Source organism: Protopterus annectens, chromosome 6.part0 (assembly GCF_019279795.1).
Source record: "Protopterus annectens isolate FY-2018-M chromosome 6.part0, PAN1.0, whole genome shotgun sequence".
NCBI classification, from domain to species: domain Eukaryota; kingdom Metazoa; phylum Chordata; order Ceratodontiformes; family Protopteridae; genus Protopterus; species Protopterus annectens.
The window spans coordinates 1,074,077,140-1,074,149,228 of NC_056737.1; positions in this window are offsets into that span (position 1 = coordinate 1,074,077,140).

A 72,089-nucleotide genomic window follows, 5' to 3' on the forward strand; every position below is an offset into this window, starting at 1 on the left:
TTATTAATTAAAAGTTGTGCAACTGGTAGACCTACAAATACCACTCTCACTTACAATATAGCTGCAGTTTCCAGAACAGAAAAGGACAGAAGTAGGTTTAAATGTATGTATAAAGATATTGTAAACTGAATTAATTAAAACATCTTTATTAAATAACTAAATAAATAATTTGCAGTTATACACAGAAGTAAAAAAGTGAATTAAAAATCAAGATATTACAGGACTACAATAGCAGCATATAATCAAAGCACAGAAGAAAGGCGATCCTGTCACTTAAGCTATGGAAATAACTTCTATGCTACAGGTGGTTCCATACTTGCTCATTGCCCCTTGCTTGGAAAAGCAAGTGCTTGAACTCCTGCTAGGCTAATTTCCCATTTCTGCATAGCCCTCCCACTACTCAGTCCTGTACATTATATAGCTCTAGCAAAACTTAAACCCTAAACCTGAAATTCCCCCTCTGTTTCCAGCCTGACTCCTCACTCCCTAACCCTAAATCTCTGCTCCTACTCCCTACCTGTAAAGTCCCCAATTGCTTCTTAAACATAAATTCCTCAATTACTCCATAACCCTAAAACCCCCTTTCTGTTCCCTAATCCTAAAATCCCATTGTGCTCTCTAATCCTAAAAACCCACTCCTGCTCCCTAATCCTAAACCCCATCTTGCTCCTTAATCCTAAAACCACACTCCAGCTCCCTCCTCACAACTGCTTGCCTTAACTCATATACAAGTTTGAGGATGAGTAGCAGCCTACTCATGCTCGAATCCCTGGCTTTGAACCAGTGGGCTTTAAGCCCTTGGGACTGGGGCACTTGTAATAGAACTGAAATAGTTGCACTAGGTACAGACTGAGGTGAAGTTTACGATGCAGATTCAAATATGTTGATAATAAGCATGTATTAATTAATTCATTTATTTAATTATCCACTGTTCTTTATTTTGTGAATGCTTCCTATAAGGCGTCTTACTTTAAATAAATAATTAAATAAATACAATTTATTTGATAACTGAGTATGTGTATTAGTCCATAGATCCTCTTTAGCCTCTAACTGGGCCAAAGTCAGTGAGATCCTCAAGTGTGCTTCATTGTACGTCTCCTAGGTTATGTGACACAATCCAAAACAAAATATTTTTCGAGAATCCTGGGACTCCAACATTCAGGACATGACCACTGTTTAGTTCTCTGTTGTTAGTAAGAATAAAACAGCTAGTTAGTACATGAAACATTCATTCTTTCAGATATTTATATTGTTGAGAGTGTGTCCTTAAAAGCTGTTATGTCATTACCCTCCAAGCAAACTGTGTTTCAGCTACAACTTGACAATAATTCAGAAAAGTGCATGGAGTTTATAGCAAGTGATTTAGAAGTCCTTTTGCTAACCTTGAGAATCGTTGAGTGGTTACCATTTTTCTGTTAACTTTTGCACTATTGTTTTGAAATGTTGATGATGCTTTAATCAGCTTTACATGCCTTTTTCTTAGACTGAAGTCAGCAGCTGAGGAAAAATTGTAACAATAGACAAAAGCTCAAAACGTTTTGTTCAACACTAAGGCAGAACAATGTTAAACTAACAAAAATGACAACTTACCAAAAGTAAAGAAAGACAAGACCCCACCTGTGAATAACTTAACCAAGGTAATGCTTACACATGCATGCTTGCAACCTAAATGTAAACCAAAACATCTCACTATAAATATCCCATATTAAAATACAAATTTATGTGGGTGGAAAGCCTTTAACCTCCATGCTTGGGTTTCCAGTGCCTTAATTTCCTTAATATTATCATAAGTTGTGGTATTACTACAAAGTAGAGGAACAGGAAATTCCTCTGATGCAGTGCCTACCTTATTGTTATCATTTTTAGAATTTTCTTCTAAGTCCCCCCCTACATCTTTCTACTTTTCTTCTAAATTGCACATATATCACTGCCCCCTCCACCTTCACCATCATATCTGGTTTAAAGGTTACTGTCTCTCACTTTGTCACTCCTTATAAAATGGAGGGCAGACCACATGCTTGGACGTAGTACAGCCTGGGTTTTGCTTGTTGCTACACTGACCACTTCATAGTACATTAATCATTAGATTTAACCCTTTGATTAACTTCTCTACACCCCACACTGGCATATTTAGGAAGGTTAATGCCTTAAGTGTAGCTGAAATAATCAATGACTATAAAGAAAATAAATTAATTTCAAGTCTAACCTTGGTCAGTTATTGATCAATATTTTCAGTAAAATGCTGTTTTTGTCATATTTAACAAAACTAAATTAGATTAACTCACATTAATAGCACATTGCTGTCTGAATGATATCCAACTACCTAAACATTTTCTATAGCATCTTTCTTGTGTCATCAGAATTCTGCATTTGAACCTGAAACTGCTCCATTATAACTAAAGTATTTCCTTTGCTTTTTATATGCAGTTCTGACAGTTTATGACAGACACTTAGAAACTCTTTGTACTTCTATGTTTTGCATTTATTTTATTTGAACAAGCAGCACATTGTACTCTATATTTGTCGCATGTATTATTGTTCTGCTTGTAAAAATGTTCCATTAACAACACTGATTCTTGTTAATAGTGAAACTTAGTGCTGCATCTAGACTTTTAATTATGGTGGAGACTCTGGGATACAGCCTACTTTAGCTTTCGCATTTAGCTCTTCCAGTAATTTTGATAACATTTTAGCAGATTAAGATAGGGACATTGTTATCTGATAATTCATTGTCAGTTGAGTAAGGGGCTATTTCATTGTGACGTGTGCTCTTGTTAATGGCCTGATAGTAGCTCACTGAAGGAAATCATAACAGCAATGATGTTACATCACATACAGAGGGCGGAGTCTTAAGTACTCTTCATCAAGCTTGTGGTGGGCGGAGCCTTTAAAGTACTCATCAAGCTCATGGAGTGTGAAGCCTTTAAAGTACTCTTCTTCAATCTATGCACAAACTGACAGCACCACACAGTGGTAAACCTGCATCGGAAATTCCAGATGAATATACTCCACTGTATGTTGTTACTTTTAACACACACAGTAGCATGTAGTATCCCCTGCACACCCCCAGTATTACTATGAGATTGCCATTGCTACTAAAGAAAAAGCATATATGTTTCCACTTTCCATTGAACACCCCTCATTTGGACTTGAACCAGCCTGTTTGTTAATGCACAGCCACTCTTCAACTCAGTAATTCGTTAACTTGCCATTGATTAGTGTTAAAGAATGACAATCACATATAATAAAATACCTGTGTAGTTGCATCTGAGCAAGTAAATATTACATCTGAGCAGCTCACAGTTAGAAATGGTATTATTCATTGGGAATAATAGCTTATAATATATCTTTGTTTACTAATTTCAAAATCCCTCTTGATAGAAACTACAGTTTGATTTCTAATGCACAGTAGAAAAAAGTAAGTGAATCCTGTTATTATATTATATCTTCTATATGAACAAATTATTAAATGCAGTGATTGAATCATTACAGCAAGTGAAAAGTTCCTCTTATTTTTTAAATTTTCTGTCATAGCTGATGAATAAAATGTACTTTCTGGCTAGATGCACTTTGATCATCCAATATATCTGCCTTGTTCGTAGCTCAGAAGGTAAAACATCATCTTTGATGCCAAGAAGTTCAGAACCAGTGAGTCTTTGCTTACTTGGGTAGAGCAGTAATCCTTATGCACCATTTCTAGGCTCAGCTCTTCTAATTAGGACAATGGAAGGATGTTCCGAGTTAGCCAGATATTTCTGAAAATACTGAAGTCTAACATTAGAACAGCACCTGCTGCTTAAACCCATAAACAACTTCCTAGGAAGAAACCAGGAAGAAGATGGGAACAATATTTACTCCATGCAGTGAATAAACCTTCTCCATCAAATGAAGGACATAGGAAAGAAACTTCTTCAATATGAATCACATATGTGAAATGTCATTTTTCTTTTTCTGAGGAGTACGTTAAAGAAACTAGAGAGCTCAAGAAACTAATGTTTAACCATTTCCTATGTTCTATTAGTGTGGGAGATAAACTGAAATGAACTAGAATTTTTTTTTTTAAATGGGCTTGGAACTCCTTAACATCTTGTTAAAACACTATCATGGTTCTCCAATTCTCCTTAAAACAGAAGTATCTTGTTTACAACACATTGTCATTAAATATCCTTCTTTCTTAAATTGCATCTCTGTTGATGATAGCACTGTCCAAAGACTAACATGACATGAATAAATGCTTTACATTAGGAAGCAGAAAAATAAACTAAATAGAGACAAGTTAGCCTATGAACAAGGTTCTATATGCAGCATTAAAAACAAATTTCAACTCAACAATAAGAATTGGAAAACACTTATTACTACTGAAATCAAGGCTCCAGGTTGTAGAGTTCCATTGAATGGTAACACTTTTTTATATCATAACTCACCACTCACATTACTTTCAAGAAGATCACTATGATTGTCTACCTAGTAGGCATCAGGATGCCTAACAGGTCCAAACTGCATTACTGTCCTACCACAAGACAAAGGGAACATATGTTACGGGTATGGAGGGCATTTTACAACTTCAAGAGAGGAAATCAAGTAAACTGAGGATACCACAGGGGCAACAACCAGAGAAGACAATGAATTATTTTTAGCACTATGGACTACATTTGACTGAGCAACCTGTTTTTAACTTCTTCAACAGGGAACTTTCATCTACTAAACTAAGGCAATGTAATATTATTAAGCATCTAATGGACCTTAGACTCTTTACCAGGAACATTTATTTGCCATTCATTTTGGAAAATGTTAATTACACTGATTTGGGAACCATAGGCATACCAAAGGAAAAAATTACATATATACTGCAAAGTTTAACATTATTTCAAAATGCCCATATAAAATATATTTGTTCAGTACCACCTAACTTCCACTATTGCAAATTAAGTATTGAAAAAAAGGGCTTTAGTGAATTTGAGAAAAAAATAATTCACTGAGGTTTATGAAGGGTTGAAGGGTAGTAGCTATGGAAACAGATAAGTAGTAATCTATGAAAAAAATTTTAGCTAATAGCAACACATAAAGAATTGAGACGATGTAGATAGTGTTGAAGTATAGAAAGTGTTTTTTAATGTCTTGGTGTTTGGGTCTGATATCTGTATGGGTTTATACAATATTTGTACAGTAAACAGTGTAATGTAGGAAGACTTTTTGGTAGTCCCAAAATTTACAAAGACTTGATTTCTCTGTCCTTTCAGCAATACCATGCTCCGGGTTTAAAACCGGAGCCACTTGCAATGCTCTTGGCCTTTAAACTCAAGGACGACAGGTTAAAGATTCCCTCACTTCTTAAGGATTCATGGTGTATTCTAGGAAAGTTGTCAGAAGAAATTGATACCATTTTGTCAACAAATTTCATTTTTGCAACTGTGGATGTTATTTCCTTTAGTACATGCATACCACAGGTATAGTGTATAAAAGGGACTATTTGGAATGCCATTCAGATTTTTCAGCCAATGATATTAGAATGCATTGTTTACTGAATTAGGTAATACTAAAATACATTTTTTTGTTTTATTTGACAATGTATCGTACTAGCAAAAATCTGTAGTCCCAATGGAAGTTGTTTTGGCTTATGTATTTGCCAGTTTGGTACTAGCTGATTTGGAGATAGTTTTTATACAAATTAAAAAAAGATGCCATGTTTTATGCATACTACATTGATGATTTTTTCCCTTGTTGGGAAGAAAAGATTTTTCAGACATTTTTGTGTTTTTTTGTGTTATCGAATTCTAATACAGATTTTCTGAAATGTACTTACACCAGCTTCGATTCAATAATTAAAGTTTTTTTATATCACCTTAGAAATAGACAGGGATAACAATAGGTTGGCTTCTGATAATTATAGGAAGCCAACATTTGCTAGAAATTAAGTACATTATGACAGCTGTCACTCATAGTACAGTAAGAGAAATGCTGTAAAAAATCAGTTTCTTAGACTGTCTAGACTGACTACAGACGATGTGTCTTTTAAATAAGGGATTAAGAAGCTAATTAAGTTGTTTCATGAAGCAAGGTATGATAGCTTTTTTAGAATAGAAATAAGAATAAAAAACTAGAAAGGGAAAAAATATGTAAAGAGAAACCTTTTTAAAAGCTCATATCTTTAGGTGGAAAGGTGTGAAATATTTACACAGCCTACTAGTAATAATGACAACAAAAACATAAATCTGTCCCTGAACAAAGCCCACAGTATTCATTCAGGTAAAATTAAAGACATTACCAACAAATGAATGTTTGTTTTGGGGAATAGCGTTTTAACTTAAGTTATTAATAGGAAACCTTACTTTACAAGCAGATGGGGTATTAACTTAAAGGGATGCATAGAAAAATAAAAGACAACAGTGGAGTCAAATAAGTGAAAAGGGATATTGAAGTGTGAGCCTTGCGAGTTTTGCATAATTATTCACAAATGGCCAACTGTTGATTTGCCAAGTATAATAACATAAGCAAGAATATCTGGATGGTATATACTACAATTTGCACTTTAATTTTTTGTTTTTTATTAACATTGGAAAGATTGAACAAACGTTGAGCAGCAGAAGCTACAAACATTTAAACTAAAGATGTTAACAATGCTTTGTATAAACATTGTTTTTTTTCTGTTTTAGAAAGTGGTGCGTTAAACATCAGAGGTGGTGATTTTAAATACCTGCTGCTGTACTGGAAGTTACATGATAATGGTGTTTAGATGCTTCACATTTCCCAGGCTTGAACAATGCCACGAGGATAAAAAGTGTTTTGAAGTTCTGCTCATAAAGATAGGAAATTACTTTTTTTTAATTAAAACAATTTTACTGTTAATTCATTAGTTATGGAAGTTGCCTGGTACTTTTTCATTTGTCACATGACCTAGTTTTTTATTTATTTGCAATTTTGTTTTTAGTACTTTTAATTTATCTGAAGAACTCTTACATTGTATTCAGAATGAAAGAATACTATTCATAATAGAGACTTATTCTTACTTTTTTCCTAAAGAAGAAGGTTGGGTTTGAGAATCCAGTTTGGTATACTTCATTTGTTTTGCTTTAGCTTCATTCCTTGCCACTGTGGTTGGTTTGTTAGGAAGACAGTCTTTAAACTATTCCTCATCATGACCAATTCTTTGAATGTTTGCACACACTGATAGCACACAGCTGTGACCTGCACAAAAATTCCAAATTTGTACACACTGATGTATACTGTTACATTACACACATACGCTTACACAATTGCACTGGAACACTATGTTTAACCCATGAACCTTGCCCCTTTATTGCTTTTATCTGTAAATTTGCCACTGCCACTGAAAAAAACATATAGCTTTTTTTCAGTTTCTGTAACACCATTCATTTGGGCTTTAACCGGCCTACTTATCAATGCGGTCTCTGAAAGTTAATTAATTAGTGGTATAAAGTCACCATAAGGCACAATAAAAATATTAGCTGTGTAGTCCCATCCAAGCAATAACGTATTACTACTGAACACCCCATACCCAGAAATCATAAGATTCATCGGGAATTCTAGTTTATGTTATGTCTGTCCTTTCTACTTTCAACAGCAAAATGTGATTTGATCCAATATTGACAGAGACTACATTTTGAGCTCTAAGGCACAGTAGATAAAAAATACACAAATCCTGATGTTAAAATGCATCCATTTTCTATGTGAGCCAATCATTAAGGGTGGATGAAGAATTCTTATACCCGTTTAGTAATTTCCATTGTCTTTTCTACTTTCTGTCATAGCTTATGAATTAATGTTTAATTTATGCCAAGATGTATTTTAACCATCTGGTATATCTGTTATCTCAGTAAATACATCATCTTTAATGTTGGGAAGTTATAAAGATTGTGTTTGGTCCTCATTTTAGGGATTTGGGTTAATGCTGCGACTATAACACTGTAGTACAGCATAAGTTAGTTGATGAACACCTGAAGTACCATCCTTTGAATATGACACAAAAACCATGGTCCAGTCCGTTTGAGTTAATTGTAGCTCAGGTGGACATTAAAGATCCCTTGGCATTTCCTGAAAGAACGGCAGATAAAATTACTCCAGTGACCTTGTTAAATTGCTCCTAATCTGTGTAAACAGTACATTGGGTTCCTCTAGAAAATAGACCATAGGGCTAGTGGGAACAAACTGATAAAAAAAGTAAAAAGGTAAAATAACAGAATTAGAAAAAGAGTGCAAATATGTGTTATACAAACTTGTTTGTGATGCTACACTTTGGGCATGTGGTTGTTTCTCATTTTTGTATCTGAGAAACAGATGCCTGAAGTATAGCATCTGTTTGTTTCTCAGCTTAGTATATGAAGATATTTCAAAATACAGTCTTAAGGTCAGTCTTTGTTAATACTAATTCTTAATGCATAAGCTGACTGTACAGTAGTTGGGAAGCCCTACTACTGAACACATTTCTTTATGTTGTTAGTTCAAAGTATGCACTAAATATTAAGGAAAATGTATAAATTTAACATAGAGTCAGTAATATAAATGAACCTAGAATATACATGTGAGCATGGATGAATTTGGAGAATTAGAGATAAATTCAGTATATGTTACATTCTTAAGTAGTTCTTGGGCAGAACAGGCACCCTTGTTTCATATAGGTAGGTAACTACATATCACAAGCATTTTAAAAATAATCTGTTATAACCTGAGGTAGGCACTGTGTCAAATGAATTGATGAACAGGAAGAGATGATGTGACAAAAGATATACATTGCACATCGGAGACAAGATGAAAATTGGTGACCTTGCTATTTAGAAAGATGTCAGTCAAACCAGGCTCCAAATGTGGGACACCTGGACAGGTGTTGAGGAAGGGCGTGTGCATATCTTAAAGTGAGAATGCTGCATGCTTATCTATGTATCTCTAGTTCAGGAAAAAAATGAAAGGCAAGGCCAATTCCAAGTGCTTTTGGATCTGTGTTTACAGAGTAGCCCCTTCTCATCCCTGCCACCAGTGGCTCTTCTTCTACCATCATGCTGCAAGAATCAAATGCATTCTTGTGCTGTTTTTTTAGAGTTCACTTTCTCTTGTCCTCAAGAAGGTGTACTGCCAGCTGTCATTGGTCTACTAGTTCCCTCTAAAGTCATGCAGTGTAACAGTCTAAAGAGACACATCAAGATTGTCTGGTATGCCCATTGCATGTAAAAGTAATATATCAGCTAACATTCAGAATTTAGTGAGCAGATAGCTGTTGAAACATTAGAATGTTTGTGCCACGTGACATCACTTTTTGCCACAGTCATGGAAAGGGGATGCAATTACATAACACAGTGCAGATTTATTGATCCAACAGAAAGGAGATCCTCTTGACATGTCAACAGCACTTTAATGGAGTACTGTCTGATTGACAAGAAAAAAATGAAACAAGTTTTGCTGACAGTGGAAATTACCTTTTTTTCTCACTGTTCTGTGAACTCAGAGGAGATGTATCTCATTTCGAGATGTGCAGTGGTGCTTGCCCTCCCTGCAAAAATACTTACTCCTACATTTGGCGAAACTTGTTTCACACTTTTTCTGTCAGTCAGACAGCACTCATTAAAGTGCTGTCAATGGGTTGACATGTCTCCACTGAAAGTATCATAAAGATTAGGAGGGGAATATTAAATGATACAGAATACATGTCACTGTACTATTAAAGAGAGCAGGATGCACGTCATTATACTGTTAAAGAGAGCAGGATGTACATGTCATTATACTATTGAAAGCAGGCTGTACATGTCATTATACTATTAAAAAGAGCAGGATATACATGTAATTATGCTTTTAAGAGAGCAGAACGTACATGTCATTATACTATTGAAAGCAGGCTGTACATGTCATTATACTATTAAAGAGAGCAGGATATACATGTAATTATGCTTTTAAGAGAGCAGGATGTACATGTCATTATACTATTGAAAGCAGGCTGTACATGTCATTATACTATTAAAGAGAGCAGGATATACATGTCATACTATTAAAGAGAGCAGGATGTACATGTCACTGTACTATTAAAGAGAGCAGGATATACATGTCATACTATTAAAGAGAGCAGGATGTACATGTCACTATATTGTTAAAGAGAGCAGGATGTGCATGTCATTATGCTATTAAATAGAGCAGGATACATGTCAGTATGGTATTAAAGACAGCAGGATACATGTTAGTATGTTATTAAAGACAGCAGGAAACATGTCAGTATGGTATTAAAGAGAACAGGATATACATGTCATTATTAAAGAGAGCAGGATACATGTCAGTATGGTATTAAAGAGAGCAGGACACATGTCATTATGGTATTACAGAGAGCAGGATACATGTCATTACGATATTAAAGAGAGCAGGATACATGTCATTACGGTATTAAAGTGAGCAGGATCCATGTCATTGCAGTATTAAAGAGAGCAGGACACATATCATTATGGTATTACAGAGGGCAGGATACAAGTTATTACGATATTAAAGAGAGCAGGATACATGTCATTATGCTATTAAAGAGAGCTGGATATATGTCATTACAGTATTAAAGAGAACAGAATACATGTCATTATGTGATTAAAGAGAGCAGCATACATGTTATTATGCTATTAAATAGAGCAGGTTACATATTTTATAGTATTAAATAGAGCAGGATACACATTATTGTGGTATTAAAAAGAGCAGGATACATGTCATTATCGTATTAAAGAGAGCAGAATATATGTCATTATGGTGTTAAAGAGAACAGAATGTATGTAATTATGGTATTAAAGAGCGGAGGATAGATGTCATTATGCTATTAGACACAGCAGGATACATGCCATTATGCTATTAAAGAGATCAGTAGCAAAGTATATGGAAAAACTCATAGTATATTTTAAAGAGTATTGTGTGGGAGCTGTGAATACACAAGTAGTGTATTTTAGTGTATTTCTATTGGACAGCACGGGTATATTTGCAGCCACAATCTAGCTGACTAGGTGGACAACAAGGATGCCATACATTTTCAGTACTGTTACCATGTAGGATGAACTGCTAATGGTATGAGTGAACCAGAAGGGGTTGGGATACTCCGTGTAGTTGTGTGCCATTTATTAGTTTACTGGACCGGTCCATTCATGTTGCTGTTCTATGCCTCTTAACCTGCTCAGTGGCTCTGTTGCTGTATTTCTGTAACCAAATGCTCTGCAGATCATCTACAGTGCTCAGAGCATGCATCTAGCTCAAAGTCATTCTCAAAACATGTTACATGAAACATTGTGAGAAGAAATACAGTTCAGAAATATTGGTGGAGGAGAAATACACTGTGGGGAGCAACTGATTTAGAAGGATGGGGTATTTCCTCACAGCCACTGTACTGTAATCCAATTGAAATTGGTTTGCACTTGTTTTAGTTTCATTTTGTGTATATATATATATATATATATATATATATATATATATATATACGTATAATTTATTGTAGGTTTACGGTTTTATATGTTTTAACATATGCTTATGTAAATATGAATGCATAATGCTGATTGATTTTATTTGAAGACAGCTCTGAGACAATTTATGTCACTGGATCAAGAACTTATCATGGTATCCTGAAACAGGACATTGTTTTATTTTAAGTGTAAAGAAAAGAATCTGTGAATGATTATTTCCATAATCACAATGCGAAGCTAACTCAGTAAATTACAATAGATTGTAAATTAAAATAACTGTTAGCACCTGCTAATATCCCATCGGCTGCAGTTTTGAAATCTAGAATAGCGCACTTAACAGTTTCAGCTGGAAATTTTATTAAACTGCTCATTGGTACTAGAACTACTACTCACTATTTAGGAAGCTGAAATAGGAGACGTGTTAGTTCTCAAATGTAGTTGCAGGCCTGAGTTTGCATCCAATTTCTCAATGTATATCATAAAAGTTGAAATGTTCCTTAGTGTTCTGTCGTTAAACTGTTCTTATTTTATATGTTAAAAAATACAAGTATGACCCTCATTCAGCAAAATGTCTAATTAGTATGGATCCCATTTTTCCTCTACACCATAGTTTTTATTATATTTATTTATTTATTTATTTTGTTTGAATTGGGGGTTGTCTTATAATGGGCCCAAAGTTCTAGGGTATCTGGTACTTACATTCCTTTGGACTCTACTTCATTCTTGAACTGTACACCTTTAATGATGTTACATTTTTAATTTATATATATATATATATATATATATATATATATATATATATATATACATGTGTTGTTGTAACAGGTCAAAAGAGGCAGTAAAAGAACTGAGTGCTTACATGACAGAACATTATTTTGAATAGAGTTTCGGTTGGCAGCCATTGTGTGGGATTGTGGGGCTGTGAGGCCAGGGAATTTGTCCTTTCCCTTGCTATTGTGCAATTTCAGAATTGGTATATGTAAATAGCAGGGGGTGTGGTGTGCGCAAAGGGGCTTATCCCCCTGCAAAGAAAATTAGCTTTTTCTTTTTGTTGTTTTCTATTATTTGCCTGTAGACACTGAAGTGTCAACATGTAGTGGGCCTCGGTGAGGACATGTTACCTACTTTGGCAAGAGATTGAATTCCTCATAATGCTCTACCACTCTTCCAGTTAGAAATTTCACAGTGAAATTTTAACATAGATTCTACACCCTGGGTGTGTGCCCCCCCCACTCGAGACAGTTGCCGGGCATTGCCTTTCCAACTGCTAACCAACAAATCTACTGCCTTGGATGCTGATTTAATCATCGACTTGTAGGTTGTAGTCTTGTTGTTAACTCCCTCAGCCATGGCACTGGCAGATTTTGTATTTTCTAAGGTAAGTGGGGAGTCCAGGTTTTTTAAAAAAAACATGTTTTAAGTTCATTGTACTTCATTATCCAATTGAAACCTTTTGCGTGGATAATTATAGCAGGAAAGCTGTTTTTTCACACGAGCTCCTAGAGAAAGCTGTTGCACGATAGAAAATCAAGTCGTTGGAGATCAAAAATACAATGCCAAGTGCATGTTTGAATTTGCAAAATGAGCTGTGATTTTGCAAGGTACACCAAACAGAGACTAGTTGTGAGTCTTCATAACAAAACAGTGGAGCTGATAAAGGCAGGAAGTAGAATAGAAAGTTAGATTAAAAAAAGTAGTACAAATTCCAATGAACAGTAGCACCTAAGGACAAGTAACAGGAAAAGGAAGTGCAAAGGTTGAGTCATCCGAAAGGAAAATCAAAACGAGCAGGAAACTCAACTTTGGCAACATCTCACAAATATGTAGACTATTTTGTTTGCTGTTTAGATGTTTTCACACTTTAGACATAATTTTGGAAAGTGTTTGTAGTGCAGCCAAGTTTTTTGGTGCTGTTTCTGTGTTGTTAAAAGCGCTTGAGTTCTTTAGAAAATAGTTTGGCAGTATTCATTCATATCAAAGATGCGTTTTTCTTACTCACTTTGTGAATAACATTTTACACAGAGATCATCCTTGTCAGTATGCTGCTTTTTAATGAGTTCACAGTACTAAAATAAGAAAATAAGTTTAATACCTAAAGCTTAGTAACTTTCACAAATATTGGCACTACTGCCTCTTCAAGCTCATAATAAATTGGAAGGTACATAAGTAGAGACACAGGAGCAGGATTCTTTATGCTTCCACGTCTCTGATATGGTCTTGCAGGAGAGTACATTAGCTTTTGTAGAAACACTGATTATAGGGATAACCCTAGTCTGCAGTCCACAAGAACATGGATGAGCACACAGCTGCGTGGTCAGAAAGAAAGGAACATCATTTGTGTCTTCAGAATGCAAAGCACCGATGCCACTTAAGTAAACTACAACCTGCAGCCATCTGTATCATTATTAAGGCATGTTGTAGGAGACAGTGGCTATGAACTGCACTGTGTAATAATGCTTCCCAGTCCTACACATACAATGGGGAGATACGCAGGTACTATGTATCGAAAACCATGGGGAATTCCTTGAAAGTTTTTGTAGGGCAGTAACTCTCATGCATTAAATTAGTATATTGTTTGTAAACAGTGTACTAATAGTATATATCTTGTATATTTTTTGTGCGTTCTTGTGGCTTAACTGGTTTGCTTATCTTGTAAAAAGTTCCTGGTACAGTGCTGGGTATACACTATGCGACTAAATGCTGTTAACATTTGTGGTTTTATTGATACTGTATATTGAATTTATCCTTTCACAAGATATCTTCAGTTTGAGTTCTGATTGTAGCTTAAAGCTCATGTTACACAGAGCCAATTATCAGTCCCAGCTTGTTCTGAATTACCTGACTCAGAACTTAAGCGAGGACAATAATATTCGTATGCTTGTTTGAAATTTACTGTTTCAAGACATGAGCAATCAGACAATTTGAATTGTTTTCTAATATGAAGCTTGTGTTTCTGTGTACGGCTATGTGACTTGGTCAGTCGCACAGTATGCAAATGGAAGTGGAAGGAATCAAACCCTTTACCCTGGAGAACAGAAAGCAGTTCATTAACAGCCCAGATACTTAATCCTTTGTGCTGATTGCATCTAGGTGCTGGCCTCCTTTTTTTGGATTTGGAGTTTGCTTTTTGGCCGGTTGCACCTGCCTTACGTGCGGAGTTCGTTTGGGTTCTGATTGCATCTATGCCAGTAGTTGCTATGATTGCTCGAATGAGGTAGAACTTATATAAACAAGGGAAGGGATATTGGATGTTGTTGGCACAAAGTCTTTGTTATTTAAAGTGTAAAAAGTGTGATTTATTGCTGCCCAAGTTAGAAAGAAAAAAAAATAGTGTTTTATGGAATTGTAATGTAGTAATTCCTGACAAATGCCAGTGGGGTTGGAGTCCATGTAATACTTACTATTAAGAAGGGGGAGTGAGATCTTGAAGAAGAACCTGTGACAGAGAATTACTCTCTGAAATTTTCTCAAAGTATATTTAAATAAGAAACCCTTTTCTCTCTGAGGATGAGGGAGTTTTATGACTTGTTTCTGTATGTATCACACCTAGTCTTTTCACTTTCTTCCAGAGGGTTGAGGATTATTCAAGACACAAGCTTTTTGTTTTCAGACATAACCAAATATTGGCTATTTGATGGTTGTTTTGCATTCCATTTTTAGCTGAAGGAAGATTTATTTGAGAAGACAGGTGCCAAAGCTTTATTATTTTTTATTCATAACCTGATACCTTTGCACGTTTTAAAATTGTCCTGCTAACTGTTTATACTTCTTTTCTGTAACATTTTTTAAGATGAGAGGAAAATATTTGTTTTTGTAATTTCTGACTTCCTTGGAGTGGAGGTATGTAAGCAGACATATCAGTTATAGAAGATACGACTCCATCTTGAAGGCTCTGTCCTGCGACAGAATGAAAATGATGTGGAATAGTTTTTAGTTTTTCTTTTACAGACATCTTTTTTATTTTTGGCCCCTCCCATCTCTGTAGATTCTCATTCCCTTCCCATCTGGCTATTTCAAAATGAGGTACGTGGACATCTCATAGGATTCATGGGTAATTTAGTCTCATGCTCATGAACATTTTGGCAATGCCTTCCACCAAGCTGTATTCACCTTTTTAAGGAGGGCTAGGCCAGTCAGACAGCAGTAAATTTATGGTTACCCAGCCAGTGACCCAGGTTCTGTTTGAGGGATGATAATCTGTTACCCTGTTTAATCTGCAGCAGAAGTTTATTCCAGAGATGGGGAGGCACTGTGTAATGTCTCTGTCCGTCATGTTCTGTTATTTGTTGATGAAGGTTTATGGCCCTGGCATGCCCTGGCACTGTGTAATGTCTTTGTCCATCACGTTCTGTTATTTGTTGATGAAGGTTTACAGCCCTGGCACTGTGTAATGTCTCTGTCCATCATGTTCTGTTATTTGTTGATGAAGATTTATGGCCCTGGCACTGTGTAATGTCTCTCCATCATGTTCTGTTATTTGTTGATGAAGGTTTATGGCCCTGGCACTGTGTAATATCTCTGTCCATCATGACCTGTTATTTCTTGATGAAGGTTTATGGCCCTAGCACGGTGTAATGTCTCTGTCCATCATGTTCTGTTATTTGTTGATGAAGGTTTATGGCCCGGGCACTGTGTAATGTCTCTGTCCATCATGTTCTGTTATTTGTTGATGAAGGTTTATGGCCCTGGCACTGTGTAATATCTCTGTCCATCATGTTCTGTTATTTGTTGATGAAGGGTTATGGCCCTGGCTCTGTGTAATGTCTCTGTCCATCATGTTCTGTTATTTGTTGATGAAGATTTATGGCCCTGGCACTGTGTAATGTCTCTGTCCATCATGTTCTGTTATTTGTTGATGAAGGTTTATGGCCCTGGCACTGTGTAATGTCTCTCTCCATCATGTTCTGTTATTTGTTGATGAAGGGTTATGGCCCTGGCACTATGTAATGTCTCTGTCCATCATGTTCTGTTATTTGTTGATGAAGGTTTATGGCCCTGGCACTGTGTAATGTCTCTGTCTATCATGTTGTGTTGTTTGTTGATGAAAGTTTATGGCCCTGACACTGTTTAATGTCTTTGTCCAACATGTTCTGTTATTTGTTGATGAAGGTTTATGGCCCTGGCACTGTGTAATGTCTCTGTCCATCATAGTCTGTTATTTGTTGATGAAGGTTTATGGCCCTGGCACTGTGTAATGTCTCTTTCCACCATGTTCTGTTTATCTGTTGATGAAGATTTAGGGCCCTGGTTCTGGTGTTTGTGCAGCTACAAGACATGGAGAGAAACAGGAGATCAAGTACAACATGGCCTGTAGTGACATAGTAGGCAAATCACAGAGCCTATAAGGTAAAATGGAAATGGATAGAGGTTCTAACGTCTCTTGATAGCTCAGGGTCTTCAAGCCTGCAATCTGCTTGGTTAGGAAGCTTTCAGTCTTCCCTAATTCTTTGATATATCTAATGTGGCACATCCTGGAGGGGGCATTGCACTTGTTGACTGATTTATTCAGTGATAAAATAAAGAAAGGATGACTTCTTCTTTAGCTCTAGATGGTATGCCTTTGCTATACATTGTGTAAGTAGAAGGACTCTCTGAAGTAAGGTGCTACATGGTAAAGAGGAGGCAATTGTCAACCCAAGTTCCACAGTCCCTGACTAAATTTTCATTTGCTAGTTTGGTGTTATCTATATCATGTGTTGAGGGAAAGGGTTGTATGCCAAATTCAATGATACTACACTTTTTGTTTAATTTAAGCCCATTTTTGGTACGCCAGGTATTCACTAGGGTAAGCCTTTTCAAAAGGGTACAGTTGTCAGAGGATGTCTTGACAACAACACCCAGTTTGACGTAATCTGTAAACATATTTAACAGGACATTCTGTTTCCTGGTGTGGAGATCAGAGAAATAAATGCTGAATGTGAAGATTCCCGGTAGAGAGCCACTAGTTACCTTCATGCTCTTAGATTAAGCACCAGTTACCTTCATGCTCTTAGATTAAGCACCTGCCACAGGAATTACTTTCATGCTCTTAGATTAAGCACCTGCCACTAGTTACCTTCATGCTCTTAGATTAAGCACCTGCCACCAGTTACCTTCATGCTCTTAGATTAAGCACCTGCCACAGGAATTACTTTCATGGTCTTAGATTAAGCACCTGCCACTAGTTACCTTCCTGCTCTAAGATTAAGCACCTGCTACTGGTTACCTTCATGCTCATAGATAAAGCGCAAACAACCAGTTACCTTCATGCTCTTAGGTTAAACACCTGCCACTAGTTACCTTCATGCTCATAGATTAAGAACCTGCCACTGGTTACCTTCATGCTCTTAGATTAAGCACCTGCCATAAGTTACCTTCATGCTCTTAGATTAAGCACCTGCCACTGGTTACTTTCATGCTCTTAGAATAAGCACCTGCTACTGGTTACCTTCATGCTCTTAGATTAAGCACCTGCCACGGGAGCTACCTTCATGCTCTTAGATTAAGCACCTGAAACTAGTTACCTTCATGTTCTTAGATTAAGCACCTGCCATAGGACCTACCTTCATGCTCTTAGGTTAAGCATCTGCCATTGGTTAACTTCATGCTCTTAGATTAAGCACCTGCCATTGGTTACCTTCATGGTCTTATATTAAGCACCGGCCACTGGCTACCTTCATGCTCTTAAATTAAGCACATGCCACAGGAGCTACCTTCATGCTCATAGATTATGCACCTGCCACAGGAGCTACCTTCATACTCTTAAATTAAGCACCTGCCACAGGAGCTACCTTCATGCTCTTAGACTAAGCACCTGCCACGTATTACCTTCATACTCTTAGATTAAGCAGATGCCACAGAAACTGCCTTCATGTTGTTAGATTAAGCACCTACCACTGGTTTCCTTCATGCTCTTAGAATAAGCACTTGCCACTAGTTACCTTCATGTTCTTAAATTAAACACCTGGCACAGGAGCTACCTTCATCCTCTTAGATTAAGCACCTACCACTAATTACATTCATGATCTTAGATTGCGCACCTGTCACTGGTTGCTTTCATGCTCTTAGAGTAAGCACCTGCCACATGAGCTGCCTTCATTCTCATAGATTAACCACCTGCCACTGGTAACCTTCATGTTCTAGATTAAGCACCTGCCACAGGAGCTACCTTCATGCTCTTAGATTAAGCACCTGCCACTAGTTACCTTCATGCTCTTAGATTAAGCACCTGCCACTAGGTACCGTAATGCTCTTAGACTAAGCACCTGCCACTGGTTACCTTCATTTTCTTAGATTCAGCACCTGCCATAGGAGCTACCTTCATGCTCTTAGATTAAGCAGCTGCCATTGGTTAAATTCATGCTCTTAGATTAAGCACCTACCAATGGCTGCCTTCATGGTGTTAGATTAAGCCTGTACCAGTGGTTAAGTTAATACTCTTAGATTAAGCACCTGACACTAGTTACCTTCATGCTCTTAGATTAAACACTTGGCACAGGGGCTACCTTCATGCTCTTAGATTAAGCACCTGCCACTAGTTACCATCATGCCCTTAGATTAAGCACCTGCCACTGGTTACCTTTATGCTCTTAGATTAAGTACCTGCCACAGGAGCTGCCTTCATGGTGTTAGATTAAGCCTGTACCAGTAGTTAAGTTATTACTCTTAGATTAAGCACCTGCCACTGGTTACCTTCATGCTCTTAGATTAAGCACCTGCCACTGGTTACCTTCATGCTCTTAGATTAAGCACCTGCCACATGAGCTATCTTCATGCTCTTAGATTAAGGACCTGCCACTAGAAACCTCCATGCTTCTAGATTAAGCACCTGCCATGGGAGCCACCTTCATGCAGTTAGATTAAGCACATGCCATTAGTTACCTTCATGCTCTTAGATTAAGCACCTGCACAGGAGCTACCTTCATGCTCTTAGATTAAGCAACTGCCACTGGTTACTTTAATGCTCTTAGATTAAGCACCTGCCACTTCTTAACTTCATGCTCTTAGATTAAGTACCTGCCACAGAAGCTACCTTCATGCTCTTAGATTAAGCACCTGCCACTGTTTACCTTCATGCTTTTAGATTAAACACTTGCCACTGGAGCTACCTTCATGCTCTTAGGTTAAGCATCTGCTACTGGTTACCTTCATGCTCTTAGATTAAGCACCTGCCACAGGAGCTGCCTTTATGTTCTTAGGTTAAGCACCTGCCACTGGTTGCTCTCATCCTCTTAGATTAAGCACCTGCCACAGGTGCTACCTTCATGCTCTTAGATTAAGCACCTGCCACTGGTTACCTTCATGCAGTTAGATTAAGCACCTGCCACTAGTAACATTCATGCTCTTAGACTAAGCACCTGCCACTGGTAACCTTCATGCTCTTAGATTAAGCACCTGCCACAGGAGCTACCGTCATTCTGTTAGATTAAGCACCTGCTACTAGTTAACTTCATTCTTTTAGATTAAGTACCTGCCATTGGATTTACATTATGCTCTTAGATTAAGCACCTGGCACTAGTTACCTTCCTGCTTTTAGATTAAGCACCTGCCACAAGAGCAACCTTCATGCTGTTATATTAAGCACCTGCCACTAGTTACCTTTATGCTCATAGACTAAGCACATGCCACTGGTTGCCTTCAGGCTCATAGATTAAGCACCTGCCATAGGAGCTGCATTCATGCTCTTAGATTAAGCAGCTGCCATTGGTTACATTCATGCTCTTAGATTAAGCACCTGCCATTGGTTACCGTCATGCACTTAGATTAAGCACCTGGCACTGGGTACCTTCATGCTCTTTGATTAAGCACATGCCACAGGAACTACCTTCATGCTCTTAGATTAAGGACCTGCCACAAGGGCTACCTTCATGCTATTACCTAATTTCAGCACTAGCATTCTGTTACATAATATCCAGTTGCTGCCTAATCCTACAGGAAACTATCACCAGCCTAAAAGCCCTACTACTAAATCCAGGAAGGTCTACGGAAACTAACAGTGTAAAGTTATTAAACAAGTTAAACATACCAATATCAGTTACCTTGTAGGACCCAGGAGCACCCTTGTGGTGGCAGATCTGACGTCGAAAAGGTTATAATACACCCCTGTGGCTTTTCCGCCATTACTCTTGAATCATGGATTAGCCTGGGACTTGCTGCTCTCCCGCTCGGTCATAGGAATTAGGGTATGTAAGTACTAGCATGTCGCTACTGTGATGTTTAGGAAGCTGTTGTATTTACCTTGCATTGAGTACTGCAATTAAGCTGTGAAAATACAGGCGTGAAAACGCACGTGTAATTTATATCAACGAGTACACTGTATTACTCTGCCATCTGTCTGCCGACCTGTGAAACACGAGTCATGTTTAAACTATAAAGTAAGTGTATAACTGCTGAATGTGCACGCTCAACTGTAATGTAAGTGTAATTTAAAACATTTAGTGCACTGTTACTACGCTGCTATCCTTCTGCAGAACTGTGAAACTCTAGTCCTGTGTACTTTTTAAAGTAAGTGTACAATTGCTGAAGCGCACGCTCAATTGAGGAGCGATATGCCTCGTGGTGTAATGTAGCTACGCCTTAGGGCTCGTTTGCTGTGTACTTTTTAAAGTAAGTGTACAATTGCCGAAGCGGACGCTCAATTGAGGAGCGAGATGCCTCGTGGTGTAATGTAGTTAAGCCTTAGGGCCTGTTTGCTTATTTAAACAGCGTTATCAAAAAAGTGCCAACCAAACAACTGGGAATGTTTAGTGAATATATTTTAATTGTACCAGGAGCTGTATGTAAAGAGCCTAAGCTGATTTATGCTTTTTTCACTTTCACAGTGAACTTTCACTTCAACGGGCGAGTTGCCTCTTGGTGCAGTTAAACCTTAGGGCTTGTTTGTTTACTTAGACACTGGGAAAGCTTTGTGAATGTATTTTAATTGTACTACAAGTGTATCTAAAGAGCTAAAGTAGGTTTAAGCTTATTTTCACTCTTACAGTGTACACCCTCAGATAGGAAGGCTGACTACTGAACCTAGCAAACTATACAAGGGATATACTGCTGTTTGTTGCTAAACCCTCTATCTCTCTCCTCTATTCTACCTATAGATAGCCCCCCTGCCAGACGGACAACGCGTATAACCCTGCCATTGTCGCTGACTCCTTGGACTCCCAGTGCGAATGCACACACCTGCCTTCTCCAACCCCCAAAGAACCTGACCTAAACAGCTGCCAAAGAGACTAAGGGTAAAGAAATATTACCTAATTTCAGCACTAGCATTCTGTTACATAGTTTCCTGTAGGATTAGGCAGCAACTGGATATTATCACCAGCCTAAAAGCCCTACTACTAAATCCAGGAAGGTCTACGGAAACTAACAGTGTAAAGTTATTAAACAAGTTAAACATACCAATATCAGTTACCTTTTAGGACTCAGGAGCACCCTTGTGGTGTAGGCCCCGCTCCGCTTCGCCCTCGCTCCGCTCGGGCTCGCTCCGCGCCCCACCCTGCCCCCTATTCCCACCCGCCCCCACTACCTCTACATTTATTAGATCACTAAGCCCTTCCCCTTTTCCACCAACCAATCACTACCTCCCGTGCTCTGACTCATCTCCTCTTTTCTAGCTTGTCTACACTGATCAGGCTACCCCCACCCACTCACCTCCCTCACTTTCTTTGTTAGTCTATTCTGTCTAACTAATCTCCACCCACCTGATAACCTCCCTTCCTACCCTTCCCACACCCTGGTTTCTCTTACGAAACCCCCTAGCTCACTTCACTCACTAACCTCTCTAAACCATGAACAAAAAGATTCTCTACCCTTCCCTCCATGCTATTACTCCTTACTGTTTCCTATCTCTTAACCAGATATGAAACCCTAACCCTAAAAGGTGTCCATCTTTCTAATGATCACACCTCCATTCATTATCATAACCACTCCAAACCCGTCCCTCCGTCTCACTACCATGCTAAAAACCTGATTCCTAAAATAAATCACCCTACCCTTAGCCACCCAAAGGTGCCCTCAACAAAAGATACCCTAAAATTATTAGTCAAACTCCAAAAAATACTTGACTACTTAAAAAAATCTATCACAAGATGTGGTGATATCCACCCCAACCCAGGTCCCAACTCTGACTTAGACCCCAAAACACTGAAAGATACCAGAAACCTAGTGGGCTCCCTCCTCATCCTCCATCTCAACCTTAGAAGTATTAATAATAAGATTCACAGCTTACATGCCTTGCTTGCAACTCACTTCCCTGACATCATGTGTCTATCAGAAACATGGCTTAAACCATGCACTAAGGATGAAGAAATTATCCCACCTGGAAATAGCATCCTTAGGAGTGATCGAATAACCAGAAAAGGTGGGGGAATAGCTGTTATGTTCAAGAACTCCCTGAACATCACCATGAACCCACTCCAACCCCCAAAAGCCCACAACCTCGAACTAATGGCTCTAAAGATTCACCTTAATAATAAAAAAAGTATTAATCTCATAGTGACTTATCTACCGCCAGGCAAAAATATTGAAAACCTAGAACTAATCCTTAGTTGGCTTACCACCAACTATCCCCAAGAAACGATAATACTAGGGGATGTCAATATAAACTGGGCCCTCTATTCCGAACTCCCTAATCCTCTCCCCATTAACTTACATGGCTTCTCACAGAATATTCTAACTCCCACTAGACTGGGCAGTGCCCAACAAAAAGAGAGCATCCTTGACTGGATACTTACAAACAAGGCCCCAATGAATTATACTACAGGGACCCTTCCCAACGACCTTAGTGACCACCTGATTACTTTTATTATTAAGCACAAGTGTCCTACTTCAAATCAATCACAACCCAGACTAGTCAGGAACAGTAAGAATTTTGTCCCGGACCAATTCATTGCAGATCTTAAGGCATGTAATTGGTCCATCCTAAAACATTACCCTTAGATGATAGTGTGTTATATTTTAATAACACTTTCCTAAGAATACTTGACTCACGCTCCTAAGCGTCTCACTAAAACTAAGGTTTGCATTGCACCTTGGCTAACAAAGGACACTAAAGCCAAAATTAAACATCGAGACAAAGCCTGGCATAAATGGAGAGCCTCTAAAACCCCACTAGATCGCATCAAGTTTCTCCAACTTAGAAATTCAACCAAATCAGCAGTATTGTCTGACAAAAACTATTACTGCCACCTCCAAAATAAACACCAGAATAATCCCAAGAAATTCTGGGCGGTTTTAATCACCTCCTTCATCCAGGCAAACCCACCACCTACCCTGAAATATTAATTGGTAAAGATCCTAGAGAAATAGCCAACACCTTTAATTCATTTTTCACAGAAACCATTCAGTCCCTGGCTAACCAACTCTCCACTTCCCCCTTGGATACACCCTCAACCAAAGTCCAAACTCAACCTGCCTTCAACCTGCAACCTGCCTACCTCCTATATTAGAACCCTCCTAAATAAACTCAAACCAACCACCTTAGCGGCTGACTTACTCCCAGCCACCTACCTACAAATTGCATCTGAGGCCATAGCCTACCCTGTTTCTATCTTGGTCAACCGGACCATATCAGAAGCTTCTATTCCTCTATCTGGAAAATCTCCCACATCATCCCTCTCCGTAAAGGTGGATCTTCCACAGACACATCAAACTACAGACCCATAGCTATACTATCTCCACTAGCAAAATCATGGAACGCTGCATTCACAAACAGCTCATTACCCATCTTATTCAAACAATCTCCTGTCTCACACCCAACACGGCTTTCGCCCCCATCACAGCACAACTACTGCCCTCCTTTCCTTTATTGACTCCGTAAACCACAATCGTAACAATAGATTAATAACCTCGGCTCTTTCTTGATCTTTCCAAAGCCTTCGACATGGTGAATCACCAACAGCTGATCCACACACTGGAGTCATACTACCTTAGCAAGAATACCATAGACTGGTTTAATGACTACCTTTCTCATAGAAATCAGGCTGTGCTATGGGAAAATAGCTTATCCGACCTACTCCCCACAAATATCGGCGTTCCCCAAGGATCTATCCTTGGTCCTCTACTATTCTCTTTATTTATTAACGATCTGTACACTATTATTCCCAGAGCCTCCTGCATACAATATGCAGACGACTCCACACTGATCTGCTCCGACAACTCCCTCGATAAACTCCAAATCGCCACCCAAAACTGTTTTTCCCTAGTTGAAAAATGGTTTTTGGAACTAAAACTCTTGCTTAACCCATCCAAAACCAAACTACTCCTGTTTTTCCCCACTACTCCCACCCCTCAAGGAAATCATTCTCCTTCCTCCAATCACCCCAACTTTCACGTAATATCCAATAATGGGACCAAAATTGACCCTGTCTCTCACACCAAACTGCTTGGTGTGACCTTAGACCACAAGCTTAAATTTGACACTCACATTAATCTGACCATTAAGTCGGTAAACAAGAAACTTGGGTCCATGTATAGAATTAAGAACTTCCTAACCCCACATACTAAATTAACCATTGCTAGGACTCACCTCCTTTCTACACTCCTCTATGCCTCACCGATTTTCTCCTTCCTTAATAAAACAGAACTAAACAAACTATCTACAACCTATAACCACATAGCTAGATTTATAACAGGAATGCCCTATCGTACACACCACTGTAACAATCTTAGAAAACTTTACTGGTTAGAACTACCTAACACTCTTAAACTTAATCAACTTACTGAGGCATTCAAAACTATACACCATCCTGACAAAACCCCCGCAATGACCAAAATATTCATTCCATACTCTAACCTTAAATCCCTTAGATCCTCCAAATACCTTCAAATCCAAACCATTAAAGCTAATAATTCAGGAGGTGAAGCACTCTATGCGAACTCCATTGGAAAATCCTGGAATGCCCTCCCAAACAACCTAAGACACGAAACTTCACTCAACCAATTCAAAAAACAACTCAAAGACCTACTAAAATCTAACTGGTTATGCCCATGTTCTAATCCTGATTAGCAGCAAACAGCCAGCTACTACCTATCCAATCCATAATTCAACGGGACTTCATTTGTAGTTAGAGTACTCCAACTACCCAAGAATGTTTCAACTACTTAAACTATCTGTATAACCTTTTTAATGTTCATGTGACCTTGAAAGTATTACCTTGTATTCTTATCTCCTGTGTGTTGTTTTTTGTCATATGGAGCTTTTCTCCCCGGGCCTCCACTGAAAATGGACATGTATCCAGTTGGACTAGCCCGGTCAACAAATGTAAAATAAAAATAAAAATAAAATAAAAAATAAAATAAAAAATAAAATAGATTAAGCACCTGCCACAAGAACTACCTTCATGCTCTTAAATTAAGTAGCTGCCACAGGAGCTTTCTTCATGATCTTAAATTAAACACCTGCCACATATGCTTTCTTCATGCTGTTAGATTAAGCACCTACCACTGGTTTACGTAATGCTCTTAGATTAAGCACCTGACACTAGTTAGCTTCATGCTGTTAGATTAAGCATCTTTCACAGGTGCTGCCTTCATGCTGTTAGATTAAGCTGCCACAGGAGCTACATTCATGCTCTTAGATTAAGCACCTGCCACTAGTTACCTTCATGCACTTAGATTAAGCACCTGCCATTGATTACCTTTATGCTCGTAGATTAAGCACCTACCACATGAGCTACCTTCATGCTCTTAGATTAAGCACCTGTCACTGGTAACCTTCATGCTCTTAGATTAAGCACCTGCCACAGGAGCTACCTTCATTCTGTTAGATTAAGCCCCTGCTACTAGTTAACGTCATGATCTTAGATTAAGCACCTGCCACTAGTTACCTTTATGATCTTAGATTCAGCACCTGCCACTAGTTACCTTCCTGCTTTTAGATTAAGCTCCTGCTACAAGAGCAACCTTCATGCTGTTAGAATAAGCACCTGCCAGTACTTACCTTTATGCTCTTAGATTAAGCACCTGCCACCGGTTATCTTCATGCTCTTAGATTAAGCACTTGCCACTAGTTACCTTCATGCTCTTAGATTAAGCACCTGCCACTAGTTACCTTAATGATCTTAGATTAAGCACCTGCCACTGGTTACATTCATGCTCTTAGATTAAGCACCTGCCATAGGAGCTACCTTCATGCTCTTAGATTAAGCAGCTGCCATTTGTTACTTTCATGCTCTTAGATTAAGCACCTGCCATTGGTTACTGTCATGCTCTTAGATTAAGCACCTGCCACTGGCTACCTTCATGCTCTTAGATTAAGCACCTGCCACAGGAGCTGCCTTCATGGTGTTAGATTAAGCCTGTACCAGTGGTTAAGTTAATACTCTTAGATTCAGCACCTGACACTAGTTACCTTCATGCTCTTAGATTAAACACTTGGCGCAGGGGCTACCTTCATGCTCTTAGATTAAGCACCTGCCACTGGATGCTTTCATGCTCTTAGATTAAAAATCTGGCAGAGACGCTACCTTCATGCTCTTACTTTAATCACTTGCCACTGGTTACCTTCATGCTCTTAGATTAAGCACCTGCCACTGGTTACTTTCATGCTCTTAGATTAAGGACCTGCCACAAGAGCTACCTTCATGCTCTTAGATTAAGCACCTGCCACAGGAGCTACCTTCATGCTCTTAAATTAAACACCTGCCACATATGCTTTCTTCATGCTGTTAGATTAAGCACCTACCATTGGTTAATGTAATGCTCTTAGATTAAGCACCTAAAACTAGTTGCCTTCATGCTCTTAGATTAAACACATGGCACAGGGGCTACCTCCATGCTCTTAGATCAATTACCTACCACTGGTTACCTTCATGCACTTAGATTATGCACCTACCACTGGTTGCTTTCATGCTCTGAGAGTAAGCACCTGCCACATGAGCTACATTTATTCTATTAGATTAAGTACCTGCCACTGGTAACCTTCATGCTCTTAGATTAAGCACCTGCTACAGGAGCTACCTTCATGCTCTTAGATTAAGCAACTGCCACTAGTTACCTTCAGGCTCTTTGATTAAGCACCTGTCACTAGTTACCTTCATGCTCTTAGATTAAGCACTGGTCACTAGTTACCTTCATGCTCTTAGATTTATCATCTGCCACTAGTTGCCTTCATGCTCTTAGATTAAGCACCTGCCAAAGGAGCTACCTTCATGCTGTTAGATTAAGCACCTGCCACTCTTTACCTTCATGATCTTAGATTAAGCCCCTGCTACTGGTTACATTCATGCTCTTAGATTAAGCACCTGCTACTGGTTACATTCATGCTCTTAGATTAACCACCTGCTATTGGTAACCTTCATGCTCTTAGATTAAGCACCGACCACAGGAGCTATCTTCATTCTGTTAGATTAAGCACCTGCTGCTAGTTAACTTCATGCTTTTAGATTAAGCACCTGCCACGGGATTTACCTTATGCTCTTAGATTAAGCACCTGGCACAATTTACCTTTCTGCTTTTAGATTAAGCACCTGCTACAAGAACAACCTTCATGCTGATAGATTAAGCACCTGCTACTAGTTACTTTTATGATCTTAGATTAAGCACCTGCAGCTGGTTGCCTTCATGCTCTTAGATTAAGCACCTGCCATAAGAGCTACCTTCATGCTCTTAGATTAAGCAGCTTCCATTGGTTGCCTTCATGCTCTTAGATTAAGCATCTGCCGTTGGTTACCGTCATGCTCTTAGATTAAGCACCTGCCACTGGGTACCTTCAAGCTGTTCAATTTAAGCACATGCCACAGAAGCTACCTTCATGCTGTTAGATTAAGGACCTGCCACAAGGGCTACCTTCGTGCTCTTAGATTAAGCACCTGCCACAAGAACTACCTTCATGCTCTTAAATTAAGCACCTGCCACAGGAGCTTTCTTCATGCTGTTAAATTAAGCACCTACCACTGGTTAACATAATGCTCTTAGACTAAGCACCTGACACTAGTTACCTTCATGATCTTAGAGTAAACACCTGGCACAGGTACTACCTTCATGCTCTTAGAATAAGCACCTGCCACTAGTTGCCATCATACTCTTAAATTAAGCACCTGCCACTGTTTGCTTTCATGCTCTTAGATTAAGCACCTGCTACAGGAGCTACCTTCATGCTCTTAGATTAAGCATCTGCCACGGGTTACCTTCATGCTGTTAGATTAAGCACCTGCCACATGTGCTACCTTCATGCTGTTAGGTTAAGCACCTGCCACTGGTTACCTTCATGCTGTTAGATTAAGCACACACCACTAGTTACCTTCATGCTCTTAGATTAAGCACCTGCCATTGGTTACCTTTATGCTCATAGATTAAGCACCTGCCACATGAGCTACCTTCATGCTCTTAGATTAAGCACCTGTCACTGGTAACCTTCATGCTCTTAGATTAAGCACTTGTCACAAGAGCTACCTTTATTCTGTTAGATTAAGCACCTGCTACTAGTTAACTTCATGCTCTTACATTAAGCACCTGCCATGGGAGTTACCATATGCTCTTAGATTAAGCACCTACCACTAGCTACCTTCCTGCTTTTAGATTAAGCACCTGCCACAAGAGCAACCTTCATGCTGTTAGATTAAGCACCTGCCACTAGTTACCTTTATGCTCCTAGATTAAGCAGATGCCACTGGTTACCTTCATGCTCTTAGATTAAGCACTTGCCACTAGTTACCATCATGCTCTTAGATTAAGCACCTGCCACTAGTTACCTTAATGAACTTAGATTAAGCACCTGCCACTGGTTATAGTCATGTTCTTAGATTAAGCACCTGCCATAGGAGCTACCTTCATGCTCCTTAGATTAAGGAGTTGCCATTAGATACCTTCATGCTCTTAGATTAAGCACCTGCCATTGGTTACTGTCATGCTCTTAGATTAAGCACCTGTCACTGGCTACATTCATACTCTTTGATTAAGCACATGCCACAGGAGCTACCTCCATGCTCTTAGATTAAGGACCTGCCACAAGGGCTACTTTCATGCTCTTAGATTAAGCCCCTGCCACAGGAGCTACCTTCATGCTTTTAAATTAAGCACCTGCCACAGAAGCTTTCATCATGCTGTTAGATTAAGCACCTACCACTGGTTAATGTAATGGTCTTAGATTAAGCACCTACCACTGGTTACCTTCATGCTCTTAGATTGTGCACCTACCATTGGTTGCTTTCATGCTCTGAGAATAAGCACCTGCCACATGAGCTACCTTTTTTCTCTTTGAATAAGCACCTGACACTGGTTACCTTCATGCTTTTAGATTAAGAACCTGCCACAGGAGCTACCTTCTTGCTCTTAGATTAAGCACCTGCCACAGGAGCTACCTTCATGCTATTAGATTAAGTACCTGCCACTAGTTACTTTCATGCTCTTAGATTAAGAACCTGCCAATAGTTGCCTTCATGCTCTTAGATTAAGCACCTGTCACTAATTACCTTCATGCTTTTAGATTAAGCACCAATCACTCGTTACCTTCATGCTCTTAGATTTAGCATCTGTCACAATTTACGTTCATGCTCTTATATTAAGCACCTGTCAAATGAGCTACCTTTATGATGTTAGATTAAGCACCTGCCACTCGTTACCTTCATGCTCTTAGATTAAGCCCCTGCTACTGGTTGTCTTCATGCTCTTAGATTAAGCACCTGCCACAGGAGCTATCTTCATTCTGTTAGATTGAGCACCTGCTACTAGTTAACTTCATGCTTTTAGATTAAGCACCTGCCACGGCATTTACCTTATGATCTTAGATTAAGCACCTGGCACTAGTTACCTTCCTGCTTTTAGATTAAGCACCTGCCACAAGAGCAACCTTCATGCGTTTAGATTAAGCACCTGCCACTAGTTACCTTTATGGTCTTAGATTAAGCACCTGCCAATGGTTACCTTCATGCTCTTAGATTAAGCACCTGCCATAGGAGCTACCTTCATGCTCTTAGACTAAGCAGCTGTCATTGGTTACCTTCATGCTCTTAGATTAAGCACCTTCTGTTGGTTACCGTTATGCTCTTAGACTAAGCACCTGCCACTGGTTACATTCATGCTCTTAGATTAAGCACATGCCATAGGAGCTACCTTCATGCTGTTAGATAAAGCTGCTGCCACTGGTTGACTTAATGCTCTTATATTAAACACTTGCTGTTGGTTACTGTCATGCTCATAGATTAAGCACCTGCCACTGGCTACCTTCATGCTCTTTGCTTAAGCACATGCAACAGGAACTGCCTTCATGCTCTTAGATTAAGCACCTTCCGCAAGGGCTACCTTCATGCTCTTTGATTAAGCACTTGCCACAGGAGCTACCTTCATGCTCTTAAATTAAGCACCTGCCACAGAAACTTTCTTCATGCTGTTAGATTAAGCACCTGCCACTGGTTAACGTAATGCTCTTAGATTAAGCACCTGACACTAGTTACCTTCATGCTCTTAGATTAAACACCTGGCACAGGGGCTACCTTCATGCTCTTAGAGTAAGCACCTACCACTTGTTACCTTCATGCTCTTAGATTAAGCACTTGCCACTAGTTACCTTCATGCTCTTAGGTTAAGCACCTGCCACTAGTTACCTTAATGATCTTAGATTAAGCACCTGTCACTAGTTACCTTCATGTTCTTAGATTAAGCATCTGCCACTAGTTACCTTCATTCTCTTAGATTAAGCACCTGTCAAAGGAGCTACCTTCATGATGTTAGATTAAGCACCTGCCACTCGTTACCTTCATGTTCTTAGATTAAGCCCCTGCTACTGGTTTCCTTCATGTTCTTAGATTAAGCACCTGCTACTGGTAACCTTCATGCTCTTAGATTAAGCACCTGCCGTTGGTTACTTTCATGCTCTTAGATTAAGCACCTGCCAAAGGAGCTACCTTCATGCTCTTAGATTAAGCATCTGCCACTAGTTACCTTCATTCTCTTAGATTAAGCACCTGTCAAAGGAGCTACCTTCATGATGTTAGATTAAGCACCTGCCACTCGTTACCTTCATGTTCTTAGATTAAGCCCCTGCTACTGGTTTCCTTCATGTTCTTAGATTAAGCACCTGCTACTGGTAACCTTCATGTTCTTAGATTAAGCACCTGCCACTGGCTACCTTCATGCTCTTCGATTAAGCACATGCCACAGGAGCTACCATCATGCTCTTAGATTAAGGACCTGCAACAAAGGCTACCTTCATGCTCTTAGATTAAGCACCTGTCACAGGAGCTACCTTCATGCTCATAAATTAAGCACCTGCCACAAAAGCTTTCTTCATGCTGTTAGATTAAGCACCTACCACTGGTTAACGTTATGCTCTTAGATTAAGCACCTGACACTAGTTACCTTCATGCTCTTAGATTAAACACCTAGCACAGCGGCTACCTTCATGCTCTTAGATTAAGCATCTACCACTGTTTACCTTCATGCTCTTAGATTACGCACCTACCACAGGTTGTGTTCATGCTGAGAGTAAGCACCTGCCACATGAGCTACCTTCATGCTGTTAGATTAAGCACTTGTCACTGGAGCTACCTTCATGCTCTTAGATTAAACACCGGCCACAGCAGCTGCCTTCATGCTCTTAGATTAAGCACCAGCCACTAGTTACCTTCATGCTCTTAGATTAAGCACCGGCCCCTATTTACCTTCATACTCTTAGATTAAGCACCTGTCACTAGTTACCTTCATGTTCTTAGATTAAGCATCTGCCACTAGTTACCTTCATGCTCTTAGATTAAGCACCTGCTACTGGTAACCTTCATGCTCTTAGATTAAGCACCTGCTACAGGAGCTGTCTTCATTCTGTTAGATTAAGCACCTGTTACTAGTTAACCTCATGCTTTTAGATTAAGCACCTGCCATGGAATTTATCTTATGCTCTTAGATTAAGAGCCTGGCACTAGTTACCGTCCTGCTTTTATATTTAGCACCTGCCACTAGAGCAACCTTCATGCTGTTAGATTAAGCACCTGCCACTAGTTACGTTTATGCTCTTAGATTAAGCACCTGCCACTGGTTACCTTCATGCTCTTAGATTAAGCACCTGCCATAGGAGCTACCTTCATGCTCTTTGATTAAGCAGCTGCCATTGGTTACCTTCATGGTCTTAGATTAAGCACCTGCCATTGGTTACCATCATGCTCTTATATTAAGCACCTGCCACTGGGTGCCTTCATGCTCTTCAATTAAGCACATGCCACAGGAGCTTTCTTCATGCTATTAGATTAAGCACCTACTACTGGTTAAAGTAATGCTCTTAGATTAAGCACCTGGCCACTGTTTGCTTTCATGCTCTTAGATTAAGCACCTGCCACAGGAGCTACCTTCATGCTCTTAGATTAAGCACCTGCCACTAGTTACCTTCATGCTCTTAGATTAAGCACCTGCAACTAGTTACCTTCATGCTCTTTGATTAAGCACCTGTCACTAGTTACCTTCATGCTCTTAGATTAAGCACTGGTCGCTAGTTACCTTCATGCTCTTAGATTTATCATCTGCCACTAGTTGCCTTCATGCTCTTAGATTAAGTACCTGCCAAAGGAGCTACATTCATGCTGTTAGATTAAGCACCTGCCACTCTTTACCTTCATGATCTTAGATTAAGCCCCTGCTACTGGTTACATTCATGCTCTTAGATTAAGCACCTGCTACTGGTTACATTCATGCTCTTAGATTAACCACCTGCTATTGGTAACCTTCATGCTCTTAGATTAAGCACCGGCCACAGGAGCTATCTTCATTTTGTTAGATTAAGCACCTGCTGCTAGTTAACTTCATGCTTTTAGATTAAGCACCTGCCACGGGATTTACCTTATGCTCTTAGATTAAGCACCTGGCACAATTTACCTTTCTGCTTTTAGATTAAGCACCTGCTACAAGAACAACCTTCATGCTGATAGATTAAGCACCTGCTACTAGTTACTTTTATGATCTTAGATTAAGCACCTGCAGCTGGTTGCCTTCATGCTCTTAGATTAAACACCTGCCATAAGAGCTACCTTCATGCTCTTAGATTAAGCAGCTGCCAATGGTTGCCTTCATGCTCTTAGATTAAGCATCTGCCGTTGGTTACCGTCATGCTCTTAGATTAAGTACCTGCCACTGGGTACCTTCAAGCTGTTCAATTTAAGCACATGCCACAGAAGCTACCTTCATGCTGTTAGATTAAGGACCTGCCACAAGGGCTACCTTCATGCTCTTAGATTAAGCACCTGCCACAAGAACTACCTTCATGCTCTTAAATTAAGCACCTGCCACAGGAGCTTTCTTCATGCTGTTACATTAAGCACCTACCACTGGTTAACATAATGCTCTTAGACTAAGCACCTGACACTAGTTACCTTCATGATCTTAGAGTAAACACCTGGCACAGGGGCTATCTTCATGCTCTTAGAATAAGCACCTGTCACTGGTAACCTTCATGCTCTTAGATTAAGCACCTGCCACTAGCTACCTTCCTGATTTTAGATTAAGCACCTGCCACAAGAGCAACCTTCATGCTGTTAGATTAAGCACCTGCCACTAGTTACCTTTATGCTCCTAGATTAAGCAGATGCCACTGGTAACATTCATGCTCTTAGATTAAGCACTTGCCACTAGTTACCTTCATGCTCTTAGATTAAGCACCTGCCACTAGTTACCTTAATGAACTTAGATTAAGCACCTGCCACTGGTTATAGTCATGCTCTTAGATTAAGCACCTGCCATAGGAGCTACCTTCATGCTCTTAGATTAAGGAGTTGCCATTAGTTACCTTCATGCTCTTAGATTAAGCACCTGCCATTGGTTACTGTCATGCTCTTAGTTTAAGCAATTGCTACAGGAGCTACCTTCATGCTCTTAGATTAAGCACCTACCACGGGTTACCTTCATGCTGTTAGATTAAGCACCTGCCACATGTGCTACCTTCATGCTGTTAGGTTAAGCACCTGCCACTGGTTACCTTCATGCTGTTAGATTAAGCACACACCACTAGTTACCTTCATGCTCTTAGACTAAGCACCTGCCATTGGTTACCTTTATGCTCATAGATTAAGCACCTGCCACATGAGCTACCTTCATGCTCTTAGATTAAGCACCTGTCACTGGTAACCTTCATGCTCTTAGATTAAGCACTTGTCACAGGAGCTACCTTTATTCTGTTAGATTAAGCACCTGCTACTAGTTAACTTCATGCTCTTACATTAAGCACCTGCCATGGGAGTTACCATATGCTCTTAGATTAAGCACCTGCCACTAGTTACCTTCATGTTCTTAGATTAAGCACCTGCCACTAGCTACCTTCCTGATTTTAGATTAAGCACCTGCCACAAGAGCAACCTTCATGCTGTTAGATTAAGCACCTGCCACTAGTTACCTTTATGCTCCTAGATTAAGCAGATGCCACTGGTTACATTCATGCTCTTAGATTAAGCACTTGCCACTAGTTACCTTCATGCTCTTAGATTAAGCACCTGCCACTGGTTACCTTAATGAACTTAGATTAAGCACCTGCCACTGGTTATAGTCATGCTCTTAGATTAAGCACCTGCCATAGGAGCTACCTTCATGCTCTTAGATTAAGGAGTTGCCATTAGTTACCTTCATGCTCCTAGATTAAGCACCTGCCATTGGTTACTGTCATGCTCTTAGATTAAGCACCTGCCACTGGCTACCTTCATGCTCTTCAATTAAGCACATGCCACAGGAGCTACCTTCATGCTCTTAGATTAAGGACCTGCCACAAGGGCTACTTTCATGCTCTTAGATTAAGCCCCTGCCACAGGAGCTACCTTCATGCTTTTAAATTAAGCACCTGCCACAGAAGCTTTCATCATGCTGTTAGATTAAGCACCTACCACTGGTTAATGTAATGGTCTTAGATTAGCACCTGACACTAGTTACCTTCATGCTCTTAGATTAAACACCTGGCAGAGGGGCTACCTTCATGCTCTTAGATTAAGCACCTACCACTGGGTGGTGGTGCTGCGGTAGCGTTGTCGCCTCACAGTTAGACGTTGCACATTCGATTCTCAGTTAGAGTGTCTTCTGTGCGTCGACAGGCATGAATGGACGTTCCTTCGTTGAAGGTTGTGCGTTAGGCCCGGCAAGCCAGCACGTAAAAATCTACTGCCAATCATTAGCGGACCAGAGTTCCGCTGTGGCGACCCCTAACCAGGAAAAGCCGAAAGAAAGACTGGTTACCTTCATGCTCTTAGATTGTTTACCTACCATTGGTTGCTTTCATGCTTTGAGAATAAGCACCTGCCACATGAGCTACCTTTTTTCTCTTTGAATAAGCACCTGACACTGGTTACCTTCATGCTTTTAGATTAAGCACCTGCCACAGGAGCTACCTTATTGCTCTTAGATTAAGCATCTGCCACAGGAGCTACCTTCCTGCTATTAGATTAAGTACCTGCCACTAGTTACTTTCATGCTCTTAGATTAAGCACCTGCCAATAGTTGCCTTCATGCTTTTAGATTAAGCACCAATCACTCGTTACCTTCATGCTGTTAGATTTAGCATCTGTCACAATTTACGTTCATGCTCTTAGATTAAGCACCTGTCAAATGAGCTACCTTTATGATGTTAGATTAAGCACCTGCCACTTGTTACCTTCATGCTCTTAGATTAAGCCCCTGCTACTGGTTGTCTTCATGCTCTTAGATTAAGCACCTGCTACTAGTTACCTTCATGCTCTTAGAATAAGCACCTGCTACTGGTAACCTTCATGCTCTTAGATTAAGCACCTGCCACAGGAGCTATCTTCATTCTGTTAGATTAAGCACCTGCTACTAGTTAACTTCATGCTTTTAGATTAAGCACCTGCCACGGCATTTACCTTATGATCTTAGATTAAGCACCTGGCACTAGTTACCTTCCTGCTTTTAGATTAAGCACCTGCCACAAGAGCAACCTTCATGCGTTTAGATTAAGCACCTGCCACTAGTTACCTTTATGGTCTTAGATTAAGCACCTGCCAATGGTTACATTCATGCTCTTAGATTAAGCACCTGCCATAGGAGCTACCTTCATGCTCTTAGACTAAGCAGCTGCCATTGGTTACCTTCATGCTCTTAGATTAAGCATCTTCTGTTGTTTACCGTTATGCTCTTAGATTAAGCACCTGCCACTGGTTACATTCATGCTCTTAGATTAAGCACATGCCATAGGAGCTACCTTCATGCTGTTAGAATAAGCTGTTGCCACTGGTTGCCTTCATGCTCTTAGATTAAACACTTGCTGTTGGTTACTGTCATGCTCATAGATTAAGCACCTGCCACTGGCTACCTTCATGCTCTTTGATTAAGCACATGCAACAGGAACTGCCTTCATGCTCTTAGATTAAGCACCTGCCGCAAGGGCTACCTTCATGCTCTTTGATTAAGCACTTGCCACAGGAACTACCTTCATGCTCTTAAATTAAGCACCTGCCACATAAGCTTTCTTCATGCTGTTAGATTAAGCACCTGCCACTGGTTAACGTAATGCTCTTAGATTAAGCACCTGACACTAGTTACCTTCATGCTCTTAGATTAAACACCTGGCACAGTGGCTACCTTCATGCTCTTAGATTAAGCACCTACCACTTGTTACCTTCATGTTCTTAGATTACGTACCTACCTCTGGTTGCTTTCATGCCCTGAGTGTAAGCACCTGCCACATGAGCTACCTTCTTTCTCTCAGATTAAGCACCTTCCACTGGTAACCTTCATGCTCTTAGATTAAGCACCTGGCACAGGAGCTACCTTCATGCTCTTAGATTAAGCACCTGCCACAGGAGCTACCTTCATGCTCTTAGATTAAGCACCCAACACTAGTTACCTTTATGCTCTTAGATTAAGCACCTGCCACTAGTTACCTTCATGCTGTTAGATTAAGCACCTGCCATTGGTTACCTTTATGCTCATAGATTAAACACCTGCCACAAAAGCTACCTTCATGCTCTTAGATTAAGCACATGCCCTAGTTACCTTTGTGCTTTTAGATTATGCACCTGCCACAAGAGCAACCTTCATACTGTTAGATTAAGCACCTGATACTAGTTACCTTTATGCTCTTAGATTAAGCACCTGCCACTGGTTATCTTCATGCTCTTAGATTAAGCACTTGCCACTAGTTACCTTCATGCTCTTAGATTAAGCACCTGCCACTAGTTACCTTAATGATCTTAGATTAAGCACCTGTCACTAGTTACCTTCATGTTCTTAGATTAAGCACCTGCCACTAGTTACCTTCATGCTCTTAGATTAAGCAACTGTCAAAGGAGCTACCTTCATGCTGTTAGATTAAGCACCTGCCACTCGTTACCTTCATGTTCTTAGATTAAGCCCCTGCTACTGGTTTCCTTCATGTTCTTAGATTAAGCACCTGCTACTGGTAACCTTCATGCTCTTAGATTAAGCACCTGCCGTTGGTTACTTTCATGCTCTTAGAGTAAGCACCTGCCAAAGGAGCTACCTTCATGCTCTTAGATTAAGCAGCTGCCATTGGTTACCTTCATGCTCTTAGATTAAGCACCTGCTGTTGGTTACTGTCATGCTCTTAGATTAAGCACCTGCCACTGGCTACCTTCATGCTCTTCAGTTAAGCACATGCCACAGGAGCTACCATCATGATCTTAGATTAAGGACCTGCAACAAAGGCTACCTTCATGCTCTTAGATTAAGCACCTGTCACAGGAGCTATCTTCATGCTCGTAAATTAAGCACCTGCCACAAAAGCTTTCTTCATGCTGTTAGATTAAGCACCTACCACTGGTTAACGTTATGCTCTTAGATTAAGCAGCCGACACTAGTTACCTTCATGCTCTTAGATTAAACACCTGGCACAGGGGCTACCTTCATGCTCTTAGATTAAGCATCTACCACTGTTTACCTTCATGCTCTTAGATTACGCACCTACCACAGGTTGCGTTCATGCTCTGAGAGTAAGCACCTGCCACATGAGCTACCTTCATGCTGTTAGATTAAGCACTTGTCACTGGAGCTACCTTCATGCTCTTAGATTAAACACCGGCCACAGCAGCTGCCTTCATGCTCTTAGATTAAGCACCAGCCACTAGTTACCTTCATGCTCTTAGATTAAGCACCGGCCCCTATTTACCTTCATACTCTTAGATTAAGCACCTGTCACTAGTTACCTTCATGTTCTTAGATTAAGCATCTGCCACTAGTTACCTTCATGCTCTTAGATTAAGCACCTGCTACTGGTAACCTTCATGCTCTTAGATTAAGCACCTGCTACAGGAGCTGTCTTCATTCTGTTAGATTAAGCACCTGTTACTAGTTAACCTCATGCTTTTAGATTAAGCACCTGCCATGGGACTTATCTTATGCTCTTAGATTAAGAGCCTGGCACTAGTTACCTTCCTGCTTTTATATTAAGCACCTGCCACAAGAGCAAGCTTCATGCTGTTAGATTAAGCACCTGCCACTAGTTACATTTATGCTCTTAGATTAAGCACCTGCCACTGGTTACCTTCATGCTCTTAGATTAAACACCTGCCATAGGAGCTACCTTCATGCTCTTTGATTAAGCAGCTGCCATTGGTTACCTTCATTGTCTTAGATTAAGCACCTGCCATTGGTTACCATCATGCTCTTATATTAAGCACCTGCCACTGGGTGCCTTCACGCTCTTCAATTAAGCACATGCCACAGGAGCTACCTTCATGCTCTTAGATTAAGGACCTGCCACAAGGGCTACCTTTATGCTCTTAGATTAAGCAACTGCCACAAGAGCTACCTTCATGCTCTTAAATTAAGCACCTGCCACAGGAGCTTTCTTCATGCTATTAGATTAAGCACCTACTACTGGTTAACGTAATGCTCTTAGATTAAGCACCTGGCCACTAGTTACCTTCATGCTCTTAGATTAAGCACCGGCCCCTATTTACCTTCATACTCTTAGATTAAGCACCTGTCACTAGTTACCTTCATGTTCTTAGATTAAGCATCTGCCACTAGTTACCTTCATGCTCTTAGATTAAGCACCTGCTACTGGTAACCTTCATGCTCTTAGATTAAGCACCTGCCACAGGAGCTACCTTCATGCTCTTAGATTAAGCACCTGACACTGGTTACCTTCATGCTGTTAGATTACGCACCTGCCACTACTTTCCTTCATGCTCTTAGATTAAGCACCTGCCATTGGTTATCTTTATGCTTGTAGATTAAGCACCTGCCACATGAGCTGCCTTCATGCACTTAGGTTAAGCACCTGTCACTGGTAAACGTCATGCTCTTAGATTAAGCACCTGCCACAGGAGCTACCTTCATTGTGTTAGATTAAACACCTGCTACTAGTTAACTTCATGCTCTTAGATTAAGCACCTACCATGGGAGTTACCTTATGCTCTTAGATTAAGCACCTGCCACTGGTTACCTTCATGCTCTTAGATTAAGCACTTTCCACTAGTTACCTTCATGCTCTTAGAATAAGCACCTGCCACTAGTTACCTTAATGATCTTAGATTAAGCACCTGCCACTGGTTACATTCATGCTCTTAGATTAAGCACCTGCCATTGGAGCTACCTTCATGCTGTTAGATTAAGCAGCTGCCATTGGTTACCTTCATGCTCTTAGATTAAGTACCTGCCATTGGTTACTGTCATGCTTGTAGATTAAGCACCTGCCACTGGCTACCTTCATGCTCTTCGATTAAGCACAAGCCACAGGAGCTACCTTCATGCTCTTAGATTAAGAACCTGCCATAAGGGCTACCTTCATGCTCTTAGATTAAGCACCTGCCACAGGAGCTACCTTCATGCTCTTAAATTAAGCACCTGCCACAGGAGCTTTCTTCGTGCTGTTAGATTAAACACCTACCACTGGTTTATGTAATGTTCTTAGATTAAGCACCTGACACTAGTTACCTTCATGCTTTTAGATTAAACACCTGTCACAGGGGCTACCTTCATGCTGTTAGATTAAGCACCTACCACTGGTTACCTTCATGCTCTTAGATTATGGACCTACCACTGATTGATTTCATGTTCTGAGAGTAAGCACTTGCCACATGAGCTACCTTCATTCTCTTAGATTAAGCACCTGCCACTGGTAATCTTCTTGCTCTTAGATTAAGCAACTGCCACAGTAGCTACCTTCATGCTCTTAAATTAAGCACCTGCCACAGGAGCTACCTTCATGCTCTTAGATGAAGCACCCCACACTAGTTACCTTCATGCTCTTAGATTAAGTACCTGCCACTAGTTACATTCATGCTCTTAGATTAAGCATATGGCACTAGTTACCTTCATGCTCTTAGATTAAGCACCTGCTTAAGGAGCTACCTTCATGCTGTTAGATTAAGCACCGGCTACTTGTTACCTTCATGCTCTTAGATTAAGCCCCTGCTACTGGTTACCTTCATGCTCTTAGATTAAGCCCCTGCTACTGGTTACCTTCATGCTGTGAGATTAAGCACCTGCTACTGGTAACCTTCATGCTGTTAGATTATGCACCTGCTGCTGGTTACTTTCATGCTCTTAGGTTAAGCACCTGCCACTAGTTACCTTCATGCTGTTAAATTAAGCACTTGCCACTGGTTACCTTCATGCTCTCTGATTAAGCACCTGCCACAAGTTACCTTCATCCTCTTAGATTAAGCACCTGCTACGAGTTACCTTCATGCTCTTAGACTAAGCACCTGCCACTAATTACCTTAATGGTCTTCGATTAAGCACCTACCATAGGGGCTACCTTCATGCTCTTAGATTCAGCATCTGCCATAGCAACTACCTGGCAGAGGAGCTACCTTCATTCTTTTCAATTAAGCACTTGCCGCTAGTTACCTTTATGCTCTTAGATTAAGCACCTGCTACTGGTTACCTTCATGCTGTTAGATTAAGAACCTACCACTGGTTACCTTCATGCTTTTAAATCAAGCACCTGCCACTAGTTACCTTCATGCTGCTAGATTATGCACCTGCTGCTGGTTACCTTCATGCTCTTAGGTTAAGCCCCTGCCAGTAGTTACCTTCATGCTGTTAGATTAAGCACTTGCCACTGGTTACCTTCATGCTCTCTGATTAAGCACCTGCCACAAGTTACCTTCATCCTCTTAGATTAAGCACCTGCTACGAGTTACCTTCATGCTCTTAGACTAAGCACCTGCCACTAATTACCTTAATGGTCTTCGATTAAGCACCTACCATAGGGGCTACCTTCATGCTGTTAGATTCAGCACCTGCCATAGCAACTACCTTCATGCTCTTAGATTACGCAGCTGCCATTGGTTATATTCATGCTCTTAGATTAAGCACCTAACACTAGCTACCTTCATGCTCTTAGATTTAACACATGCCACAGGAGCTACCTTCATGCTCTTAGATTAAGGACCTGCCACAAGGGCTACCTTCATGCTCTTACATTAAACACCTGCCACAGGAGCTACTTTCATGCTCTTTATTTAAGTACCCACTAGAGGAGCTACCTTAATGCTGTTAGACTAAGCACTTGCCACTGGTTACCTTTATGCTCTTAGATTAAGCACTTGCCACAGGAGCTACCTTCATGCTCTTAAATCAATCACCTGCCACAGGAGCTACCTTCATGCTCTTAAATCAAGCACCTGCCACAGGAGCTTTCTTCATGCTGTTAGATTAAGCACCTACCACTGGTTAACATAATGCTCTTAGATTAAGCACCTGACACTAGTTACCTTCATGCTCTTAGATTAAACACCTGACACAGGGCCTACCTTCATGCTCTTAGATTAAGCACCTGCCACTGGTAACCTTCATGCTCTTAGACTAAGTACCTGCCACAGGAGCTACCATCATGCTATTAGATTAAGCACCTGCCACAGGAGCCGTCTTCATGCTGTTATAATAAACACCCGCTACTAGTTGCCTTCATGCTCTTAGATTAAGCACCTGCCACTAGTTACCTTTATGCTCTTAGATTAAGCACCTGTCACTAGTTACCTTCATGCTCTTAGATTAAGCACTGGTCACTAGTTACCTTCATGCTCCTAGATTAAACATCTGGCACTAGTTACCTTCATGCTCTGAGATTAAACACCTGCCATAGGAGCTACTTTTATGCTGTTAGATTAAGCGCCTGCCACTCGTTACCTTCACGCTCTTAGATTAAGCCCCTGCTACTGGTTACCTTCATGCTCTTAGGTTAAGCACTTGCTACTGGTTACCTTCATGCTCTTAGATTAAGCACCTGCTACTGGTAACCTTCATGCTCTTATATTAAGCACCTGCCACAGGAACTACCTTCATGCTCTTAGATTAAGTACCTGCCACTAGTTACCTTCATGCTCTTAGACTAAGCACCCCCCACTAGTTACTTTCATGCTCTTAGATTAAGCACCTGCTGCTAGTTACCTTGATGCTCTTAGATTAAGCACCTGCCATTAGTTACCTTCATGCTCTTAGATTAAGCACCTGGCACTAGTTGCCTTCATGCTGTTAGATTAAGCACCTGCCACTAGTTACCTTCATGCTCTTCGATTAAGCACCTGCCAGAGGAGCTACCTTCATGCTGTTAGATTAAGCACTTGCCACTAGTTACCTTCACGCTCTTAGATTAAGCACCTGCTACTGGTTACCTTCATGGTCTTAGATTAAGCAGCTGCCACTAGTTACCTTCATGCTATTAGATTAAGCACCTGCCACTGGTTACCTTCATGCTCTTAGATTAAGCACCTGCCACTGGTTACCTTCATGCTCTTAGATTAAGCACCTGCCACTAGTTACCTTAATGGTCTTGCACCTACCATAGGAGCTACCTTCATGCTCTTAGATTCAGACACCTGCTATAGCAGCTACCTTCATGCTTTTAGATTAAGCAGCTGCCATTGGTTATATTCATGCTCTTAGATTAAGCACCTACCTCTGGCTACCTTCATGCTCATAGACTAAGCACATGCACTGGTTACCTTCAAGCTCTTAGGTTAAGCACCTACCACATGAGCTATCTTCATGCTATTAGATTAAGCACCTGCCACTAGTAACCTTTATGCTCTTAGATTAAGCACCTGCCACAAGAGCAACCTTCATAGTGTTAGATTAAGCACCTGCCACTAGTTACCGTCATGCTCTTAGGTTAAGCACTTGCCATCTGAGCTACCTCCATGCAGTTAGATTAAGCACCTGCCATTAGTTACCGTCATGCTCTTAGATTAAGCACCTACCACTGGTTACCTTCATGCTCTTAGACTAAGCACCTAACACTAGTTACCTTCATGCTCTTAGATTAAGCACCTGCCACTGGTTATTTTCATGCTCTTAGATTAAGCACCTGCTACTTTTTAACTTCATGCTCTTATATTAAGTAACTGCCACAGAAGCTACCTTTGTGCTCTTAGATTAAGCACCTGCCACTGTTTACCTTCATGCTGTTAGATTAATCACCGGCCACTTGGGCTATCTTCATGCTCTTAGGTTAAGCATCTGCCACTGGTTACCTTCATGCTCTTAGATTAAGCACCTGCAACAGGAGCTACCGTTATGCTTTTAGGTTAAAAACCTGCCACTGGTTGCTTTCATCCTCTTAGATTAAGCACCTGCCACAGGTGCTGCCTTCATGCTCTTAGATTAAGCACCTGCCTCAGGAGCGATCTTCATGCTGCTAGATTAAGCATCTGCCACTGGTTACCTTCATGCTCTTAGATTAAGCACCTGCCACTGGTAGCCTTCATGCTCTTAGGTTAAGCACCTGCCACAAGAGCTGCCTTCATTCTGTTAGATTAAGCACCTGCTACTAGTTAACTTTATGCTCTTAGATTAAGCACCTGCCACTAGTTACCTTCATGCTCTTAGATTAAGCACCCGCCACTAGTTACCTTCATGCTCTTAGATTAAGCATCTGCCACTGGTAATCTTCATGCTCTTAGATTAAGCAACTGCCACAGTAGCTACCTTCATGCTCTTAAATTAAGCACCTGCCACAGGAGCTACCTTCATGCTCTTAGATGAAGCACCCCCCCACTAGTTACCTTCATGCTCTTAGATTAAGCACCATTCATAGTTACCTTCATGCTCTTAGATTAAGCATATGGCACTAGTTACCTTCATGCTCTTAGATTAAGCACCTGCTAAAGGAGCTACCTTCATGCTGTTAGATTAAGCACCTGCTACTTGTTACCTTCATGCTCTTAGATTAAGCCCCTGCTACTGGTTACCTTCATGCTGTGAGATTAAGCACCTGCTACTGGTAACCTTCATGCTGTTAGATTATGCACCTGCTTCTGGTTACTTTCATGCACTTAGGTTAAGCACCTGCCACTAGTTACCTTCATGCTGTTAAATTAAGCACTTGCCACTGGTTACCTTCATGCTCTCTGATTAAGCACCTGCCACAAGTTACCTTCATCCTCTTAGATTAAGCACCTGCTACGAGTTACCTTCATGCTCTTAGACTAAGCACCTGCCACTAATTACCTTAATGGTCTTCGATTAAGCACCTACCATAGGGGCTACCTTCATGCTCTTAGATTCAGCACCTGCCATAGCAACTACCTTCATGCTCTTAGATTACGCAGCTGTCATTGGTTATATTCATGCTCTTTGATTAAGCACCTAACACTAGCTACCTTCATGCTCTTAGATTTAGCACATGCCACAGGAGCTACCTTCATGCTCTTAGATTAAGGACCTGCCACAAGGGCTACCTTCATGCTCTTACATTAAACACCTGCCACAGGAGCTACTTTCATGCTCTTTATTTAAGTACCCACTAGAGGAGCTACCTTAATGCTGTTAGACTAAGCACTTGCCACTGGTTACCTTTATGCTCTTAGATTAAGCACTTGCCACAGGAGCTACCTTCATGCTCTTAAATCAATCACCTGCCACAGGAGCTACCTTCATGCTCTTAAATCAAGCACCTGCCACAGGAGCTTTCTTCATGCTGTTAGATTAAGCACCTACCACTGGTTAACATAATGCTCTTAGATTAAGCACCTGCCACTAGTTACCTTCATACTCTTAGATTAAACACCTGACACAGGGCCTACCTTCATGCTCTTAGATTAAGCACCTGCCACTGGTAACCTTCATGCTCTTAGACTAAGTACCTGCCACAGGAGCTACCATCATGCTATTAGATTAAGCACCTGCCACAGGAGCCATCTTCATGCTGTTATAATAAACACCCGCTACTAGTTGCCTTCATGCTCTTAGATTAAGCACCTGCCACTAGTTACCTTTATGCTCTTAGATTAAGCACCTGTCACTAGTTACCTTCATGCTCTTAGATTAAGCACTGGTCACTAGTTACCTTCATGCTCCTAGATTAAACATCTGGCACTAGTTACCTTCATGCTCTGAGATTAAACACCTGCCATAGGAGCTACTTTTATGCTGTTAGATTAAGCGCCTGTCACTCGTTACCTTCACGCTCTTAGATTAAGCCCCTGCTACTGGTTACCTTCATGCTCTTAGGTTAAGCACTTGCTACTGGTTACCTTCATGCTCTTAGATTAAGCACCTGCTACTGGTAACCTTCATGCTCTTATATTAAGCACCTGCCACAGGAACTACCTTCATGCTCTTAGATTAAGTACCTGCCACTAGTTACCTTCATGCTCTTAGACTAAGCACCCCCCACTAGTTACTTTCATGCTCTTAGATTAAGCACCTGCTGCTAGTTACCTTCATGCTCTTAGATTAAGCACCTGCCATTAGTTACCTTCATGCTCTTAGATTAAGCACCTGGCACTAGTTGCCTTCATGCTGTTAGATTAAGCACCTGCCACTAGTTACCTTCATGCTCTTCGATTAAGCACCTGCCAGAGGAGCTACCTTCATGCTGTTAGATTAAGCACTTGCCACTAATTACCTTCACGCTCTTAGATTAAGCACCTGCTACTGGTTACCTTCATGGTCTTAGATTAAGCAGCTGCCACTAGTTACCTTCATGCTATTAGATTAAGCACCTGCCACTGGTTACCTTCATGCTCTTAGATTAAGCACCTGCCACTGGTTACCTTCATGCTCTTAGATTAAGCACCTGCCACTAGTTACCTTAATGGTCTTCAATTAAGCACCTACCATAGGAGCTACCTTCATGCTCTTAGATTCAGACACCTGCTATAGCAGCTACCTTCATGCTTTTAGATTAAGCAGCTGCCATTGGTTATATTCATGCTCTTAGATTAAGCACCTACCTCTGGCTACCTTCATGCTCTTAGACTAAGCACATGCACTGGTTACCTTCAAGCTCTTAGGTTAAGCACCTGCCACATGAGCTATCTTCATGCTATTAGATTAAGCACCTGCCACTAGTAACCTTTATGCTCTTAGATTAAGCACCTGCCACAAGAGCAACCTTCATCCTGTTAGATTAAGCACCTGCCACTAGTTACCGTCATGCTCTTAGGTTAAGCACCTGCCATCTGAGCTACCTCCATGCAGTTAGATTAAGCACCTGCCATTAGTTACCGTCATGCTCTTAGATTAAGCACCTACCACTGGTTACCTTCATGCTCTTAGACTAAGCACCTAACACTAGTTACCTTCATGCTATTAGATTAAGCACCTGCCACTGGTTATCTTCATGCTCTTAGATTAAGCACCTGCTACTTTTTAACTTCATGCTCTTATATTAAGTAACTGCCACAGAAGCTACCTTTGTGCTCTTAGATTAAGCACCTGCCACTGTTTACCTTCATGCTGTTAGATTAATCACCGGCCACTTGGGCTATCTTCATACTCTTAGGTTAAGCATCTGCCACTGGTTACCTTCATGCTCTTAGATTAAGCACCTGCAACAGGAGCTACCTTTATGCTTTTAGGTTAAAAATCTGCCACTGGTTGCTTTCATTCTCTTAGATTAAGCACCTGCCACAGGTGCTGCCTTCATGCTCTTAGATTAAGCACCTGCCTCAGGAGCTATCTTCATGCTGCTAGATTAAGCACCTGCCACTGGTTACCTTCATGCTCTTAGATTAAGCACCTGCCACTGGTAGCCTTCATGCTCTTAGGTTAAGCACCTGCCACAGGAGCTGCCTTCATTCTGTTAGATTAAGCACCTGCTACTAGTTAACTTTATGCTCTTAGATTAAGCACCTGCCACTAGTTACCTTCATGCTCTTAGATTAAGCACCCGCCACTAGTTACCTTCATGCTCTTAGATTAAGCATCTGCCACTGGTTACGTTCATGCTCTTAGATTAAGCACCTGCCATAGGAGCTACCTTCATGCTCTTAGATTAAGCAGCTGCCATTGATTACCTTCATGCTCCTAGATTAAGCACCTGACATTGGTTACCGTCATGCTCTTAAATTAAGCACATGCCACTGGTTTCCTTCATGCTCTTCGATTAAGCACATGCCACAGGAGCTACCTTTATGCTCTTAGATTAAGGACCTGCCACAAGGGTTACCTTTATGCTTTTAGATTAAGCACCTGCCACAAGAGCTACCTTCATGCTCTGAAATTAAGCACCTGCCACAGGAGCTTCCTTCATGCTGTTAGATTAAGCACCTACCACCGGTTAACTTAATGCTCTTAGATTAAACACTTGACAGTAGTTACCTTCATGCTCTTAGATTAAACACCTAGCACAGGGGCTACCTTCATGTGCTTAGATTAAGCACCTGCCACTAGTTACCTTAATGATCTTAGATTAAGCACCTACCACTGGTTACATTCATGCTCTTAGATTAAGCATCTGCCATAGGAGCTACCTTCTTGCTCTTAGATTAAGCAGCTGCCATTGGTTACCTTCATGCTCTTAGATTAAGTACCTGCCGTTGGTTACTGTCATGCTCGTAGATTAAGCACCTGCCACTGGCTACCTTCATGCTCTTCGATTAAGCACATGCCACAGGAGCTATCTTCATGCTCTTAGATTAAGGACCTGTCATAAGGGCTACCTTCCTGCCCTTAGATTAAGCACCTGCCACAGGAGCTACCTTCATGTTCTTAAATTAAGCACCTGCCACAGGAGCTTTCTTCATGCTGTTAGATTAAACACCTACCACTGGTTTACGTAATGCTCTTAGAATAAGCACCTGACACTAGTTACCTTCATGCTCTTAGATTAAACACCTGCCACAGGGGCTACCTTCATGCTCTTAGATTAAGCACCTACCACTGGTACCTTCATGCTTTTAGATTATGCACCTACCACTGGTTGCATTTATGTTCTGAGAGTAAGCACTTGCCACATGAGCTACCTTCATTCTCTTAGATTAAGCAACTGCCACTGGTAACCTTCATGCTCTTAGATTAAGCACCTTCCACAGCAGCTACCTTCATGCTCTTAAATTAAGCACCTGCCGCAGGACCTACCTTCATGCTCTTAGATTAAGCACCCGCCACTAGCTACCTTCATGCTCTTAGATTAAGCACCTGCCACTAGTTACCTTCATGTTCTTAGATTAAGCACCTGGCACAAGTTACTTTCATGCTTTTAGATTAAGCACCGTTCACTAGTTACCTTCATGCTCTTTGATTAAGCATCTGGCACTAGTAACTTTCATGCTCTTAGACTAAGCACCTGCTAAAGGAGCTACCTTCATGCTGTTAGATTAAGCACCTGCCACTCGTTACCTTCATGCTCTTAGATTAAGCCTCTGCTACTGGTTACCTTCATGCTCTTAGATTAAGCACCTGCTACTGGTTACCTTCATGCTCTGAGATTAAGCACCTGCTACTGGTAACCTTCATGCTTTTTGATTAAGCACCTGCCACAGGAGCTACCTTCATGCCCTTAGATTAAGTACCTGCCATTAGTTACCTTCACACTCTTAGATTAAGCACCTGTCACAGGAGCTACCTTCATGCTGTTAGATTAAGCACCTGCCACTAGTTACCTTCATGCTCTTAGATTAAGCACTTGCTACTGGTTACCTTCATGCTCTTAGATTAAGCACCTACCACTGGTTACCTTCATGCTCTTAAATTAAGCACCTGCCACTAGTTATCTTCATGCTGTTAGATTAAGCACCTGCCACTGGTTACCTTCATGCTCTTAGATTAAGCACCTGCCACAAGTTACCTTCATCCTCTTAGATTAAGCACCTGCCACTAGTACCTTCATACTCTTAGATTAAGCACCTGCCACTAGTTACCTTAATGGTCTTTGATTAAGCACCTGCCACTAGTTACCTTAATGGTTTTCGATTAAGCACCTACAATAGGAGCTACCTTCATGCTCTTAGATTCAGCACCTGCCATAGCAGCTACCTTCGTGCTCTTAGATTAAGCAGCTGCCATTGGTTATATTCATGCTCTTAGATTAAGCACCTACCACTGGCTACCTTCATGCTCTTAGATTAAGGACCTGCCACAAGGGCTGCCTTCATGCTCTTACATTAAACACCTACCACAGGAGCTACCTTCATGCTCTTAATTTAAGTGCCCGCCAGGGGAGCTACCTTCATGCTGTTAGACTAAGCCCTTGCCACTGGTTACCTTTTTGCTCTTAGATTAAGCACATGCCACAGGAGCTACCTTCATGCTCTTAAATTAAGCACCTGCCACAGGAGCTTTCTTCATGCTGTTAGATTAAGCACCTTCCACTGGTTAATGTAATGCTCTTAGATTAAGCACCTGACACTAGTTCCATTCATGCTCTTAGATTAAACACCTGCACAGGGTCTACTTTCATGCTTTTAGATTAAGCACCTACCACTGGTTGCCTTCATGCTCTTAGATTACGCACCTAACACTGGTTGCTTTCATGTTCTGAGAGTAAGCACCTGCCACATGAGCTGCCTTCATTCTCTTAGATTAAGCACCTGCCATTGGTAACCCTCATGCTCTTAGATTAAGCACTTGCCTCAGGAGCTACCATCATGCTCTTAGATTAAGCACCTGCCACAGGAGCTACCTTCATGCTCTTAGATTAAACACCCGCTACTAGTTACCTTCATGCTCTTAGATTAAGCACCTGCCACTAGTTACCTTCATGCTCTTATATTAAGCCCCTGTCACTAGTTACCTTCATGCTCTTAGATTAATCACCGGTCACTAGTTACCTTCATGCTCTTAGATTAAACATCTGGCACTAGTTACCTTCATGCTCTTAGATTAAGCACCTGCCAAAGGAGCTACTTTCATGCTGTTAGATTAAGCACCTGCCACTTGTTTCCTTCATGCTCTTAGATTAAGCCCCTGCTACTGGTTACCTTCATGCTCTTAGATTAAGCACTTGCTACTGGTTACCGTCATGCTCTTAGATTAAGCACCTGCTACTGGTAACCTTCATGCTCTTAGATTAAGCACCTGCCACAGGAGCTACCTTCATGCTCTTAGATTAAGTACCTGCCACTAGTTACCTTCATGCTCTTAGACTAAGCACCCACCACTAGTTACCTTAATGCTGTTTGATTAAGCACTTGCCACAGGAGCTACCATCATGCTCTTAGATTAAGCACCTGCCACAGGAGCTACCTTCATGCTCTTAGATTAAGGACCTGCCACTAGTTACCCTCATGCTCTTAGACTAAGCACCTGCCACTAGTTACTTTCATGCTCGTAGATTAAGCACCTGCCACTAGTTACCTTGATGCTCTTAGATTAAACACCTGCCATTAGTTACCTTGATGCTCTTAGATTAAGCACATGGCACTAGTTATCTTCATGCTGTTAGATTAAGTACCTGACACTAGTTACCTTCATGCTGTTTGATTAAGCACCTGCCACAGGGGCTACCTTCATGCTCTTAGATTAAGCACCTGCTACTGGTTACCTTCATGCTCTTAGATTAAGCACCTACCACTGGTTACCTTCATGCTCTTAAATTAAGCACCTGCCACTAGTTACCTTCATGCTGTTAGATTAAGCATCTGCTACTGGTTACTTTCTTGTTCTTAGATAAAGCACCTGCCACTAGTTACCTTCATGCTATTCGATTAAGCAGCTGCCACTGGTTACCTTCATGCTCTTAGATTAATCACTTGCCACAAGTTACCTTCATACTCTTAGATTAAGCCCCTGCCACTAGTTACCCTAGTTACCTTAATGGTCTCATTGGCAAGTACCACATGGAGCTACCTTCATGCTCTTAGATTCAGCAACTGCCATAGCAGCTACTACCTTGCTCTTAGATAGATCATGCAGCATTGGTTATATTCATATTCATGCTCTTAAGCACCTACCACTGGTTACCTTCCATGCTTTAAATTAAATTAAGCACCACCCACTAGTTACCATCATGCTGTTAGATTAAGCTGCGGTTACTTTTTTCTTGTTCTTAGATAAAGCACCTGCCTACTACTATACCTCCTGCTGCCACTTTCATACTCTTAGATTAAGCCCCTGCCACTAGTTACCGTCATGCTCTTAGATTAAGCACCTGCCACTAGTTACCTTAATGGTCTTCGATTAAGTACCTACCATAGGAGCTACCTTCATGCTCTTAGATTCAGCAACTGCCATAGCAGCTACCTTCATGCTCTTAGATTATGCAGCTGCCATTGGTTATATTCATGCTCTTAGATTAAGCACCTACCACTGTCTACCTTCATGCTCTTAGATTAAGCACATGCCACAGGAGCTACCTTCATGCTCTTAGATTAAGCACCTGCCACTAGTTACCATCATTGTTTTCGGTTAAGCACCTGCCATTGGATGCTTTCATGCTCTTAGATTAAGCACCTGGCACAGGAGCTACCTTTGTGCTCTTTTTTTAATCACCTGCCACTGGTTACCTTCATACTCTTAGATTAAGCACCTGCCACTGGTTACTTTCATGCTCTTAGGTTAAGCACCTGCCACATGAGCTATATTCATGCTATTAGATTAAGCACCTGCCACTAGTAACCTTCATGCTCTTAGATTAATCACCTGCCACAGGAGCTACCTTCATGCTGTTAGATTAAGCACCTGCCACTAGTTATCTTCATGCTCTTAGATTAAGCACCTGCCACAAGAGCAACCTTCATCCTGTTAGATTAAGCACCTGCCACTAGTTACCGTCATGCTCTTAGATTAAGCACCTGCCATCTGAGCTACCTTCATGCAGTTAGATTAAGCACCTGCCATTAGTTACCTTCATGCTCTTAGATTAAGCACCTGCACATGTGCTACCTTCCTGCTGTTAGATTAAACATCTAGCACTGGTTACCTTCATGCTCTTAGATTAAGCACCTAACACTAGTTACCTTCATGCTCTTAGATTAAGCACCTGCCACTTCTTAACTTCATGCTCTTAGATTAAGTAACTGCCACAGAAACTACCTTCATGCTCTTAGATTAAGCTCCTGCCACTGTTTACCTTCATGCTCTTAGATTAATCACTTTTCACTGGAGCTACCTTTATGCTCTTAGGTTAAGCATCTGCCACTGGTTACCTTCATGGTCTTAGATTAAGCACCTGCCACAGGAGCTACCTTTATGCTCTTAGGTTAAGCACCTGCCAATCGTTGCTTTCTTCCTCTTAGATTAAGCACCTGCCGCAGGTGCTGCCTTCTTGCTCTTAGATTAAGCACCTGCCACTGGAGCTACCTTCATGCTGCTAGATTAAGCACCTGCCACTGGCTACCTTCATGCTGTTAGATTAAGCACCTGCCACTGGTTACCTTCATGCTGTTAGATTAAGCACCTGCCACTAGTTACCTTCATGCTCTTAGATTAAGCACCTGCCACTGGTTTCCTTCATGCTCTTAGATTAAGCACCTGCCACAAGAGCAACCTTCATCCTGTTAGATTAAGCACCTGCCACTAGTTACCATCTTGCTCTTAGATTAAGCACCTGCCATCTGTGCTACCTTTAAGCAGTTAAATTAAGCACCTGCCATTAGTTACCTTCATGCTCTTAGGTTAAGCACCTGCACAGGTGCTACCTTCATGCTGTTAGATTAAGCACCTTCCACTGGTTACCTTTATGCTCTTAGATTAAACACCTGCCAATTCTTAACTTCATGCTCTTAGATTAAGTAACTGCCACAGAAACTACCTTCATGGTCTTAGATTAAACACCTGCCACTGTTTACCTTCATGCTCTTAGATTAATCACTTTTCACTGGCGCTACCTTCATGCTCTTAGGTTAAGCATCCGCCACTGGTTACCTTCATGGTCTTAGATTAAGCACCTGCCACAGGAGCTACCTTTATGCTCTTAGGTTAAGCACCTGCCACTGTTTGCTTTCATCCTTTTAAAGTAAGCACCTGCCACAGGTGCTGCTTTCATGCTCTTAGATTAAGCACCTGCCACTGGTTACCTTCATGCTTTTAGATTAAGCACCTGCCTCAGGAGCTACCTCCATGCTGTTAGATTAAGCACCTGCCACTGGTTACCTTCATGCTGTTAGATTAAGCACCTGCCACTAGTTACCTTCATGCTCTTAGATTAAGCACCTGCCACTGGTAGCCTTCATGCTCTTAGGTTAAGCACCTGCCACAAGAGCTACCTTCATTCTGTTAGTTTAAGCACCTGCTACTAGTTAACTTTATGTTCTTTGATTAAGCACCTGCTGTTAGTTACCTTCCTGCTTTTAGATTAAGCACCTGCCACTAGTTCCTTTATACTCTTAGATTAAGCACCTGCCACTGGTTACCTTCATGCTCTTAGATTAAGCACTTGCCACTAGTTACCTTCATGCTCTTATATTAAGCACCTGCCACTAGTTACCTTAATGCTCTTAGATTAAGCACCTGCCACTGGTTATGTTCATGCTCTTAGATTAAGCACCTGCCATAGGAGCTACCTTCATGCTCTTAGATTAAGCAGCTGCCATTGGTTACCTTCATGCTCCTAGATTAAGCACCTGCCATTTGTTACCATCTTGCTCTTAGATTAAGCACCTGCCATTGGTTTCCTTCATGCTCTTCGATTAAGCACATGCCACAGAAGCTACCTTTATGCTCTTAGATTAAGGACCTGCCACAAGGGTTACCTTTATGCTCTTAGATTAAGCACCTGCCACAGGAGCTTCCTTCATGCTCTGAAATTAAGCACAGGCCATAGGAGCTTCCTTCATGCTGTTAGATTAAGCACCTACCACCGTTTAACATAATACTCTTAGATTAAGCACTTGACAGTAGTTATCTTCATGCTCTTAGATTAAACACCTAGCACATGGGCTACCTTCATGCTCTAAGATTAAGCACCTGCCACTAGTTACCATCATACTCTTAGATTAAGCACCTGCCACTGTTTGCTTTCATGCTCTTAGATTAAGAACCTGCCATAGGAGCTACCTTCATGCTCTTAGATTAAGCACCTGCCACTGGTTACCTTCATGCTGTTAAATTAAGCACCTGCCACTGGTTACCTTCATACTGTTAAATTAAGCACCTGCCACTAGTTACCTTCATGCTATTAGATTAAGCACCTGCCATTGATTACCTTTATGCTCGTAGATTAAGCACCTGCCACAGGAGCTACCTTTATTCTGTTACATTAAGCACCCACTACTAGTTAACTTCATGCTCTTACATTAAGCACCTGCCATGAGAGTTACCTTATGCTCCTAGATTAAGCACCCGCCAGTAGTTACCTTCATCCTATTCGATTAAGCACCTGCCACTAGTTACCTTCCTGCTTTTAGATTAAGCATCTGCCACAAGAGCAACCTTCATGCTGTTAGATTAAACACCTGCCACTAGTTACCTTAATGCTCTTAGATTAAGCATCTGCCTCTGGTTACATTCATGCTCTTAGATTAAGCACCTGCCATTGGAACTACCTTCATGCTCTTAGATTAAGCAGCTGCCATTGGTTACTTTCATGATCTTGGATTAAGCACCTGCCGTTAGTTACCGTCATACTCTTAGATTAAGCACCTGCCACTGGGTACCTTCATGCTATTTGAATAAGTACATGCCACAGGAGCTACCTTCATGCTCTTAGATTAAGGACCTGCCACAAGGTCTACCTTCATGCTCTTAGATTAAGCACCTGCCACAGGAGCTTCCTTCATGTTGTTAGATTCAGCACATACCACTGGTTAACGTAATGCTCTTAGATTAAGCACCTGACACTAGTCACCTTCATGCTGCTAGATTAAACACCTGGCACAGGGGCTACCTTCATGCTCTTAGATTAAGCACCTGCCACTGGTAACTTTCATGCTCTCAGATTAAGCACCTGCCACAGGAGTTACCTTCATGTTCTTAGATTAAGCACCTGCCACTGGTTACCTTCATGCTCTTAGATTAAGCACCTGCCACTAGTTACTTTCATGTGCTTAGATTAAGCACCTACCACAAGAGGAACCTGCATGCTGTTCGATTAAGCACTTGCCACTAGTTACTTTCATGCTCTTAGATTAAGCACCTGCCACAGGAGCTACCTTCATGCTCTCGGATTAAGCCCCTGCCACTAGTTGCCTTCATGCTCTTAGATTAAGCACCTGCCACTAGTTACCTTCCTGCTCTTAGATTAAGCACCTGCCACAAGAGCAACCTTTACGCTTTCGATTAAGCACCTGCCACTAGTTACCTTCATGCCTTAGATTAAGCACCTGCCACAGGAGCTACCTTCATTCTCTTAGATTAAGCACCTGCCACTAGTTAACTTCCTCCTCTTAAATTAAGCACCTGCCTCAAGAGCAACCTTCATGCTGTTAGATTAAGCATTTGCCACTAATTACTGTCATGCTCTTAGATTAAGGACCTGCCATGGGAGCTACCTTCATGCTGTTAGATTAAGAATCTGCCATTTGTTACGTTCATGCTCTTAGATTAAGCACCTGCACAGGAGCTGCCTTCATGCTGTTAGATTAGACACATGCCACTAGTTACCTTCATGCTCTTAGATTAAGCATTTGCCACAGGAGCTACCTTCATGCTCTTAGATTAAGCATCTGCCACTAGTTACATTCATGCTCTTAGATTAAGCACCTGCCACTAGTTACCTTCCTGTTCTTAGATTAACCACCTGCCACAAGAGCAACTTTTATGCTGTTAGATTAAGCACATGCCACTAGTTACCTTCATGCTTTTTGATTAAGGACCTGCCATGGGAGCTACCTTCATGCTGTTAGATTAAGAACCTGCCATTTGTTACGTTCATGCTCTTAGATTAAGCACCTGCACAGGCGCTACCCTCATCCTGTTAGATTAAGCACCTGCTACTGGTTACATTCATGCTTTTAGATTAAGCACCTGCCACAGGAGCTACCTTCATGCTCTTATGTTAAGCACCTGCCACTGGTTGCATTCTTGCTCTTAGATTAAGCACCTGCCACAGGTGCTACCTTCATGCTGTTAGATTAAGCACCTGCCATTGGTTACCTTCATGCTCTTAGATTAAGCACCTGCCACTGCTTGCCTTCATGCTGTTAGATTAAGCACCTGCCACATGAACTACCTTCATGCTCTTAGGTTAAGCACCTGCCACTGGTAACCTTCATGCTCTTAGATTAAGCAGCTGCCACAGGAGCTGCTTTCATGCTGTTAGATTAAGTACCTGCCATTAGTCACCTTCATGCTCGTAGATTAAGCACCTGCCACTAGTTACCTTCCTGCTCTTAGATTAAGCACCTGCCACATGAGCTACCCTAATGCTCTTAGATTAAGCACCTGCCACAAGAGCTATCTTCATGCTCTTAGATTAAGTACCTGCCACTAGTTTCCTTCATGCTCTTAAATTAAGCACCTGCTACTAGTTATCTTCCTGCTTTTAGATTAAGCACCTGCCACAGGAGCTACCTTCATGCTCTTAGATTATGCACCTGTCACAAGAGCTATACGAGTTTAATCTTTTAGCCAGTTTGTTATTCACCTTGCATTATAGGGATCCTTTTTCAAAGCATTTAAAATTTTTACTATACCCACAAGGAGTATAGTATTAAATGCCTTAGCCATATCAAAGATAACCAGTGTGAAAAACATTACCACTGTTTACAGGTTGAGTGACATCCTCAAAGAAGAACTAAACTAAATAGGTAGGATCTGATTTTAACAATACCATATTGTTTGGAATCAAGCTTAATAAAATTTCTGAAATCATAATTGATGAGGTCACTTATAATGCATCCCATAGCTTTGGAGATTAGTCTCATTTGGCTGATGGGCTTATAATTACCAAGGTTTGTGGTAAGGTCACACTTACAAAGGGGCATCACCACCACAGTGCGGCATACTTATGGAAAAAATCCTGTAGCTAAGCTTAGAGTAAACTGTTTGCATAGAGATTTTATAAGGCACATTTAGCAGTACTTATTAAACATGCAGTTATGGTGACAGGTCCCATTGAAGAAGTATTTCTGGTCTTTGATAACACCTCAGAATATGGTCCTTAGTGATAATAAGGAGCGCGAGGAATCCTATGACGTGTAGGGTATGGGTGGAGTTTTCATGGGTAAAAATTGCACTGAGGCTGTCATTTAATATATTGGCAGAATCTACTGGGTTGTCAGTGATGCAATTTAGAATAAATTCTAAGCATTGCTGGAAATTGTTCTTTAGTTTCCTAATTTTACTAAAGAAGAATCTGTAATCCCCCTTATCTTCAGTCACTTACTTAAGTTTAAGGTTTGCTTTACTACATTTGTTAGTTCCTAGTAATAGCAATACTATCCTTGTCATGCCGAGTTTTGGATCTTATAGGTTCATAGGTTCATAGATTAGTACTAAGCTAACTGCCCTTGCGAGCCATTTTAAGCTTAGCCAATTATCCCTTGTGAGACTCAAACCCTGCACCTTGTGTTTGTAAGGCAAACACCTTAACCATTAGGCCACCCTCCCAACCCCTATCTGCTTGCAGAATCTGGTGATTTTTTTTTCTTCTCGTTGTAGTTTGCTCATGTTGGTGGACTACAAGGATAGTTTCTTTTTGAATTTCCCATTATATTTTGCTGTTTTCATGGTTGCTATGTATTTGTATAAATGAACATTGCATTAAACTCCTTTCTGTGGCTTACTGATGTGTTGGGGTCTGAACTGATACTGACGTGAATTTTGAGATCTTGGCATGGAATTATATGAGGTTTGCCATACAGCAATCCTTAAACTGAAAAAAGTATTGGTTTCTGAAGCTTTGGAGTTTCTGAAAACAAATGCCACAAGTTTATGGTCTGACTTAAATGAAAGAGAGATAAGGGTTATAGTACATAAAGGGGATATATTTGTGAAGAACAAATCTAGAAATGTTGTCTTCTAATAGGTTTATGAACTATCTGTTCTGGATATTTTTATGGAGTAAATCCAACAACTTTTGGGCATACAATGTCTTGGATCTATAGGTGCACCAGGTAAGTAAGGGGTAGTTGAAGTCCCCCAAATAATGGAATTTTTATTAAGAGAGTTCTTTGAGTACTTTTAAGACTCTAACATAATCATCTGGAGATATTGAGGGTTTCCTATATCATGATATAAGTTAGGAGTTTGTCTTGTTTTGGGTGATCCTTACTTCTTTGGGTTCTGCTTGTGAGTCTCTGGGAATCTGCCCAGAGGTGACATGATCCTTTACAAATTTGGAGACGCCACCATGATTGCTATCAGACCTGAAGGCATAGTAGACACAAAACCCAGATATGCAGTGACTGCTGTTTTGCATTTAAACCAAGTCACAGTAATTGTACAAATATGGATGCATTCCAATGCAGGAGGATCATTAGATTGGAGAATTTATTGTGGAGAGTTTTGGAATTGAACAGAAAGCAATGTAATGTTGTTCAGTGAGGAGTTTGATGTGTTTGTTACATTGGAGCGCCCATTAACTGGACTATACATAAACAGCAAAGGCTTTCTCTCATATACGAAAGCCTCAGAACAATAGATCCAGGCAATCCTTTGTGAAGCAAGTTGGACTGCCCATCATTTCATCCCATGCTAATACATTCCATATCTCCTTAGAATGACACAAGCTATTCAGACATATGTTGAAGCCAATTAACTTTTCCTTGTGCCTAGGCATCACTCTTGGTGATGGAAGTATTCCACACAGGACCAGACTCTTACTTGCATTTGTTGCATGCATGTAATGGCCTTTGGAGAGGATTTATCTTTCTACACCTGGAAGTGAAATTTGCAAGGGGAAAAAACTCCTTTCATGAGGGAGTAGAAAGTACAGTGACACCTCTTGTTGTCATATTAAGCATGTCTTGGTGTGTGTGACACTGCAAGACATCCATTCTGCCCCTCCCTAGGGCCATGCTCCATCTTTCTGTCTTCCATGAGAGAGTGTCCCAGTTGCAGTCTCCAAAGGAAGCAGTGCAGACATCACCTATTTGATTCATTTTCACCTGTTTATAAGATCAACAAACCTTTATGGATGGTATATATTTATTTATCCTTTACTGTTTGGGTTAGTCCCACTAGACTAGTGGCTTCATTTTAGGAGAGACCAGGGTGGTATTTCTACTACTAGAGGTGAGGGCATCTGGAAACTTCCCCTATTCTTTATGATATGTGTCACAGGATCCTTTAGAGTCACCTGAGATGCCATCAACTCAAGAAGATGGGATATCAGTTTAATATCGCATACTGCAGTGGTGGTGCTGCGGTAGCATTGTCGCTGCACAGTAAGACGTTGTTCTGTTCAATTCTCAGCTAAAGTGTCTTCTGTGTGGAGACATGCGTGAATGGGCGTACCTTCGTTGAAGGTTGTACGTCAGGGCTGGCAACTCGGTACGTAAAAATCTGCTGCCAATCATTAGCTGTGGCAACCCCCTAACTGAGAAAAGCCAAAAGATACAACAACACACCCAGGAGTGCAAAGGTGTAAAAAACAGTGTAAAAAAAGTGCAAAAAAAAATCTCATCAACTGCAGTCGGAGTAGAACCCACAGCCTTCTGGTCATCTAGCATGAAAGGTGAGTGTACTTACTGTTCTACAAATGACATGTTCTTCCAGTGCAATCAGTACTCTCTTCTGGTATCTAATGTTTGTTTCCTTTTTCCTTGTAAATTTTATCAACTTATAACTATCATAATTAAGCTAAATTAATTAAAATAAAAATATCAAAAAATAAATTCTGAATAGACAACAGGACTTATACAGTGCCCTACAGCTACACTTTGCAGCATTTCCAAGTCTTGTGGGCCACTACAACAAATGTTAGAGTTAACATTTTTTTCATGTTATGATAGATTGGTTTTGGCGGGCTTTATCGCCTGAGTCTGGCTTGCCCTCCTCTGATCACTCTTGCTCCATTCAGGTTAATTTCACTCTTCTGCCTTACCCCCAGTTTCCACCCATCCCCACCTCATCTACATTTTTCTGTACATATTCCCATTTCTTACATCCCACTTCCTCTTATATACACTATATTTTACATCATTATTACCTTTATCCCAATTAAACACATCTTAATTCTTGTATCACTACCGACTCCACCTATTTCTTCTCACTTCCAGTCAATTTCCCCCTTTCATCTCTCACTACCGTATTACTACTTCTGACCATAACCAGTGCATCTTCTCACATCCACCATAACACCTGGCCTCCTGTGTCCACTTTCACTAAACCACACAGCATAGCTATCTACAAAGTCGTAAACGCACTCCTCCTTTGGACAGCCTCCTCCCTTCTCCTACTAGACCAGTTTACAAGCTATCTCATTTCCTTTCCACCTGTCACCAATTCTTCCACACTGAGTTATACAAAACATAACTGTCTCCATCCTTTTGCCATCCCAGTTGCTCCAAACGTATTCAACAAATCCCCTTCCCTCTTCTTTAAACGTAGAATATTGAGCTCTTCTCCCTACCTGCATAAAACTAAATTTAAATTAAATTCCAACATACCAACATTTCTACTTTTACAGTCTAAAAACATCTCTACACGTGGTGATGTTCACCCAAACCCAGACCCCGAACACTCAACCCAGTAAACATACTCCCCTCAGCCACTCACCTCACAAAAGCCTAAAGATTATCTCCTTAAATATGTTTAGCATCTTAATCAAGCTTCTCCCAAAAATGTCACCTCATTCCCAGTTAGTTGCTCCCATGGGTGGATCAGGGTATGCCCCCCTTCTGGTAATCGCCCATATCACGCTGTAGTTGTCTGAATTTTCCTTTGCAGTATATTGTCACAAACTGTATCCACCTCCATAGACAAACTGTTATTTCTGATAACATAATTGAAAAAAACCCAGATTCTCACAAATCGATATCTTGAGGAAGTTAATGTCATGCAATAAACTGTCCATTTGATGTGTATTATTTTTAATAAGTAACCGCATCATATCGCAATCTGTTTTATCACATAGTTTTAGTAAATCAGAATGTAGTTTGGAACCCCTAATGCATTTGAACAAATAGTATTTTATATATCTAGACAGCTTTTTCTCAGATTCATTAAGCTATGTATGAACAGTTCCATTGTGACTTCTATTTGTACCTATATTCATCTCAAAATTATTACCCATCCATACATTAAACTGCACACACTTGTCAGCTGTTGTATGGCGTCTATTAACATTTGGGAGCTTGAACGTTTCAGGGGGTATTTGAGTTAAAAGTAACCCCAAAATAATGCTGTCAAGATTACTCACATTAGTGTCCAGGTGATTAATCCATCCACACAAAGTTCCCTGTGGATGGGCTAGTTGCTGATTTACTTGCTGCAATAACAGTAAATTCATCCATAGATATTGTAAGTTCAATAGTGTCAGTTCTAGTTTCGGTTGCATAACCATCATTGGAGTTAATGGCTGGTATCAGTAAAAGACAAACCAAACCATGTACCACCGGATACAAACTATGAAGTAAGTTACCACTTACTACACCGCAACACCAACAGGATGAAAGACAACCACAGAGGAATCTGTTGAAATCACCTTTATCATCTTTAATGGAACTAGTATTGAAAAATAACTGTTTATTTTGAAGGGCAAGTATTCAGACAAAAACAGGAGTAGCAATGGGTTTGGCTTGTGCCCCCATTTTTGCTAATTTTGTAATGGCACATTGGGAATCATTATACATTTTTAATAGTGGATTTACAGATTCCTGGCCTTTATATACCAGATTCCTGAATGATACTTTTATTTTATGGACAGATACTCAGGAGAAATTAGAATTGTTTTTAGATTATATTAATGATGCCGTGGACTTTTTGAAGTTCACCAATTATATAAATTTTGAAATGAGTTGTTATTTGGACATAAAAATCAGAAAGGACTATGTGGGTAACAGATTCTGTTCAGGGATTTACAGAACCTACATTTTCAAACTCCTTCATTGATGTTGATAGTTGGCTCCCGAACCTCCAGAAAAAAGCAGCTTGTGTGTCTAGCTAGAATGTTATCGGATTTTGATGAATTCTTACATAAATTTGATATTTTGACTGATATGTTTTTTAAGAGAGGTTACTGTTACCAATTTGCAAAGGCCATACTGGAAGAGGTTATTAAGAAGAGAGAAAAGCAGTTTTTATTTACTGCTTATTTCTGATACAGGTATTGGGATACATCATAGGTCTGACTATCCAGAACAATTTTAGTAAATCCTTCATTATGACTTACACTCTGTATGGTACTAATATTTCTGATATATTAATGAAAAACTGCAGTTTATTTAGGGGCAACATTGAACTACTGAATAAGTTTGGGAAAGGTCCACTTATTACTTATAGGAAGGGTCGATCTCTCAAGAATTATTTGGAAAGTGGTAGGTGTTGACTGTGAAAAAAATGTCCTGGATGATATAACTGGCCAAAAAAGAGGTATAGTTAAGTGTGGTCATTGTCACCATTGTGCCCATATTTTAATCAGTAATATTATTAGTGTAAGAGGGACATTCTTGTACTCAAGAGAGCACTTTTCCTGTGACTCTAAAGTTGTAGTATAGATAGCTTTATGGTACTTGTACCTGGTATTTTATATAGGGAAGATTAACAGGAAGTTAAAATTACATATCTATGAACATGTTTATGGCATTTGTATGAAAACAATCGCAGATGCATTTGCTAAACATGTTGAAGACAATGTGTTTTTTTTTTTTAATTTTTATGTGTTGGAACAAAATTAAAATTTATCTTCATGGGGATTTTATCATAAAATACTTGAAAGTGTGAATTGAGATGACAGTTGGCATTAGATGCCTTGAATTATCGAGGACTGAATGAGATATGTTCGATAAATTGAATTTTAAAGGTCAAACATTATAAAGTTTAATGTTTTTAACTTAATAATTTAAGTATTTTAAATGTTTTATGAATATGTTTCTTTTTCAAGTGCATGGATTGATAGTCTTGTATCATGTGATCCACTGGCATTCTTTAAAACATTGTACCATAACTTTAATTGTTCTGATGTTCAGTTTTACTGGGAACAAAAGTGTTTAACAACAATTAAATGTGGCGATTTTAACAGATTCCTCCATGGTTATCTTTCATCCTGTTGGTGTTGCATTGCAACAAGTGGTAGCTTATTTTGTTGTTTGTGTCCTGTGGTACATCACCTGGAACCCTCCCTGACTGCCTCAGTACCACTGTCCCACTTATGTCCTAAGAACAGTAATTCACCAGACCAAACAATACCTCCATAAAGATGCCTGTAACTTTACCAGTTTTAACCCTGCCATCTTTAACAATATCCTCAAATCTCTTAACTGGTCACCTCTCTACACCTTACCATTAGATGAAGCCACTCTTAAATTTAACAACTTATTCTAAAACACTCTAATCTGGTTCCAGTAAGAAAGAGAAGAGTGAAAACAAATCATACCCCCTTGCTATCCCACACTAGTAAAACCCTAAATGAAAAACAGAGATAAAACATGGAAGGAATGGCAGAAATTAAAACCCCCAACGTATTTACAAAGCTATAGACAACCTCAAAATCTTGCAAAGAAACAGGTCATTATCAACCAAAACCAATATTATCCACACACTCAAATGAACCAAAAACATGATCTCAAAAAATCTGGGACTTTGGTGAATAAAGTCTTATACCATTGAACTCTTAATGCACCAAACTCCTGGCAAGATATCCCCTTGTAGAAACAGCACCCCGATCAAACTGTCCTTCCTTCCCTGATGTGCACCTCATCCATCCATTCAAATTTATAGATGCGCCAAGTCACAGACATATACCAAAGCTATTCTAGCCTGTGGACATTGATAATTAAGAAATTTGGGGCATGAATCGCTAGGCTGAAAAAGGCTTTAGGGCCATTAGCCTAGGAGCCTCCTATGATCCTATGAACTACCCCCACTCAAAGCTCCTCTCCAAATTGCTACTGCTCAATACAAGCTTCCTGTTAAAATAATCAAAAATGTTTGTTTAAAGCAGTCCCTGTCTATTATATAATATTTGCTAAGCAAACTCAAGCCCTGCTCTTTATCTGCGGACACCCCCCAAACCTGAAGTTAGCCTTTAACTCCCTTGCATATCCAGCCTTTATTTTAATAACTTGATATATACAGGAAGCATGTGTTCCCTCTTCATTGAAAAAATCTTGTATCATCCCACTTCACAAAGGGCAACTCCACTGAAATAACCAACTTCAGAACTATAGAAATCCTGTCCCCCCCATTACAGATATTAGAAAAGTGTCTTCACGAACAGCTGCTACAGTATCTACTCCAAGAAAACCTTTTAACACCCACCCAACATAGTTTCTGATCAACACATAGCACAACAATTGCCCTTAGCTCTTTCCTTGACGTGATCAAGGCCAAAGACAGTAACAAACTAGTCTGTTCCATCTATCTACATCAGTCCAAAACCTTCAATATAGTGTCTCATACCAAACTACATTCAAAATGGCAGTTCTAGGTATATCCAACTCTTCTCTTAAGTGGTTCTATAGCTACTTATCCAACGATCATCAATCAGTCAAATGTCTATCAATACCACTAGGCTCTGTCCTCAGTCCTTTTTTTTAACATATTCATTACAGACTTCCATGCATCATCCCTGTATGCTTTGCAAAAATAATATGCTGATGATGACACACTTGTTTGATCTTCAGATAGTTTTCTCCATCTTCAAACCATCACTCAAAAATAGCTTCACCTCTATCAAAAAGTAGCTGATAAAAAGCTTCATCTCAACACCCCCCAATAAAAACACAAATTACTTCTATTCCTTCCTAAGCCCTTCTCACTCTTCAAAGACAGTTTCAAAATAACATCTCTAAACAATACCCATATTGAACGAATTTCCTACACTGAGCTTCTAGTCGTCATTATAGATGATTAATTGAAATTTAATTCTCATATATAAAATACAATAAAAGAATAAACACACAAAAACTTGGTTTGCTCTGCAGAGCAAACAAGTTTCTGACTAAATTGAATTACACTTGCTAATGCACATCTCCTTCCTTTCCTGCTGGGTACTTCATCCATCCTTGCTAATACTGTACACAAGTCTCCCTAAGATCACAGCTAGAGCTATGATATAATAAAATAGCCAGGTTTGCAGTGAAACCCCCTTATAAATGTCGTAACTGCCCAGCTATCAAAATCTTACACTGGCTTTAACTCCCCTCATACTTCAAATACACTGAACTCCTCCTTGGCAGCAAAATGATAAATAATTCTGCACAGTGACCAAATATTGGCTCCATTCTTAATAATTAACTAGTAAATCACCCTATTTTCTCCTTCAAAAAACTAATTGTTGTAATTTACTACTATAGTAAATCTGTTGGACACGGTCTATATTCCTACTATGTGGCCAAAACATGGGGCAACATTCTTATGAATGTTAGACTCCTACATAACACCCACTCATTCAATCACTAAAACACTTCCTGTCACAATCTTGGCTTTGTACTTGTTCCACTCCTGGTTGATGTAATCTTTCTTTCTCACTCCTCTCCCTATCCAAATTATCCCTCCACCTCTCCATTCCAAGTATCTTCCTCTATCTTCATGTCACCGTACCCCCTTTTTCTCTCCCTACCTCCTCTCCCATCTTTACTTTCTGCCATCTACGTTATCTCATCCATATATTCTCTCTCTTCTCCTCCTTTCATGTTCTCTTCTTTAATAAACTCCTCCTGCCTTACTATGCAATGTCCTGAAACTGCTACTCATTCTGTTGCTAGTGTAATATAAATTGTTTACTGATTAATCTGTACATAGTATTTTTTCATGTCATCCAAAGATTTTAAAACTTTGTAAATGTTCTAACTGATTGTGATTATATTGTCTTAGTTTATTGTAAGAGATTTTTTAAATGGAGCTTTCCACACATAGTCTCTTTTGAAATGTTTTTTTCCCCAGATAGACCTTCTCTGTTAACAAATGTAAACTTAAATACATTAAAATGAAAATAGTTAATTTCTGTTGTGTTTTATAACCTTAGCACCTACTTTTGTATACATTACACATCCAGACTAGTTATAGTGTATGACCCACTGGATCTCGTGCATGTGCGGCTCACCGTAAACAGGGTCTCGTACCATATCCTTGCAACCTATAGGTCCCCCTCCTTATCCCAGGAAACCCATACTACGTATCTCAATGTACTAGAGTCCCTCAACGTTCATCCCAATATGATATTCATGGGGATCTCAACTACCCCTCTGTAGACTGGGAATCCTCTACCACCTATAATGCACAAGCCCAGCAATTCCTAAACTTTGTTAATACCGACATCCTAGAACATTTGGTCCTTTCTCAGACAAGAAGTACAAACATCCTTGACCTTGTACTCACAAACATGGGGTGCCAATGTCCCTCCCCCAGTGTAATGTCTTTGCTCATCAGATCTGAGCATAAGGCAGTATTACTTGAAATAAAAATTAAGTCTGGGGATCCAGAGAAATGAAAAACCTTTAGAAGTTATTCCAAGGCTGACCTCTCTCTACTAACTGATACATTGGCTAAATTCCATGCATCCTCAAACCCAGTAAACACTATAGCATATGCTGAGCTATTTATAAAATCTCTGTATAGCCATATTGATATCTGTATAGAGCGAGCTGTGCCCACTTGTATTAATAGCAAGACAAAATCAAAAGACACGCATGTCCCTTATGGACAGAGGTAGCTTATAAATGTCTGGCCTTCAATGTCCTATTTAGATACAGGACATCATTATTCTTTTAGGAAAACTTGGCTGGGCTTAGAACCCCCCCCCCCCCCCGGGTCATTAGCCTAGTAAGAATCTATGAATCTATTTGTTTTATATTAAATGTTATCATTCTTGAGTCTTTTTTGTTTTTTTTTTTACTCCTGCTGGCTAGATATGTATATTTATAATATCTCATTTTCCTTTAAGGATTTAGTTCAGCCCCCAAGTAGGAGATGAGAGAATTTATATATGATGTCATCACACTGTTCCCTCTCTACTGGGTGATGGCTGTGTTTGTTTCATTTCATATCTGGCAGGGAAATGTCTCAGATGAATGTAATTGCTTTTAGTAAGGTCCTTGTTTTATTTTAATTAATTTGAGCCCTGTTGATTGTAGGGGAATAATGTGACATTAACAGCAAGTGTACCATCACAGTAGCCATTTTGTTTAATTATTTACATTTCCTTCTGTCAGACAGAAGGACGTTAAGTAACATATTTATCAAGTTTCTTTAAATATATCAAATGGTGCACATTCTTCATAGATTATTGTATATCAGTGCTTTAGCTGACCACATGTAAAACATGTTGTATCTTCTCACAACCTACTATCAGTGCTTCTTTTTTTTACTCATTTTTGTGTGCTTTTCTGGGTCCTGATCCTTTTTGGTGGGCTACTAATGATTTCACAGGCACATTGTTGCCCCAGTTTATTGCGGAAATACTGTACCTTTTCTAATTCTTTGATTTTAGTTAATTTATCCACCAAGCCATGTTAATTGGGATTAGCTGGATACCAAAAGTTAGCAAACAACTTCAAGACAAATAAACAGTAAGAAAAAGAGTCTCGTGACTTTGGGAGAAATCACATATTTTTAAATTACAGGAAAGATGGTAAACTAGGGTTATGTCTATTAGTGGTGAACTTGCTCTTGATTTCCTTTAGCAATAAAAATTCTTTGTGTATGCTCTTCTTCCTGCAAACACTTATCTCCTTGAGAAAAGCACTAGTTTTTAGGCTAGAGTAGCAGTGATAAATGAGGTACTGGACTAATACTTTGGCCTTCTGCAAAGGCCAAGGAGAACAAATTAATTACAGTGTAGGGTTCCACTTGTGATGAAAGAAGTGTCTGAGCTTTTAGACTTGGGACAGTTGTTTGCATGCACTAAACTGTCTCCAGGTATTATTGCTTAATTCTGGGTTCCACTGTCAAATTCTGGTTGAGAGTTTACCTAAGATACCATGTGGTTAAATCTGTGTATGCCAGACTTGGTCTTAATGGTTACAAGCATTTCCCTACAGTTGCAATTGATAAGAGATACATGGCTGAATTGCATTTCTGTTACAGAGACTCATGGCTGTGACAAATTCACTGAGAGTACAGAGAAGCACACAATACCTTGCCTGCAGGTGGAATAACCAGCAACATGGGGAACAATATTCATGATCCCTCATGATCCTAAGGACAGTAAGCAGTGTGGCTAGTACCTGCAGCAAGATGCCCAGTGAACAGGTTGGAAGCAAAGCAAATGCAGTGTCTAATGGACAGTGCCTTGTTAATGTGTCAGAGGAGGTCAGCAGTGTTGTACCTGGTGTACAGTAGTACATGCTTGGGTAACTACAGCTAGCATGATGTGGAGTAGCCTGGTGTGCAGTAGTACATGCTTAGGTAACTACAGCTAGCATCATGTGGAGTAGCCTGGTGTACAGTAGTACATGCTTAGGTAACTACAGCTAGCATGATGTGGAGTAGCCTGGTGTACAGTAGTACATGCTTAGGTAACTACAGCTAGCATGATGTGGAGTAGCCTGGTGTACAGTAGTACATGCTTAGGCAACTACAGCTAGCATGATGTGGAGTAGCCTGGTGTACAGTAATACATGCTTAGGTAACTACAGCTAGCATGATGTGGAGTAGCCTGGTGTACAGTAGTACATGCTTAGGCAACTACAGCTAGCATGATGTGGAGTAGCCTGGTGTACAGTAGTACATGCTTAGGTAACTACAGCTAGCATGATGTGGAGTAGCCTGGTGTACAGTAGTACATGCTTAGGCAACTACAGCTAGCATGATGTGGAGTAGCCTGGTGTACAGTAGTACATGCTTAGGTAACTACAGCTAGCATGATGTGGAGTAGCCTGGTGTACAGTAGTACATGCTTAGGCAACTACAACTAGCATGATGTGGAGTAGCCTGGTGTACAGTAGTACATGCTTAGGTAACTACAGCTAGCATGATGTGGAGTAGCCTGGTGTACAGTAGTACATGCTTAGGTAACTACAGCTAGCATGATGTGGAGTAGCCTGGTGTACAGTAGTACATGCTTAGGTAACTACAGCTAGCATGATGTGGAGTAGCCTGGTGTACAGTAGTACATGCTTAGGTAACTACAGCTAGCATGATGTGGAGTAGCCTGGTGTACAGTAGTACATGCTTAGGTAACTACAGCTAGCATGATGTGGAGTAGCCTGGTGTACAGTAGTACATGCTTAGGTAACTACAGCTAGCATGATGTGGAGTAGCCTGGTGTACAGTAGTACATGCTTAGGTAACTACAGCTAGCATGATGTGGAGTAGCCTGGTGTGCAGTAGTACATGTTTAGGTAACTACAGCTAGCATGATGTGGAGTAGCCTGGTGTACAGTAGTACATGCTTAGGTAACTACAGCTAGCATAATGTGGAGTAGCCTGGTGTACAGTAGTACATGCTTAGGTAACTACAGCTAGCATGATGAGTAGCCTGGTGTACAGTAGTACATGCTTAGGTAACTACAGCTAGCGTGATGTGGAGTAGCCTGGTGTACAGTAGTACATGCTTAGGTAACTACAGCTAGCATGATGAGTAGCCTGGTGTACAGTAGTACATGCTTAGGTAACTACAGCTAGCATGATGTGGAATAGCCTGGTGTACAGTAGTACATGCTTAGGTAACTACAGCTAGCATGATGTGGAGTAGCCTGGTGTGCAGTAGTACATGTTTAGGTAACTACAGCTAGCATGATGTGGAGTAGCCTGGTGTACAGTAGTACATGCTTAGGTAACTACAGCTAGCATGATGTGGAGTAGCCTGGTGTACAGTAGTACATGCTTAGGTAACTACAGCTAGCATGATGAGTAGCCTGGTGTACAGTAGTACATGCTTAGGTAACTACTGCTAGCATGATGTGGAGTAGCCTGGTGTACAGTAGTACATGCTTAGGTAACTACAGTTAGCATGATGTGGAGTAGCCTTGTGTGCAGTAGTACATGCTTAGGTAACTACAGCTAGCATGATGTGGAGTAGCCTGGTGTACAGTAGTACATGCTTAGGTTACTACAGCTAGCATGATGTGGAGTAGCCTGGTGTACAGTAGTACATGCTTAGGTAACTACAGCTAGCATGATGTGGAGTAGCCTGGTGTACAGTAGTACATGCTTAGGTAACTACAGCTAGCATGATGTGGAGTAGCCTGGTGTACAGTAGTACATGCTTAGGTAACTACAGTTAGCATGATGTGGAGTAGCCTTGTGTGCAGTAGTACATGCTTAGGTAACTACAGCTAGCATGATGTGGAGTAGCCTGGTGTACAGTAGTACATGCTTAGGTAACTACAGCTCGCATGATATGGAGTAGCCTGGTGTACAGTAGTACATGCTTAGGTAACTACAGCTAGCATGATGTGGAGTAGCCTGGTGTACAGTAGTACATGCTTAGGTAACTACAGCTAGCATGATGTGGAGTAGCCTGGTGTACAGTAGTACATGCTTAGGTAACTACAGCTAGCATGATGTGGAGTAGCCTGGTGTACAGTAGTACATGCTTAGGTAACTACAGCTAGCATGATGTGGAGTAGCCTGGTGTACAGTAGGACATGCTTAGGTAACTACAGCTAGCATGATGTGGAGTAGCCTGGTGTACAGTAGTACATGCTTAGGTAACTACAGCTAGCATGATGTGGAGTAGCCTGGTGTACAGTAGTACATGCTTAGGTAACTACAGCTAGCATGATGTGGAGTAGCCTGGTGTACAGTAGTACATGCTTAGGTAACTACAGCTAGCATGATGTGGAGTAGCATGGAGGAAGTACTATACATTGATTTGGTCGCACTTCTGCTCCAACATAAGTTTTAGGTTATACTTCCTAGACTCACTGGCTCGACTGCAAGGAGTGACAGAGAGGTATTTCCATGAGCAGGATTCCCTGAGGGCGTCTCTTACATTTTTGTGCAGCACGGCAAGGAGTTCACTGATCTGTACAGAACGCCAGCGAAGTAAGACTGTAACACTTTCAGCAACTGCTGTCAGGCCTCTACCTGATTATTAATGCATGCAAGACCAGGTCACACATATTCCAATGCCCCCATCTAGGTCAATTATAGAGCATGCACATTGACAGTGCAGAAGTGAGCTTTTGATCCTTCTAGTTTACTTTTTGAAATGCAGACAAACACATAACTGTAGCTCGGTCATATGGCTTTTTTTTTTTTTTGCAGTTTCTCAAATTGTCACCCCTCCCCTCAACTGAGGAGCAAAGATTCTCAAAGCTGGAAAAAAAATAGCAAGTTGCTTGCTACAAATGTAACCAGTGACTTGCTACAGCAGTTAAATCACCACTTCAGTGCAATCCACTTTTAAATTGAAAAGTTACAGGTAACACTCACTCTGGTATTATAAAAGAAGCTGCCATGTAAAGATAAGGCTTGGTATTCTTGGGAGAAAGATCCATCAATGCTCATTGCAATATCAGTAATTAGACAGTAGCTATAGAACAGCAAGCAATAAAGCTGAATTTGAATATCTTAGCATTACTCAAATCTTGTTTAACTAGGCCTCCCAAACATTCTGGAAAATACCAAGGAAGTAACTCATTGCTTTCAGATTCTAATATACTGTTGTCAGACCACTTCCAAGAAGTCCTTATATTCATCAAACAGGAAATA